Below are 72,089 nucleotides of genomic sequence, written 5' to 3'. Positions count from 1 at the left end.
AGGATCATGCACCTCTCAAAAACTCAGACAAGTATGGGGGGGGGGGCTTCCCCTGTTTAAAAGTCGGACCACTTATAAACTTATTAAAGTCGGACATGCTAGATCATATTAATCTCGGACCAAATCAATTGACTAAACTCGGCCCAAATGCAAGTCACTAATCTCGGTCCAAACCAAGTGATTAAACTCGGCCCAAACTAAAGTCATTAAACTCGGTCCATATTAAGTTTATTAAACTCGGCCCATGATAATTTATTAAACTCGGACAGCATATGGACATTATACTCGGACAAGTACTCAAGGTCGGACCTTGTGAGTTTTTCATAAACTCGGTCCAATTGTCATCATTAAACTCGGACAATGGATGATTCCTTAAACTCGGACCAATATCATTCAACAAACTCGGTCCTTATTCAATCAACAAACTCGGACATGTTTTCTCTTAATAAACTCGGATACAATCAATTTATTAAACTCAGACAATAAGCATTCATATAACAACTTCGGACATGATCGTTCTCTTTTAACAAATTCGGACTAGATGCTGTGAATAAACTCAGACATGTGTGTTATCAAACTCGGACATTAACAATATCACTAAACTCAGACAGTTTCATACGTGAACTTCAATTTGCACAGAATCAAACGTCAGTTACATCTTTCATTCATACGATCAAAAACCCTAGGTTCATACGTTTGCATTAAGCCGATCAAAACAACAATCTTTATGTCTACACATTACGCATCAAAATCATCAGGCAATTGATTATATGATTAATCATCTTCACATTATAATAATCAACCTCAATCAAAAACACAGGAGTATTATATAGAGACTAGGGTTTACAAGAATTCACAAGAATCAAGAATTGAAAACAATCAAACAATCAACAATTAATCACAACAATGATTAAACAATTACCTTGTGATGATCCTAGAGAAAGAGTAATCAAGAGTGATGATTTTCTTGTGCCAAATGATTTGGTGATGATGCTTGCTTAGAGGATTAGAGAGTTACAAGTACGTGCTTTGGATTTGTGTGCCAATGATTAGTGAAATGAGGTTAGGGTTAAGTATCTAGGATTTCACTAATTTCACTCTACCTCCCTAAGTATTATATTTTACACATGCACACCATCTCATAACTATTTCATAGTTCCACCACCAAGTTTACACATTTGACAAGTTTCACAAATAACAAACAACTATGCACAATCAAACAATCAAAACGTATATAATTTCATGGCAACCAAATGTGCAAGTAAACGACTAGTCAATACATGATCGTGCAATAAATACGAAATCGAATCTTGGAAATTCGAGTTGTCACATATAGTAAAGAGTTTCTGTTATCAAAATCTAATTTGAATGACGAACCAATCAAAGTGGGATATACATTGATAGATTCTGACAAATTATATTCTGATAAAGAATTTCAAATAAGAAGTGTTCAAATTGAAAAGATAAAAAAGGTTTTCAAATTAACAGAAATTAACATTTCTGAAATAAAAGATGTAAATCTTAATGCAAAACCTAAAAAATACACTTCAAGAGTTCAACAACGGTTAAACAAGAAAAAGGGTTACAGTTTTGATTCTGGTTTTCAAAAGAAACCAAATCATAACGGTAATTTCAAAAAGAGAGGCTTAGGTTTTATTCCATCTGAAAATTATAAACATGAAAAAACTTCTAAAACAAATACAAAATTTGTTCCAGGGACAAGTTGTGAAGAGGAATCAAAAAGCTCTTTCTGGAAGCAATCAAACAGAGAATTCCTTTCTAAGAAGCAAGAGAAAGTGAAGAATGGAGCTTATCAAAGAAAGGAAACAAGAACCTGTTACAAATGCAATGAAGTTGGTCACATTGCATGGAACTGTTCTCGAGCAAGAAAAACAAAACAGGGAGTCTCTCAAAAATTCAAAGAAAAAGTTGTTGAGAAAAATGAACCACCAACTGACAAATTTAAAATTTTTGAAAATTCAACATATGAAGTTGGTGAGTCTTCAAAGACAAGTTTTTATAAAAAGAGAGCTAAGCATGAAAACCAAATGTGGGTTGTTAAGAAGTTTGTTGAGAAATTTGGTGATGAATCTGATTCCACAAAGTCAGAGGAGCCACAAGTTGAGGTTAAAGAAGAAAACTCAGTGCCTCCAATGGATGATGTTATTTTTCCACCATTGAGGGCTGAGAATTTTAAATCAAAAGTTGGTAAGGTTGAGATCTCGTCAATTCTATTCTGAGAAGAAAGAATTTGATGTTGAGAAATGTTTAATGGAAATGTTAAACAGATTTTTGGGAAAATGGTCGAGGGAAAGGCTAAAGGGGTAAAGGACTTTTATGAAACAATGAAAGCAACTTATTACCCAAGTGAAGTTGAGGAGGAAACATCCAAGTTTGGTCAGGCTTGGATGGCAGTTTTTCACAAGTAAAATCCTGACTTGCCGGAACTCCCAGGTTGGTAAGTGTGGAGTGGGAATCGGCATCTTTCTTGAGAAATTCACATTTGTGAAATTTCGTCCTACATGTGGTATTTTCTTGATTTTGTCATATCTTTTCAAGTGGTAAGGCTGAAAGATAAACCTACAAGTGGTTGACAAGAGGTTTGTTCTTATAAGCAGTTAATCAAGGTCATTAATTTGAACTTGATTTAACTATCATTCAAATGATTGGAAAGCAATGTGATGAATTAACCCCAACCTACAAGTGGTAAGATTAACAAAACTTATTTTTCAGAAAAATCATTTTGATTAAAATAAACTTAAGTGTTTTGAAATCATAATGGGAAAATAGTTTGTTGTAAGGGGAGTTCTGATTGTTTATGCCGAGTGGATGGCGAATTAAAGCAATTCACAACAGTTGTCAATTTTCTTGTATAGTTTGTTTTCAAGTTTCTTTAAAATGTTTTGAGTTTTAGGGGGAGTAAGAAATTTCAGAAAATCTAAAAACATTAGAAAATTGAAAAAGACAAAAACATGATAAAATTCAAAAAGAGTTTTGTTGTGAAAAGAGGAAATGATAGTACATCAGTTGACTATCACAACATGCTAAAGAATTGGAAAGTCAAATGTGATAAACGGTCTCACTGAGGATGTGTCAGTAGGTTTTTGCACACTTAATGGATTGTGGTCGAGATATAAACATAAATTTCAAACTTACTTATATCGTGGGGAACATTTCTTGGATATATGGGTAACCCCCGAAATCTTGTTTGAAAGGTCCCTTTTCTGAGATACTAGGTCTTTATACTCAGTGATATCTGGGGTATTATCCCGGGACTTCTGATTTTGCGGAAGCAATGGCCTAGTCCCCGTATAATACTTTCTGCTTGCTTGAAATATAGCGCTGCCCTCAGTACAAAAATGATGAAACATTGAAAAATGCTAATCATGTGCTGTTGAAGAAAAGATTCTCTAAGGGGAACACACCAAAAGACGAGCCGTCATCTCTTTGCTGAACGGAAGTTCTGACCTGAGCTCTCACGGTTTCGCATTTAACCCTTTACAGATATCATCTAAGTATATTCACCTGTAAGACTGAATATTGGGATCTGGATACGGGAGTATATTCAAGTGGTGGAACACGCGAATAAGTTTAAGTGCTTAAAACATTAATCTCATATCTCGAAACAATTGATCTTTGTGTGAAAATTTAAGTGGATCAATATACTGACAATCTAAGTGAATTGTTTAGAACTTAAAATGTTTAAAGCTTAATGGTGTTGGTGATTGGTCTCAATAACTGATATGATCCTCTTACACAAGCTCACAAAAATATTGTCTGTAAATATTTCTTTTCTGAACTTCGTTCAAAATGTTAAAAATTCAAAAAGATTTTAAGTGTGTTTTAGCATAAATTTTTGAAAAATCCAAAAAGATTTTCGACAACTGATGTTGAAGAGCTGATTTTCAAAACTCCGAATGCTAAATATGATGAACAAGGTTTGAGAGATTGTTTTGAAGTAAATATTTTATAAAAAAATCTACCTCACAATAAAGATGATGTGTGTTAAAAAAGATCTGCAAGTGGTGTCTGAGTTTGCCAAATATTAATGTTTTAAAACTTATGTTTGTTGTAGAGAATGCACAGGATAGCCAGATTTCAGATCTTGATTCTGAGTGATTGTGAGCCAGGTTCCGATATCTGAGGACTCTGTGATTTAAGCAAGAGCCAAGTTTCAATCCTGGGGCTAAAGTTCTCGCAAGCTGATGATGCTGATGAACTTAAGGAATCAAGAGATCTGATCAAGAGAATTAGAAAGCTTGAGAGCCAGATTGCGATCCTGATTCGTTGAAGATCAACATCTGAGGGGAGATTATTTGTTCGAGGGGAGTTTGTTGGTACTGATAAAGAGAAGAGAGAGATTTGAGGATGCCTTATAATGTCAGATACTTCAAACAGAGCAGTCAGACTGATAAAGACTGAAGATGTTGAAGACTCGACACTTAAGACTCGTCAACATCCGAGGGGGAGTCTGTTGGTGCATACGTCTGTCGACTTCGTCTTGTATCGAGTCTTGTATTGTTCAGGGCACGAAGTTCGAGAAATCGGGTCAAAAAGTTAATTCCGCTTGAAACAGCTAATTTCGCATGAAATGATGATCAGGTAATTCCGCACGAAATTACTTTGTAATTTTGTACGGAATTGTAATTCCGCTTGTACCTGATTTCGTTTGAACTGGTTGGTGCAGAATTAGACCGCCTATAAATATTGGTCATGTAATTTCGTTTGAATGGGTGGTGTATGTGTGTTTCCGGAGCCAAAGTGCTGCTGAAGTGTCGTTTCGCTGTAAAACTTTGTCAGATTAATCCGAAAGACATTTAAAGTGAATATCTAGCTGAATCAAACTCGATATGTCTGTTTCCGCCTTTCATATTGAATAGAATGCCTCTGCACGACTCGTTTTGGTCGGTAAAACGATCCTACACTCCCTCTTCCTTTGCCCATCATCGGTGGTTTTCTTTGCCTTACTCCTTACAACATTGAGAGTAAGGGACAAAGATAGATCTACAACAGATCTATATGTAGTAGGCTTAGAAGCCTTTACGTTTCCTTTAACCTCTGAAGCTAAACCACCGATAAAACGCGCAATGCGTTTGGGTTCTGGGGTAACCAAATACGGTACAAGTCTCGACATTGAATTGAAATTGGTCACATAGGACCTGCAATACAAATCCTTCATCACTAAGGTGAGGAAATCAGTCTCTATTCTTTCAACTTCATGTTGAGGACAATAAGTGTCCTTCACAAGGTCAACAAACTTGTTCCACGAAAGGTTATACAGAGGAATCTTTCTAGTGGATTGCACCAAGGCTTTCCACCATGTTAGTGTGTCACCCTTGAAAGACTGAGATACAAACTTGACTATATCTTCCTTAGCACATCCACTGATGTCGATCACAGTTTCCATTTCATCTAACCACTTCATACAGTCGATTGCTCCTTTTTCTCCCGTGAAATCTCTCGGTTTACACGAGACGAAGTATTTATAGGTACAACTCTTGTTGTACTTAGGAGCCTGATTAACAACAACTTGTCTCTGTGGTTCACTTTTCTGATTAGATGAGTGTTGAGACTCACCCTTCTTCAGTGTATATGAATGAGATAGGGACTTTGTATGAGTTTTGGACCGAATATTACTCGGTTCCTTAAACTTGTCATTCACAGCTTGTGCAACCGTTGTGTTTATCATCTCTAACATTTATCCTGGTATTGTTGTTTCCTTCCATAGGATGACTATTTGCTTCGTCAGATCCAGCCATGTTTGATTACTACGATCAAGCAATAATGATTTATTTAGATTAGAAGATTAATCGACTATGGTTTTTAATGGACCATGTAAACCATAAGTCAAATAATTTGCCTAGGCTACAAACGAACCATTAATGACAATTATACAGGATATAATCCTTTTCATTTATTAGACAGGGGACACAAATCACAACTGTCAATGCTATAGAGATATTTTCATATAGCACAAGGCTCGTCTCGAAGGACATTTAGACGGCACAGATGGCCTTGTCACAAAGACGATTGAAACATAACCAATGATCTCATAGATCAATGATCATTTAAGGGTCAAACATAGTTCATCGCCTTTTTGACAAGAAGTTTATAATATAAAACTATCATTGTCATAAATACACTTTTTGCTCAAAGACACACATCTCAATTGGATGTTTTGGTGTATACATCATATTGATGTTTAATAGCCATGATTCACATTGATCATATAGGCTATGATAGTGACTTGGAAAGGTCCAAGTACATTTGGAAGCTTGTGTCGCCTCTCGAGTCACACAGCCAGGAATGTTAACATGTTTGCAGATGTTAACAATGAATTATTGTCTTAAAAAGGTTGTACCATCATAGCCATTAATATTTTGGCTAGGTTATACCTCTAAGAACTTCTTTTTTGAAATTTTATTGGCAGATCAATTTAAAACTGAAATGATGTAACATGAGGATGTAATAAAAATACATATATAAAATCTCAAAAAGAAATTCCATTAAACTACTAAACTAGTAGAAGAATGCCCTAAACGGGTCTTGAAATAAACACACTACCCACGCAGGGGCTATAGAACAGAAAATAAGTCCACGCAGGGACTAAGTACATAAAATAAAATGTCCTCACAGGGACTTGATTGAAAATACAATACGAAAATTAAGATAAAACAAACTTCTACTTCTTTTTGCCTTTTATGAGGTTCGCAAGGCCCTTCAGAAATTTGTTATGCTTCTTGTTTGTTTCATTGGCTTTTTGCTCAACCTAGTCCAACCTCTGCATAATTTCTTGAGTTTGAAGTTGTTGAGGAGGAGGGGGTTGTTGATAAGGTGGGTATTGATACCCTTGCACTGGATATCCAGTTGGGTAAACTGGAGGATAAGAAGAAGGATAAAGTGCATTATATTGTGCTGCCGTAAGATATGGATCTTGGGCTCCATAACCCGAAGAATTTGGATATTCAAAAGGGTTATACCCAGACGAACCTGGGTACGTCGGTATCGGGTTTTCAAAACCCGCTGGCGGTGGCGGTGGTGCAAAAGAAACTGGTGGGGGATTATCCTCCGGCACCGCATGCGAGGGTCCACCCATTTGTGGGTCCTCGGGAATAGGAGGGTATGAGCTTGAACCTTGAGGGGAACTGAACCGTGGTCCCCCTCGCATGGACATTCGTGCATTCCTCCTTCGCCTCGGCGGTTCGGGAGGTGGTTGAGGTGGTTGTTGAGGTGGTTCCTCAACAGGTAGAGGCGGTGGAGATACCGCTTGAAGGTGTGGCTCATCCAAAGGAGGTTGAGCATGAGAGTTGTGAAATGAAGGGGTAAATGCCCATTCATGTTGGTTCCACCTTTTGGCCCATGAGTCGGGCCCTTGGTATGGCGATCCTTGGTATGGGGAACCGCTGGAGATGCTGATAGGGTGACCTGGTGTACCGGTTTGCAGTTCTGGATCGGGTTCATCATCCATCTCAATCTCTTGGGAGAAATGGTCCTTGGGTCCCAAGGGATTGTAACCCAGAAAATCATTGACATCGTCGTTTGGGTTGAACTGGGCTGGGGAATAAATGGAGTCGGAATGATGAAAAGAATGGGAATGTAAAGAGTGGTAGGATTGGTGCGATTGGTGAGAATGGTGTGATTCTTGAGAATGATGGGAATGCTGGGGCTCGTATGGAATAAGTGGCCCAAATGATGGATGAAACGAGGGTGATGAACTCAACGAGACCGAGTGTCTCGCGGGCTCAAAAGAATGACCCCAATGGTCACGCGAATCCGAGCTAGAAAAAGACGCAGATGGAATGCGTCTATGAGAAGGTCCCGCATGGCCTGTTGGTCCTCCTCTCATTGGACCCTTTCCCTTGCCTCGTACTCGCGGCGGCATTGTCGATTAATAAACCTGTCAAAACTAGTAAAACAAAATATATACAATAAATAAAAGTTAAGAATAAATACTAGGTCATTTGCCTAGACTCGGAAGTCTAAGGAATGTGCTTATTGTGTCATTGAGATTAAACACAAAAGGCTAGTGTTTAATTCACTCAATGTTGGCTGGCGGGGAGTATCGTGACGCAGTTGATATCATCATAGTCAATACACACAATATAATAGCACAGCGGAAGGCTTGGTGAATAAACTATTACAAACCATAATGTCTGAGTGTCCAAATGAAAGAATATACAGACTTGGTTGTAATAAAGATCCACAGGCGGATCATAAAATAAAACACAAGAAACTGAAATAACAGACTTCGGGTATCTAAGGATTTGCAAGATCCTCTTATTTGACACCTAGTAGCTCCAGCCTATTTACAAGAGGTACCTGTCAATTAGTCTTTGGAAGATACGTCAGCTTACACTGGTAAATACAATTAACCGACTCATTTGAAAATATTTATGAATATTGATTTCAGTGCACAAGGCACAAACCTTTTATAACTTGGGACAATTATTTAAGCTAATCTTGTATCCAGATTTACATGTTTGTCTTACATATGGGGCAGGTTTGTAAGCCGGTCATGATTAACCGACTCACCACTTATAGAACCCACGAAGGAGTTATCCCAACATGTGGGTTATATTAGCATTTGCATCTGTCAGGTGTATGCCTACACCCCGTGCATAGGTCGTGGCCATTTTCAAACGAAATGAGCCGAGGATATCCAGGACACGGTCGTATTAACCCCCAATGCTTATGTTATCAAACAAGACAGATTAAAATATGTTATGTAAATTTATTAATTGCAATCCGATTAAATGATTTCATACCCGACCAAGTGGTATTATTATAATACCATATCCCAAGCCCGTATAAAGGAAAATAAGTTAAAAGTATTTACCTGAGCTAAATGTGAGAAGTAACTCAGCCGTATACTCCTAAAGCTTTATGATAATACCTTCTACTGAAGCTACTCAATCTGTATGGAAGGTTTAATAACCTATTAGGATGCTAACGGGTCTTTAGTTAAGTCAAAGACTTAGACCGGCTAGCTAGAAAGAAACTTTACGGTTCTAAACGCTAGATTAAGCAGAGACCGGAATAGAATGTGGTTTAGAACCGACAAGTTTGGATACTTGTATAATATGGGTAAACTAATCACATTCTGGATTTTGAGGATTTAATGATTAGGTTAAACCCGTTTCGGCTATTTTACGTAAACTAGTTACATAAACCGATCCGAATGCATAAATGCATAACGGGTAACCAAACAAATTATATACAGGTCTCAATTGTTATTGTGCTTAAAATATGTTAATACATCAGTAGGATGTTAACATATATGCCCAAAAAGTATTTAAAACCATTTTAAGTCCCGTAAGGGCATTTTGGTTATTTTAATGATTATAAAAGTTATTTTATAATAAACTGAGGTTCTGGTCTTTGGTAATTAGTAAAAATATTTATTTTATCACATTACTTCAGTAATATATTATACATATGTGAGGTTTACCATTTATGGCCAAACTATGCCCCGAAAGGGCATTTTGGTCATTTCGCATATGCTTTTAAGGACATTTTTGGAAGTCTGAGTTCATGACTTATACTTACTATAATTATATTAAAATTTACTTGAAATTTCAGTAGGTAACAAGTCTTAGGTGTTAAATATGGTTCAAAACCATACTATGCACCTAATTAGCGTAAAATTGCTAATTGACGATAATTAAAGTGTTTTATGGAAATCTGAGATTTTGTTCAGTTTTGAATGCTCAAAATAATTTATTTAATGTATAAAATCAGTAGGAAAAGGCTTGACATTCAAATCATTTGTAAATCTCATTTTATGCACAAAAGGGTTATTATCGTCATTTACCAAATTATACAAGAACTCCATTATATGATCAGATTATAATCTGATCAAAAATCCTAAAAATCCTTAAAAATAATATCTTAACAGTAGGTAATGAGTTTTGGGTCAAAATCCAAGATTAAACATGTCTTATGCGTGATATCGCAATTTAATTAATAAAAAGCTTCTATTTACGATATCGAGCATAACTTTTGTTTGAGACCAAGAACTGATGTTAAATTTTAGGGACAAGCTTATATATCAGTAGCAAAGGTTTTTGTCCTCTCACATTTCTAAAAATCTCGTTTATATGTTAAAAGGGCAAATATGGCATTTAAAAGCATAATAACGATTATGAGCATATAATTCAAACTACTAAGGACCAAGCAATATAACTCCAGAGGGTTATACTACTGTATAATGTGGTCCTAATGAAAGGTTAAAACATGGGAAAATTAAGCTTAATCGGGTCAGAACTGAAAGTCAAAGCAAAAGTCAAGCTTTTGCGACTTTCGGTTATGAACCGACCTTAGACTGATAATTGTTGGGTTAGACATGTTTAAACATGTTCTAATACTAATTACCAAGTTATTAGAATGTTAAAATATAATTTATACCCTCTGTTTTATTAGTTTAAATCATTATTTTAAATTCTGTCCAGTTTGACTTTTTGACTTATTAGTTTGACCCGACAATTAACTAGTCAAACGAAATAATTAGGAGGTGCCCTTTTAAGGGTTAATCACCTACCTTAATATGGCCACATAACCACTTTTATTTCGGTCAGTAGCTGGACCATTAGTGATTAAACCGAAGGTCAAAGCTAATTTACGATATCTTTGACTTTTCGGTTTTTAGACTAATAAACTGAACTAAGAAAGGGCTAAGACACTTACGTAAGGTCCTAGCTATCTTTTCTACACTTCTTGATCCTCTTCAATGGCCAAGTCTCTCCAGAAGTGAGCGTTGTAGTGTTTGCAAGTGAATGAGCAAATGATCCATTCAACTTAGGACTTATTTATAGCAAATTGCCATGCATTTGGATGATAGCAGGTGTTTTGGAGGCATCTAGGATCACCCCAGGTGTCCTAGTGGTATTCTAAAACCAACAAATAGCTCCTGGTAACGAGATTTTGGCTCCAAAGTCGGTGTAACAGGCTGCAACATGCAGCTGCCAGTTTTTTGGATGCTGGCAGCTGGCACGCGGCCCACGTAGGGTTACACAAGGGGCTATGCGGCCCGTGTCAAGGTGTCTCCCAAGTTTAAAAACTTTCAGCTGTTGGCAGTTTCAGTCCCTGGACCTTTTAAAGCTTTATATCTTTCATTTTTGGCATATAAGGCCCTTGTAGTTAGTTTGTAGAGGTTCAAGGGAGTATAACCAAACTCCGTTAGGCCCGGTTTCGTTAATTGATCACCGAAAACATAAGTTTCGCCTCATTGACACTATAAACCCTAATTCTTGGGAATTTGCACAAATAACGTATAACGATCTCGAAACCTCATGAAATTTATATCACTTATTCTTGAGAGCATATTTGAATATTTCGAAGCCTCGGGTTCGTTAAAAGGTCACTCAGAGGTAAGAATTAACATGTTGACACGTTTAACCCCTGTAGTTTATAATCTTCCGATTATTTTCACAAACGGATTCTTATATCCAATTAATCACTCGTTTAAGAATATGTTCTTCATGTATGGTCATTCAGAGGCACAAGTTTGGCATATTGACACTTTTAGTCCCTTCGCTTACATATTTTCACCGTTTGTCATCTAGTCCTTCAAACTCAATCTTTCACATATTTAGAGTTTAGGACACGTGTCTTTACATAATTGGACACGTTTTTACGTGGTGTTACAGTTATATGGTTAGTAAGCAACTAAGCCAACCACCCATTTACATTATCGCCTAACAGGCTAACATACATTATCGCCTAACAGGCTAACATACATAAACAAACCCATTTACACTTTTAGTCCCTTCGCTTACATATGGTTAGTAAGCAACTAATCCACATGAATGTAGTCGCCTGCATTTCCCCAAACACTGCGTCAATATTTTCCCTTTTCCCCTCAAAGATATATTCGTTTCGTGCCTTCCACAGTCCCCAGCAAGTCGCCATTATAATAGTTTGTATCAGTTTCCTTTTATTCTTGTCGATCACCTTGCTTTTATGTATTCCAGTAGTGCTTTCATGGTCGTTACATTAAATGTTTGTATTTTACACCATGTTATAACCTTAAGCCATAATACTGTAGCAAAATCACAACCTGCGAATAGATGGTCGGCATCTTCCTCAAAGAATCCACACAGTTTATAATACGACGAACCCGGTAGCATACCTCTTTTTTAAGTCCCTTCATTGTTGGTAACCGATCCTGTACACCTCGCCATCCAAAGATATTCACCCTTTTTAGCACCCACTTAGCCCACTTATACGGATAATACGTTACTGCAAATATATTCAGCATTGATCGAACCGAACTGACCGAAAACCCACCCTCGTTGTCCACAGTCCAGACCCACTTATCTGCCCGATTTTCTATAACACAAACATGTATAATACTTACAAGTTGTTGCAGTTGGCTTTGTTGACCATTTGTGTTTGGATTACTTCTCCATTCAAACTGAATTATCCGTTCTTCCACTGTTACTCTTTTTTGTTTCTCTAACGCGAAAAGATCCGGGAACATTCTCTTCAACGGCCCATCCCCGACTCACCAATCTAGCCAAAACCGAACCCCTCTCCATTTACCCACTTTACCTATCTGAATAAAACAGAAACAAGGACCTTCAAAATTCCTATGTACATTCACACATTAATGAACTTATCAAGTTCAATGTACATAAATATAGATGATCACTATAAAATGTCTAGTGATAAATTTTAAAATCACATCAACTATGCCTTCTAAACTAAAAGGTGTTAAAAAATTAACGATGACCAATCAACAACGAAAACTGTTATGCGAGTATAAGAGATATCACCAACTTTTTGTTGCAATACGAGAATACAGTGGCTCAACTTTTAATTGCAATGGGAGATTTGAAAATGAACTCAATATAGACTTGAAGTTTACAAAAAAAACAAGTGACTATAGATACATTTTTTACTAGACAATTCTAGAATTTTTGAATATTTTAGTAATTATTAATTTATAGTTTCGTTGGGACCAATATATATACATTGAAATTTCGAAAAAAAAATATTATCTTATTATTTTATCATTTGGGGTAAAATTTTGTATTGGTCCCAAGTTGAGACCGAACAAATTATTAATTATATCAAGGTTATTAATTTATCGAGGATTAAATTATAGAGGTTTTAGTGTAGTAAAATACGAAACACAAAGGAACTCAAACTAACTTTAGGCCGGAGGGTATGGGGGCTCCATCGTGCCACCTCACCCCCTATAGCGCCCCCTTCGGCGCCACCATCCACACCAAGCAAATTAAATCGGGCGTCATTGATGGGGCTCCATCATGGTAACGAGGAAGAAGGGCTTTATCAGGTGGGGCCCACATCATTTCAGCCAATAATTTTTTTTTAATTTTGTTTAATAGGGGGCTCCATCCCATACCATGCAAGTTAAAGGGGGGCGTGATAGAGCCCCCTGGCTAACGTGGATCCTAGGTGGCGCTAATGTATCTTGATAAAGCCTCTAGAGGCTCCATCCTACGATAAAGTGAGAATGTAGAACAATGCTAACAACTATGATTACTAGAAAAGAATCAGTAGACTTCAATAACAGTTTGTTACATATTATTAAACTAACTTTACAATAAAGTGGGAACGTAGAATAATGCTAACAACCATGATTACTAGAAAAGAATCAGCAGACTTCAATAACAGTTTGTTACATATTATTTATTATTAAATAAACATATCATTCCAACTCAAGGTTATAGGTGAACAAATAAAGAAATCTTCATTTTAAGACGTTTAAATAACAAAAAACAAAAATAAATGAGTTGAATGTCAATTTAAAACACATAGTAACAAAGAACAAATATAAATGAGTTTTTTGAAAAGTAAATACAAATATAAATGAGTTGAATGTCAATATAAAACACATATTATTTTATAATTAAACATTAGTCGTCTTATGAATACTCAAATTGTTAATTATAAATATAACTAGTGGGAAACCCGCGCGTTGCGGCGGAGTCAACACTTCTCCCGTTTCTTTAAGACACCAACCCACGTTGATCCATTTCTTTGAAGTTGTCGACCCGTTTTGACCCGAAAATATATGAGATGGAATTTTAATTGACCCATTTTGACCCACTGGGTGAAAATATCTTACCCAAACCAACCCATATAATTTAAAAAGCAACCCAAAGTGACCCACTTGTATTTGATTATAATCCTTTAAATAATATTGTTCATGTGCATCATCTACCAAGACCAAGATTGAAAGTGAAGAACTTGCATGGTATGATAAAGTAGTTAAAACTTTTTGTACAAGAACCAGTAACATCCCAGTCAACATGACACCAAAACACTGTACCAATGCTGTTTAAAAAATGCGGCAATGGTCCTGGGACTGGATTAGAAGGTTCAACATCAATCCGCATCACAGGCCCGAAAGAGAAAATAACTATGTGTTGTTACCCTAGCCGTCCAACTGAACAAAGTGAAGAGCTATAGTAACAACCCAATCATTATACAATCAAGAATAATGTTGTATGCTTGAAGGCTTGATGCTGTATAATATGCATTTGCATGACTGTAGGCAACACCAAAAAAACAGTGTTTAATAACTAATCTCAATGGCTCTCAAATGACCTAAAATATCATAAACTTAATATCCAGTGCTTAACTACTGAATCAATTACCCATTCAAAAGATGAAACACATATTACACTAATCATATCTTCTCCCCAAAACATCATGTCTGCAACTCAAAACAAACATTAAAAGTCACACCAAAATGAGAGTAAAAACTGAACCATTGCAATGATGATGACAAGACAACCGAAATCAATGCAACCTCCTAGCCTCTCTCTCGGACTCGAGCAAAGTAAGAACATCACCCTCTCGGACTGGTCCTTTCACGTTCCTCATGATGAAACGGTTCTGGTCATCAAGAAACTTCACTCTCACCTGTGTAACCTGCCCTCTCGACCCGGTTCTGCCCATTACCTTCACCATAACTGCGTGCTTGATCTGAGATTCCATCTTTCACCAGCTGAAATTCAATTCGTATATGTAACCATTAGATGAAAATAACATATGTATTAAAACAAAGGATGTAAACAAGCTGAGCTACTCGAGCTCAGCTTGGGTAAAAAAAACTCGAAACATCAAACAGGCTTGAGCCCATGCTTAACTAAAAGTTATTTAGTAAACGAGCCAAACTTTAGCTTGAAAAAAATACTTACAAGCCAAGCTCAAGCTTTAAAAACAAAACATAAAGTACATTTGCTCCATCAATGGAGCACGAAGAGATCTGGACTTCAGAGACGCAATAGTACCAGACAAAGATACGACGTGATCCCTCTCAACTTGATAACTTTCAATGAGTATTGCGTTGTAATCTTGTCGTCACCGCTGCAAATCTGAACTTGGACACATTATGGCTAAGCTGTGTTTTCTTCACAAGTTTGAAGTCCCTAAAATTTTAAGGATCTATGCTCCCCACTGACTATAACAACAAAAAACAGGGATAAAAAACACTAATGACCCGTATGGAAACCAGATCGTCACCAAGGGTGCTTTCAATTAACAAGCAATCAGATCATTTCCCAACTTGAAAGCCGATTCAAAATCTCAAAATACTTTGTGCTTTCAACTTCGTAACACAGATCTAAGTTTAAATCAAGCAATTTTCGTAAATAATAATTTTAATAAACGTAGATCTAAACTAATCCATTATAGCATAAAACCAACTATAACACCACACAAAAATAAATGCCTGCTGTAACTGAATATAATCACATGCTATATTGTTCGATAGATGGAAAGAGATACCAATTGAAATCACTAACCGTATGCCTATGCAAGTTGAACCTTAAGCTGATCTATGAAATCTCATGTGCCGCTGGAACACGGCCGCCGCTGGCTCGGCTTGAAACCACCAAACCATCCCATCACTGTTATGATTCACGGCTGAACACTAGCCGCCATCAATTACGTCCTTCCTATATGCTTTATATTATAGTATAGATAACCAAACAATGATGATGCGTGTCGTCAATATCCTATGCATTTGTTGCAAGGTTTGTTGACTCAAATTATCAGCCTGGTAATAACAACATTGAACTATGTCACTTTTTGAATTTGAATCCGGAAAGTGATTAATTCAGGTGATGTTTGGATGGTAAATCCAAACACAGAAGAATTAAGCTAACCTGTCGAATGAAGCCCTCTAGTGTTCCTAGTTTACCCTTAGCCATGGCCATCTGGCCCATGTAATTGGCTACGTTGCCTGACGAATTTGAGGAGCCAAGAGAGCCTGCTATTGTCTCTGCTAGAGACTGCTATAATGCTTCCATGCCTTGAGACAAAGCATCTTCTGCCTGCTGTAGATCTTTTAGGATCTTTTATACAGAAAGAAATAAAGTCCCTTAAGAACAGACAGCAACACAGAACGAAAAAAAGTTGGTATGACAGTATAAAACATAAATATGAAATGTATGTCAAGGTAAAAGATAGACAGACAACAACCAGAACGAAAAGGTTGGTATAACCGTATAAAACATAAATATGAAATGTTTGACAAGGTAAAAGATAAACAACAACCAGAATGAAAAGGTTGGTATAACCTGATGACTCTGGTTTCCACGTCCATTTATCCTCTCCATGTGGGAATGTGAATGAGCAAACTGCTGCTGTGAGAAGGCCAAGTTCTGCCATTTCTACTTGTGTAGCAGGTTGCCTGGACCAGTTAAAAATGAGCCACACTACCCCGTTTGTCACCGTCGCCAGATCCGCGACCTGTTGTTGTTATTCATGGAAGATGAAGCCAATAGATCAAGATAATGCATAAGTGACAAAGAGCAAGAAGAGAAAGAGAAAGCACAAAAAATTCAAGATGGTCAAAGGGTTGTGTGTTGACTTGGTGAAGAAGATGATGGCTCAACAAGAAGAATATTGATGGCATCATTACAAAACGCAATGCAACGCAACGGTTGTGCCGGTCCGAATTATAGAGATGAATGCGCAGTTAAAGCGAATGCATCTATTGAATGGCGATGATTACTTAAATGATGGCGAGAAATGGTTCCGGCTTGGGTTTCTGATTCCGACTGGTCACCGATGTAGAAACACTCAAGGCTTTCTGATACAAATCCGAAACCTCATCAATCTTGAATGTGTGACCTAAAGATTCACTTTAACAACCAAAACACATAACAAAAACAAAATGTAACAGGTTCTAGAAGTAAAAAAAATTGTTCTTTAATTACATCTCTAACCAAAACTGTAGAAAACTTTGAATCCTAATGTCATGAACCTGTACATAAACATACCAGAATTCATTATAAATCAAAAACCCAATTATGGCAGCAGCTAATCCTGACCGAAAACCCACTTCCAGAGAATACATCACTGACCGGTAGCCGTTTTTTACCCTTGTCCTCGCCACAGATTTAACGACAGTTCACCAAATCACAGCCAGCAAAACCCTAGACCATAAAAAAAGTTCATCAGTTTCCGAAAATAAAGAAACAAAATAAGAGGTCTGACTTACCTTAGTCACCGGTAAACTGATTGTACTTTGAAACCATCGCCGCTGCATCAGATTGGTTGGTTACTCGGAGCTGTTTATGATCCTACACCACCACCTTTAAGGGTTTTGATGTGCGAAGAATCTGAAGATGACAGAAGATGAGAGCAATGATGATTAGTAGAGAAAGAATATGCAAACCTGATTGTGACACCCCAGGAAAACCAGTGAATGCTATAACTTACCTAGCTTCCTCAGTGAGTGCATACCAAATTTCGGGACGAAATTTCCAATTAGTTGGGGATAATGTGACAACTCGAACTTTAGACTTGCTTTGATGTAACGTTACGTGCTTATGAGAACTGAATTATATGATTTTAAGTGAATATTTGTTATGTGCGTATGTATGTTATGCGTTGCACGAGCCCAAACTACACGAACCGGTCACACAAGCCCGTTTGGGCCACACCTTGAATCGGACTCCATTGGGTAACCGAGTTGGGCTCGGCCCACTCCCCACTCGCAAACACAAATCCCTTGGTAAGGGTTTGATTTCTTTCATTGTTACAATTTACACAACACACACAAACCCTATTGCTCTCTACTCTCTCTCTCTCGTTGCTTGGAAATCGAAGGCACAAGAACATCCGATCATTCTCCGGTTCGGATCACCCTTCTTTACTCGTAATCGGTTAGTATTTTGTTTATGTTTTTGTGATAAGTGATGTTATGATTTCATGTTTAGATGAAACCGATTAGAATCCGCATGATTGAGAACTAGGGACGGTTAGATGATGTTGTTTATGATTGGTCTTCGGATTGATTTCTTGATAATAGATACAATCAGGTTCTGTATGAATGGTAATCGGATAGGTTGCATGCTAGTTCGATGATATGTTTATGACCCGGTTTAGATTTGTGTGATAATCCGATTTTTGATTTGATGCTGTTATGATCATGCTAGATGGTGATGATTTGAAGATATTATGAATATGATTGAATGTTGAATAATCATTGTTTGATCTGAATTGTGAAACTGCCTAAGTTGTTTGCTAGAATCACGGATAAGTCAATGCAGGAATTATGGAAACCAGTTACACACACGGTTGCGACTCGGAACCACTCATTGCGAGTCGGAACCCCACTCGAGACCACAACAGCACAAGCCGAGACCATGGTTGCGAGTCCCGTTGCGACTCGTAACCAGACCATGATGAGCCGTAATCACCAGTTGCGACTCGCAACCTCCTGTTGCGACTCGTAATCTCCGGCTGTGACTCGTAACCACCGGTTGCGACTCGAGATCGCTGGTTGCGACTCGAGACCTCCTTTGTACGTACACTGTTTTGGGCCTACGCTGTTACGGGCCCAACCTTATGACTGTTATGTTATTGGACTTGTTTGCATAGATGCTAATTGGACTGCTTATGTTAATTGGGCCGACTACTTGGACTCGTTACTTGATATGAACTGCTGATACGGTTATGTGATTTGCCATGATCATACTTGATACCATACGTGATACAAATGTGCTACATACGAACCTAACTTGCATAGTAACCATGATAGGACGTGGTTGATTCCTTACTTGTATACTTGAGCATTATACTGTCTGCCGAGCAAACCCAGGTGAGTTCACACTCCTACTAAGGCATGGGATTCCCGGGTCGTGGGAATGGGATAAAGGTTACACTTGACTAAGAACGAACATATGCTTTTTCCTAGACTATCACCTACCATGGTCCTCGGATGTCAGGACGGTTCCGTAGGTTAGGATAACACCTACGTGGTCATATGCCAATTACTGCCTCGGATGTCAGGCACGCACGTAAAACCTACGTGTACGCATTACTTACTTCTATCCTCGGTACAAAGGATACGTACGTGAAACCCACGTACACCCCCGCGTCTCCTATCCTCGGTTGTGAAGGATACGTACGTAAGACCTACGTACACCCCATACGCGCTACTGTTCTCGGAAGAAGAACAGGGATGATACGAGTAGTTGATACGAATAGTCTAGTGGTCACATAACATGGGAAGCCCCCACCTATATAACTTACTATCGGCCCAGTAGAGCCACCCTGTACTTACTGTTACGTACTTACTTACTGTGAACTCGCTCAACTAGTTTGTTGATCATTCTGTTACATGCCTTGCAGATCGTTAGATACATGGAGCTTGCACAAAGAGGAGCCGGTCGTTGTGAACAAGGATCGTATTACTTTGTTAGACTCTTATGACATTTCAGTATTTTAACTTGGGTTTACAATAATGCTTCCGCTTCTTAAACAATGCTTGGTTTTGAAACATCAATCATGTTATGATGAACTACTTTAATGACTTTTATAATTATTAAATGCTATGTTTGATATGATTGATGGCTTGATCCTGGTCACGTCACGCTCCCAAGCGGTGGTACTCCGCGTGTGGATTTTGGGGGTGTGACAGATTGGTATCAGAGCCATTGGTTATAGAGAACTTGGTTTTAATACGGGAAAAAGTTTTTATTAAAACCGGACTATAACCAGTACAGTGCTCTCAACGATCCACAACGACGCTTCGCTCCACGTGCAAGACTCGACATCCTAGGTAATAAGGTTTATGTTTATTGCCTACTTGCTAGAATTACTTAGAACTTTGCTCGTGGTATGCTTGGACTACAATGCTCACTATTTGCTATTGCTTAAGAACCCTTACGTGCTTACGCTTTTCTGTCATCGCACTATTCGCGAACTTTTCTCACCTATTTCGCCTTTGACATGAAGATCAATGGCTGGAAGAATTAACATGACACAAGCCCAGTTAGAGGCTCTTGTTCAAGCCCAAGTTGCCGCGGCAGTTGCAGCAGCTCAAGCAGGTAGTATACCCTGCAGTATAGGCACACTAGGATCCCTAGATCCTACATTCACTCTTGTATTTTAACTTCGTCCTATTCGTACACCATAGGTCAACACGCGCAGCAGCCTGTCTGCACTTTCAAGAACTTCATGGACTGTCGTCCAAACTCTTTCAGCGGCACAGAAGGAGCGGTTGGACTCCTCCACTGGTTCGAGAAGCTAGAATCAGTATTCGAGATGTGCGAGTGCCCTGAGGCTCGCAAGGTCAAGTTTGCTACTGGCACCTTGGAAGGAATCGCGCTAACCTGGTGGAACGCGCAGGTGCAGATTCTTGGGTTGGCAGCTGCTAACGCCACCCCATGGAACGACTTTAAGGAACTTATCAAGCGTGAGTACTGCACGCGTGAAGATATTCACAAGCTAGAAGACGAGCTGTACAATCTGAAAATGGTCGGGTCAGAGATCGAAGCATATACCAAACGGTCGAACGAGCTGGCCGTTCTGTGTCCAACTATGGTGGACCCTCCATACAAGCGCATTGAGTTGTATCTCAAGGGATTGGCGCCAGAGATTCAGAGCCACGTGACGTCAGCTAACCTCGAAAACATCCAGGAAATCCAACGCCTCGCTCATCGCATCACCGATCAGGCAGTGGAACAGAATAAACTGCCTAAGCGTGTCAGTGCTACTACTACAGTCACTTCTTCAGCTACTCCCGTTACCCTCAGTGACAACAAGAGGAAATGGGAGGGGGATTCAAGCAAAGCATCGGTTTCGGTTCAGTCCCAGAATCAGCAGCGAAAGACTGACAACTATCAAAGCCCTAACCAGCAGTCGTCAGGTAGCCACAGGCAGGGTGGATATCGCGGAAATCTTCCAAAGTGCAACAACTGCAACAAGCACCACAACGGTCAGTGTAACAAGGGTCGTTGTCAAAGATGCCTCAAGATGGGTCACGAGGCCAAAGACCGTAGAAGCCTTCGTCCTGCGAACCAAAATCAGCACCAGCTTCACGCTCAGCCTAACCAACAACAGGGCAACAAAGGATGCTACAATTGTGGTGCTGAAGGCCACATCAAGAGACACTGCCCACAGCTCAACAGGAACCAGAACAACAACAACAACAATCAGGGCAATGGCAACAACAACAATGGGGGAAACAACAACGGCAACGAGGCAAGGGGCCGTGCATTCGTACTAGGTCGTGGCGACGCAGTGAACGATCCCAACGTTGTTATGGGTAAGTTTCTCCTCGACAATATTTACGTTACTGTTTTGTTTGATTCGGGTGCGGATACAAGCTATATGTCTGTGAAAATGTGTCAACTGCTAAAACGTGCACCAACACTTTTACCCACCAAACATGTAGTAGAGTTAGCTAACGGTAAAAGTCTAGAAGCCACGCACGTAGTTCAGGGTTGTAACCTTATTCTAGCTGGTCAAGCCTTTTCTATTGATCTCATTCCCATAGTTTTGGGAAGTTTCGACGTCGTGATTGGGATGGATTGGTTATCCCAACACCAGGCAGAAATCCTATGCAGCGAGAAGATTATTCGCATTCCTCGTTTTGGTCAGGAACCTCTTGAAGTTCAAGGCGACAAGAGTGGTGCAGTGGTTGGCATCATCTCATTCTTGAAGGCTCAGAAGTGCTTACGTAAAGGTCACACTGCCATCTTGGCTCTTGTTTCAGACGCATCAGTAAAGGAAAAGAAATTGGAGGATATTCCAATTGTACGTGATTACCCTCAGGTGTTTCCTGAAGATTTACCTGGCTTACCGCCTCATCGTCAGGTCGAATTTCAGATCGAGCTCGCTCCCGGAGCAGCACCCATAGCTCGCGCACCATATCGTCTAGCTCCATCAGAACTGGAGGAATTGTCAAAGCAGCTACAAGAGCTCTTGGAAAAGGGCTTTATACGTCCAAGCTCTTCGCCTTGGGGAGCTCCAGTACTTTTCGTGAAAAAGAAAGACGGTACGTTCAGGATGTGCATCGACTACCGTGAACTCAACAAGGTGACGGTGAAGAACCGTTATCCTCTTCCACGCATAGACGACTTATTCGACCAGTTGCAAGGGTCGTGTTACTACTCCAAGATCGACCTACGGTCAGGTTATCATCAACTGAGAGTCCGCGAGGAGGACGTCTCTAAGACAGCATTCAGAACCCGCTATGGTCACTACGAGTTCTTGGTTATGCCGTTCGGACTTACGAACGCACCTGCTGTATTCATGGATCTTATGAACAGGGTGTGCAAACCCTATCTCGACAAGTTCGTCATTGTATTCATCGACGACATCCTGATTTACTCCAAGAGTCAGGAGGAGCACGAGCAGCATCTTCGTCTGATATTGGAACTCCTTCGAAAGGAACAGTTGTACGCTAAGCTCTCAAAATGCGACTTCTGGCTTCGAGAAGTCCACTTCTTAGGCCATGTGGTAAACAAGGATGGGATTCACGTCGATCCATCCAAGGTAGATTCGATCAGAAACTGGCCTGCACCACGAACGCCAACGGAAATACGCCAATTCTTGGGTCTGGCAGGTTACTACAGACGGTTTATTAGAGACTTTTCAAAGATTGCTTAGCCGCTTACGCTACTGACACAGAAGGGTGTCACCTACCGTTGGGGCAACACGCAGGAAACTGCTTTTCAGTATCTAAAGGATAGGCTTTGCAGCGCACCTATTCTCTCATTGCCAGAAGGCACGGAAGACTTCGTAGTATATTGTGATGCATCCATCCAGGGTCTTGGATGTGTGTTGATGCAACGTGATAAAGTGATAGCCTACGCTTCTCGGCAACTCAAGGTTCACGAACGGAACTACACGACGCACGACTTAGAGCTGGGAGCTGTTGTTTTCGCGCTTAAGATATGGCGACACTACCTGTACGGTACCAGGTGCACGATTTACACCGATCACAGGAGTCTCGAGCATATCCTTAAGCAGAAGGATTTGAACATGCGCCAACGACGATGGGTCGAGTTACTTAATGACTACGAATGCGCCATCAAGTACCATCCAGGCAAAGCCAATGTTGTGGCTGACGCTCTTAGTCGAAAGGACACCTTACCGAAGCGCGTGCGAGCGCTACAGCTTACGATTCAGTCTAGCCTTCCGACGCAGATACGAAATGCTCAGGTAGAAGCATTGAAGCCCGAAAACGTCAAGGCTGAAGCCTTACGCGGCTCACGACAACAGATGGAACAGAAGGCAGACGGCGCCTACTATGTAACGGGCCGGATTTGGGTCCCTCTTTATGGCGGTTTACGCGAACTTGTAATGGATGAAGCTCACAAGTCTCGCTACTCGGTACATCCAGGGTCAGATAAAATGTACCACGACATCAGCACTACTTATTGGTGGCCTAGCATGAAGGCCCACATTGCTACGTACGTTGGAAAATGCTTGACCTGTGCGAGAGTCAAGGTTGAATATTAGAAACCAGCTGGCCTACTTCAGCAGCCTAAGATACCGCAATGGAAATGGGAAGAAATTTCCATGGATTTTGTTACAGGCTTACCGAGATCTCAGCGTGGGAACGATACAATATGGGTCATAGTTGATCGACTCACCAAGTCTGCACACTTCCTGCCGATTAAGGAAACGGACAAGTTCTCCACCCTCGCAGATGTCTATCTTAAAGAAGTTGTTTCGAGGCACGGAGTGCCCACCTCTATTATTTCGGATCGCGATGCACGATTCACGTCAGAGCTATGGCAGGCGATGCACAAATCTTTCGGCTCACGGTTAGACATGAGTACAGCATATCATCCTCAGACGGATGGGCAGACTGAGCGTACGATCCAAACTCTCGAAGACATGCTTCGAGCATGCGTTATCGATTTCGGCAACGGCTGGGAAAAGCACCTCCCATTGGTGGAGTTTTCATACAATAACAGCTACCATACCAGCATTCAAGCTGCTCCATTCGAGGCATTATACGGACGTAAATGCCGGTCACCTCTCTGTTGGGCAGAGGTGGGGGATAGTCAGATTACGGGTCCAGAGATTGTAGTGGACGCCACAGAAAAGATAGCACAGATACGGCAACGCATGGCGGCAGCACGCGACCGTCAGAAAGCCTACGCGGACAAGCGTAGAAAGCCTTTGGAATTTGAGGTCGGAGACCGGGTTTTATTGAAAGTTTCACCCTGGAAGGGTGTGGTACGTTTTGGCAAACGGGGCAAACTGAATCCGCGGTACGTCGGACCATTCGAAATCTTAGAAAAGATTGGCAAAGTAGCCTACAAGTTGAACCTACCAGCTGAACTCGGAGCAGTTCACAATGTCTTTCACGTATCGAACTTAAAGAAGTGCCTATCAGATGAAAATCTCATCATTCCTTTTAAGGAACTCACTATAGACGAGCGGTTGCAGTTCGTCGAGGAACCAGTAGAAATCACGGACCGGGATGTGAAGGTCCTCAAAAGCAAGAGAATCCCTCTTGTTCGAGTTCGCTGGAACTCCAAACGTGGCCCAGAGTACACCTGGGAACGTGAAGACAGAATGACAGAAAAGTACCCCCAGTTATTTGAAACCAATGCAACCACTACTGAGGCTGAAGCTACTACTTCGGAATTTCGGGACGAAATTCCAGATCAACGGGGGGAGGATGTGACACCCTAGGAAAACCAGTGAATGCTATAACTTACCTAGCTTCCTCAGTGAGTGCATACCAAATTTCGGGACGAAATTTCCAATTAGTTGGGGATAATGTGACAACTCGAACTTTAGACTTGCTTTGATGTAACGTTACGTGCTTATGAGAACTGAATTATATGATTTTAAGTGAATATTTGTTATGTGTGTATGTATGTTATGCGTTGCACGAGCCCAAACTACACGAACCGGTCACACAAGCCCGTTTGGGCCACACCTTGAATCGGACTCCATTGGGTAACCGAGATCTCAGCGTGGGAACGATACAATATGGGTCATAGTTGATCGACTCACCAAGTCTGCACACTTCCTGCCGATTAAGGAAACGGACAAGTCACACAAGCCCGTTTGGGCCACACCTTGAATCGGGCTCCATCGTGCCACCTCACCCCCTATAGCGCCCCCTTCGGCGCCACCATCCACACCAAGCAAATTAAATCGGGCGTCATTGATGGGGCTCCATCATGGTAACGAGGAAGAAGGGCTTTATCAGGTGGGGCCCACATCATTTCAGCCAATAATTTTTTTTAATTTTGTTTAATAGGGGGCTCCATCCCATACCATGCAAGTTAAAGGGGGGCGTGATAGAGCCCCCTGGCTAACGTAGATCCTAGGTGGCGCTAATGTATCTTGATAAAGCCTCTAGAGGCTCCATCCTACGATAAAGTGAGAATGTAGAACAATGCTAACAACTATGATTACTAGAAAAGAATCAGTAGACTTCAATAACAGTTTGTTACATATTATTAAACTAACTTTACAATAAAGTGGGAACGTAGAATAATGCTAACAACCATGATTACTAGAAAAGAATCAGCAGACTTCAATAACAGTTTGTTACATATTATTTATTATTAAATAAACATATCATTCCAACTCAAGGTTATAGGTGAACAAATAAAGAAATCTTCATTTTAAGACGTTTAAATAACAAAAAACAAAAATAAATGAGTTGAATGTCAATTTAAAACACATAGTAACAAAGAACAAATATAAATGAGTTTTTTGAAAAGTAAATACAAATATAAATGAGTTGAATGTCAATATAAAACACATATTATTTTATAATTAAACATTAGTCGTCTTATGAATACTCAAATTGTTAATTATAAATATAACTAGTGGGAAACCCGCGCGTTGCGGCGGAGTCAACACTTCTCCCGTTTCTTTAAGACACCAACCCACGTTGATCCATTTCTTTGAAGTTGTCGACCCGTTTTGACCCGAAAATATATGAGATGGAATTTTAATTGACCCATTTTGACCCACTGGGTGAAAATATCTTACCCAAACCAACCCATATAATTTAAAAAGCAACCCAAAGTGACCCACTTGTATTTGATTATAATCCTTTAAATAATATTGTTCATGTGCATCATCTACCAAGACCAAGATTGAAAGTGAAGAACTTGCATGGTATGATAAAGTAGTTAAAACTTTTTGTACAAGAACCAGTAACATCCCAGTCAACATGACACCAAAACACTGTACCAATGCTGTTTAAAAAATGCGGCAATGGTCCTGGGACTGGATTAGAAGGTTCAACATCAATCCGCATCACAGGCCCGAAAGAGAAAATAACTATGTGTTGTTACCCTAGCCGTCCAACTGAACAAAGTGAAGAGCTATAGTAACAACCCAATCATTATACAATCAAGAATAATGTTGTATGCTTGAAGGCTTGATGCTATATAATATGCATTTGCATGACTGTAGGCAACACCAAAAAAACAGTGTTTAATAACTAATCTCAATGGCTCTCAAATGACCTAAAATATCATAAACTTAATATCCAGTGCTTAACTACTGAATCAATTACCCATTCAAAAGATGAAACACATATTACACTAATCATATCTTCTCCCCAAAACATCATGTCTGCAACTCAAAACAAACATTAAAAGTCACACCAAAATGAGAGTAAAAACTGAACCATTGCAATGATGATGACAAGACAACCGAAATCAATGCAACCTCCTAGCCTCTCTCTCGGACTCGAGCAAAGTAAGAACATCACCCTCTCGGACTGGTCCTTTCACGTTCCTCATGATGAAACGGTTCTGGTCATCAAGAAACTTCACTCTCACCTGTGTAACCTGCCCTCTCGACCCGGTTCTGCCCATTACCTTCACCATAACTGCGTGCTTGATCTGAGATTCCATCTTTCACCAGCTGAAATTCAATTCGTATATGTAACCATTAGATGAAAATAACATATGTATTAAAACAAAGGATGTAAACAAGCTGAGCTACTCGAGCTCAGCTTGGGTAAAAAAAACTCGAAACATCAAACAGGCTTGAGCCCATGCTTAACTAAAAGTTATTTAGTAAACGAGCCAAACTTTAGCTTGAAAAAAATACTTACAAGCCAAGCTCAAGCTTTAAAAACAAAACATAAAGTACATTTGCTCCATCAATGGAGCACGAAGAGATCTGGACTTCAGAGACGCAATAGTACCAGACAAAGATACGACGTGATCCCTCTCAACTTGATAACTTTCAATGAGTATTGCGTTGTAATCTTGTCGTCACCGCTGCAAATCTGAACTTGGACACATTATGGCTAAGCTGTGTTTTCTTCACAAGTTTGAAGTCCCTAAAATTTTAAGGATCTATGCTCCCCACTGACTATAACAACAAAAAACAGGGATAAAAAACACTAATGACCCGTATGGAAACCAGATCGTCACCAAGGGTGCTTTCAATTAACAAGCAATCAGATCATTTCCCAACTTGAAAGCCGATTCAAAATCTCAAAATACTTTGTGCTTTCAACTTCGTAACACAGATCTAAGTTTAAATCAAGCAATTTTCGTAAATAATAATTTTAATAAACGTAGATCTAAACTAATCCATTATAGCATAAAACCAACTATAACACCACACAAAAATAAATGCCTGCTGTAACTGAATATAATCACATGCTATATTGTTCGATAGATGGAAAGAGATACCAATTGAAATCACTAACCGTATGCCTATGCAAGTTGAACCTTAAGCTGATCTATGAAATCTCATGTGCCGCTGGAACACGGCCGCCGCTGGCTCGGCTTGAAACCACCAAACCATCCCATCACTGTTATGATTCACGGCTGAACACTAGCCGCCATCAATTACGTCCTTCCTATATGCTTTATATTATAGTATAGATAACCAAACAATGATGATGCGTGTCGTCAATATCCTATGCATTTGTTGCAAGGTTTGTTGACTCAAATTATCAGCCTGGTAATAACAACATTGAACTATGTCACTTTTTGAATTTGAATCCGGAAAGTGATTAATTCAGGTGATGTTTGGATGGTAAATCCAAACACAGAAGAATTAAGCTAACCTGTCGAATGAAGCCCTCTAGTGTTCCTAGTTTACCCTTAGCCATGGCCATCTGGCCCATGTAATTGGCTACGTTGCCTGACGAATTTGAGGAGCCAAGAGAGCCTGCTATTGTCTCTGCTAGAGACTGCTATAATGCTTCCATGCCCTGAGACAAAGCATCTTCTGCCTGCTGTAGATCTTTTAGGATCTTTTATACAGAAAGAAATAAAGTCCCTTAAGAACAGACAGCAACACAGAACGAAAAAAAGTTGGTATGACAGTATAAAACATAAATATGAAATGTATGTCAAGGTAAAAGATAGACAGACAACAACCAGAACGAAAAGGTTGGTATAACCGTATAAAACATAAATATGAAATGTTTGACAAGGTAAAAGATAAACAACAACCAGAATGAAAAGGTTGGTATAACCTGATGACTCTGGTTTCCACGTCCATTTATCCTCTCCATGTGGGAATGTGAATGAGCAAACTGCTGCTGTGAGAAGGCCAAGTTCTGCCATTTCTACTTGTGTAGCAGGTTGCCTGGACCAGTTAAAAATGAGCCACACTACCCCGTTTGTCACCGTCGCCAGATCCGCGACCTGTGGTTGTTATTCATGGAAGATGAAGCCAATAGATCAAGATAATGCATAAGTGACAAAGAGCAAGAAGAGAAAGAGAAAGCACAAAAAATTCAAGATGGTCAAAGGGTTGTGTGTTGACTTGGTGAAGAAGATGATGGCTCAACAAGAAGAATATTGATGGCATCATTACAAAACGCAATGCAACGCAACGGTTGTGCCGGTCCGAATTATAGAGATGAATGCGCAGTTAAAGCGAATGCATCTGTTGAATGGCGATGATTACTTAAATGATGGCGAGAAATGGTTCCGGCTTGGGTTTCTGATTCCGACTGGTCACCGATGTAGAAACACTCAAGGCTTTCTGATACAAATCCGAAACCTCATCAATCTTGAATGTGTGACCTAAAGATTCACTTTAACAACCAAAACACATAACAAAAACAAAATGTAACAGGTTCTAGAAGTAAAAAAAATTGTTCTTTAATTACATCTCTAACCAAAACTGTAGAAAACTTTGAATCCTAATGTCATGAACCTGTACATAAACATACCAGAATTCATTATAAATCAAAAACCCAATTATGGCAGCAGCTAATCCTGACCGAAAACCCACTTCCAGAGAATACATCACTGACCGGTAGCCGTTTTTTACCCTTGTCCTCGCCACAGATTTAACGACAGTTCACCAAATCACAGCCAGCAAAACCCTAGACCATAAAAAAAGTTCATCAGTTTCCGAAAATAAAGAAACAAAATAAGAGGTCTGACTTACCTTAGTCACCGGTAAACTGATTGTACTTTGAAACCATCGCCGCTGCATCAGATTGGTTGGTTACTCGGAGTTGTTTATGATCCTACACCACCACCTTTAAGGGTTTTGATGTGCGAAGAATCTGAAGATGACAGAAGATGAGAGCAATGATGATTAGTAGAGAAAGAATATGCAAACCTGATAATGCCGATACGCAGACCCAATTGTGGGCGCGTGGTCTGGTTCTTAACAGGGGGTGCGATGGTAACGGAGAAGGATTGTAAAGACGCATTGAAGAATAGACGATTCAGTGGAAGCATTCAATCGAGGGTAACCGGAACTGAAGATTGCATTCAATGAGGTTTAATCGATGAGGGTAGGGGAAATGATAGATTGAAAGAGAACGATTCGAGAAGGATAAAATGGGAAAAAAATGTAAAAATATAGATTTTATTTAAGACTATTAGTCTGCCATCTTAAAAAATAGGTGTTAAATTACCTTTGTGTCCATTGGAAATGTATTATATAGATATATAGATAATAATCTTAGAAAACCAATATGGATTGAAGAAACAACGATCTAATTGGACCGGGGTCAATCAAATCGAGGGTTTTGTCTCTGTATAAAAAGGTTAATCTTCTCGTCGATTCGATTGGTTAGCCAACTTCCTTTTCCGGTGTTCATTGCAAAACAGAAAGCCATTAGACTCGCCTCGGGGAGAATGGGGGTTCTATCCGTGACCACTCTCCGGCGTGAGAATAAGTACTGCGATCTGAAAGGAGAAAGATGAAGTAGAAAGTGAGAGTAAGTGAAAGTAACTTGTGAGATCATACATGTAGTACCTTATCTATAAACGGATTTTTGCGGGAAAATGGTGTAATGGAGAGAGTAACGGAAAGCACTTTCCCGTTGGCGGTTATCCTGCTTTCCCTTAATAGTTTAACTTTACATCCATGCACACGGATTGTGAGCTTGATCGACGGCTGGGGAGATACCACGTGGAAAGTGGGTTTGTGTAGATCCTCCTTCAAGTTAGTGTCATCATCTTGATTTAGCTGAGCGTCCACGATTGTGCCACTTCACAGTCAGTTGTAACCGAATGGCCATGCACGATGAGCATTTAAGTCCTTTTAGAAGATCTACAGCTGTAAACCTTTATGCCTTTGCCACGTGTTTATTCTGTTGTAAAAGAAAAGATTCCTTTGTTCAAGTCTTGACTTCAGGCGCGCGGAGATGTTTAGGTTTTACTCTTCAAGCTTAACTGTACCCTTGCGCGAGCCCGCGCAAGGGTGTTAGTTGAGTGTTTGTCTCTCTTTTCCTCCGGCGCATGACTATCGAAGACTGTTCTTTCCCCAATCTTTCTTAGAACCACTACGCAGTCATGCAAGGTTTTGTTTAAGATGTTCTTTAGAATGAAGTTAGGGTATGGTCCTATGCGCTTGCGCATGGTTTTTGGGACCATACCCCTTCATGGATACAATCGTAAAGTAGGAATTTGTACCAACTAAAATACATATTATTAATAGCATATGTTTTAATTTATTCATATTAACTTATTGACAAAATAAAGTCAACTAATAAAATTGTAAGTAACGGGTTTAAATTAATGTATTTACATATAAACGTGTCGAATTTATTTATTAAAAAATAAGATAATATTCTTTCTCTTAGTAATAAGGGCATTACTCGTAATTTGAATCACCACCTCACGTTATCAACCGACCCAGGATGGTTAAAGGAGTGGCGTACCTTTGCCTACCGTTTTCTATTTCCGGATTCAAGATAACTTCAAAACTAATAAAAGAAATATATTTGAAGATCCAAGGATTAGGGCCAAAGCCTGTAACCTTAGCTTGGGTATTATAGAAGATCGATGGTCTGAACCTGCAAAAGAAAAACCGTTAAGCTCGCCGCAGAGATGGGATGGCCCCTCTGCAACCACCCTCCGATGTGAGGAGAAGTATTTGATAGAGAGAGAAAGTAGAGAGAGAGAGAGAGAGAGTAGGATGAGAGTTCAGAAAATCGTACTTGATTTATACTTGATGAAGTATTTATACTAGTCAACTGTGGTGACGTCGTTCGTCCGGACTCACTTAATAGTGATCCGTCCGTCCGTTGCCGGAGCACGGGGCTTTTCCAGTATGTTCGTCCCTTATGTTTCGGTCCGGTCACCATGGGTAATATCCGGCCCCGGATATGTATCTTCAATATTTATTAGAGATCATATACACATTATTTATATTTTTTTATATTTGATTGTGTTTTTAACAATTGGGGAAAGGGGAAATAAAAATGTTTAACGATTGAATTTGAGAACCTTGAAACTGAATTTGAACTCAAAATATGAAAAATGGATTTGAATTTAATTGATTCGAATAATCTGGGTTTGTAGAAAAATAAAAGCATAATGTATTTTTATTAAAAAAAATAACACAACCCAATTCTATAATTGGGTAGGTTCAGTTCAATGTTCGTACCCAATTCAAACATTTAAAAGATGAATTTAAATTCTTTATACGAATTCATTCTATTTGAATTTTGATTTCCATGTCGAATGTTAAAATCTCTATCAAATGAAAAGTGTAACATCTTACTGTTAGGATAATAATTTAAGCACAAAAGTTTGAAGATAATGTTTCATAAACACCAATAATCTAATCTCGTCACTTTCTCATATTGTTGATGCAACAAACACGGGACCAAGGATGGTAGCTGGACTGGTCAGGCAAAAGGGCTGAAAGGTTTGGTTTTGCCTAACGCAGGTCGCGGGGTCCCTCCACGTTTGCAAAACGTGGAAGGAGGTTCACTAGTATATTTGAGTTATTTGCTTTGAAGTTCTTTCTCCAAGATTGACTCGGATCAAGAAAAGAAAGCAAATAGAATGAATGAGATGAATCTGATGAAGAGTTATTTGGAAGTGACAAGAACTCTTCAAATGACAAGAGATTAAGGAATCTCTCTGCTTTTCGGAATGTCTTTGAAGTGTTATTGAGCTGTCTTCTTATAGTGGAAGACACTTCTCGAAATGGTATGGACTATACTAGTGAGACCTGTTTGCTTATGGAGGGTTTCCCCTTTTGGGGTTCAAGGCTTTGGACCCCTGGTTAATAGGGTGTGCCTGTACAGACCTGCTCTGACTTTGTGAGTTGGTGAGCGTGAGTTGGTGAGATGAGTTGGTGGACATGACTAGTTACTGTTCCTCGATTCACTCATTATGCAGCTTTTCATCCGATGAACCTTTCAACCTTTTAAGCTCTTTGCATATTAATGGTTTTATTTGTCTTTGGGCTACCCCCGTCGTCAGCCCCCCAAGTCAGAGGTTTTTGGGGTATTAGGCTCAAAGACTTCTGACTTTTATGCATGTCTTTTAAAGGCTTCAAGGGTTCGTTGTTTGGAGGCTTGAAGGGTTTGAGGCGGTTACTTTTTTGAATTTTGAAATTTAATCGATTTGACAGTTGATTGGACATGTGTCAGGCGGCGGATTGGCAGAGATTTTTATTTTTATCTTTAATACCCTTACTTTACTCTTATATTCATTTTTACAATTACAAAACTTCATCATTTTCCCTTCAATCATTCACAGTTTTTCCTCCCTCAGGTTAGTTTTCTTCTCCGTTTTCACTTTTACTTTTTTCGATCATGGGTGCCCTTAAGGATTTAGCGAGGTCATTTTCTCGGTTGACACAAGAGGAGGTAGACCTGTTTTGCCTTGAATATGGTATCGATAAACAGTTTAATCCGACCGCCCCTGCTTGCGATGCTTCCGTTGACAAACCGATTCCTGGTTTTATTGCTTTGTATTGTCGGCATTTTGAGTGGTCTAATCTTCGTTACCCTTTTTCGTTTTTTGTTCTAAATTTGCTTGAATATTATCGAGTGTCTTTTGGGCAAGTACATCCGAAAGGAATGGCTAGGGTTTTGCACTTTGAAGTGCTGTGTCGTGCTTTAGGTTATGATCCTTCATTGTTGCTCTTTCGGAGGTTCTTCCGGTTAGCCAAAAATGGTGATTGGTTTACTTTTGAGAACACAAAGGTTGATACTTGTCTTGTTTCATCCATGGTTACAACCCTTGGATCATGGAAGAATACGTTTTTCTGGGTTTCTGAATCCATTATTCCTTTCAAAATGGTGTGGAGGCATCCGGATGCTGTTCTCAACGATCCGGAGCCTTCCGAGTCTGAATTGAATGATGCCTTTCTTTCAGCCATTCGGGGGTGCCCTTCGAGGGTTCGCCCTTTTCCCGAACATTTGTTAGTGCTTTTAGGGGTTAGTAATATTTGGGCAAAAGTTGATCGGGATCCGGTGTTGATGAGAAATGGCCTTGGTATGCATTTTTTCCCTTATACCTTTTCATCTTACTTTGTTTGTGACTTATTTTCTTTATTTGTTTTTTGGCAGTTATGTCTGCTTTGGACTTCATCAAGAGTGACGATACGTCCGATGTGGTTTTTGAAGATGCTCCGACTGTTCCGGGTGAAAATGTTGTTGTGAGGACCTCTGAGCAGAGGTTTGAGGGTTCAGGTTATGTCAGTGTTGCAAATGCGAAGGGTTTTACCAAGTCCAATGTTCCCAAGCCTTCAACTCGCCGGTTATCTCGTCGTTTACTGAAAGCTGCTCCTCAATCCACTTCCACTGAGCCAGTGGATTTGAGTGATGATATCGAGGCTTCTGAGGATCAGGCTGAAGTGGAGGTTGAGAAGGAGAAGGAATTAGTTGTGCGTGGTAAGAAGGTTCGAGGGAAGAAGGGTGTTGCTACCCCTGTTCAAGAATCGTCGAGCAGAGACGTTGAAGGGTTGAACCCTGAGGGCACTTATGTGCCTACTTGGTTGGTTAAGAATGATGACACTTTTAAGGATGCTGCTGTTTGTGAAGATGCTCTTAGTCATCTTGCTCCTCCTTCCGTTCGTGAAGCTATTGCTGAGATGGATGATGACACTATGTTATCTCGCATGGTTTTAACTACTTGTAACCTTGCAGCCATGCTTCCCCAAGGGATTACACGCTTTCGCCAAAGGATGCGGGAGTATGAGGATTTTTCTAAAAAGAAAGACAAAATGAAATCCTCCCTTGCATCGATGAAGAAGGAAGTGGCTGGGTTTGCAGAGAAGGAGGCAGCTTGGAAGAAGGAGATTGAGGATCTGAAGAAGATGCATGCCATTGAGATGGGTGACCTGAGGAAAAGTTTTGAAGCAAATTTGTTGAAATTGAAGGCTGACCGAGAGGCCTTATCTGTCCAGCAGAAGGCTTTTCGTGAAGAAAAGGAGGGGTTGAAGGCTTCCGTTGGTCAGGTGACTGCGGATAATCAGTGGTTGATCGAGCATGGGTTTCAGCAGATTGTGACTTATCTTTTGCACTCTAAGGAATTTAACTCTGCCCTTGGTGATGTTTACACAAAGCTGCTGAACCTGGGGAAGCATCAAGGCCTTACTGCTGGCTATAAACTTCATGAATCTGGGCAACCTTTGGAGAAATCACCCATGTTTCGCCCTGAGGCTTCTGATGTCTTCAAGGCTTCTGTTGAGCAGATGGAGAGGCTAACCTACCCCTTTATTCATGAGGTATCCTCTTGTTTTGGTAAGCCTTTGTCTGTTTTACAGGGGTTGAAGCCTGAGGGGTTAAATGAGAAGGTTTGTGCTGAGGTTTTGGGTTCCTTGTCAAAGAAGAGGTCTTACTCCGGGGACAGTGATGATACCCTTTCGAGTCTGCCTGAAACCTCGAAAGATGCTGGTTTGGAAACCTCTGCAGTTGGTGGTGAAGAAGTTGTGAAGGTGAAGAAGACAAAGAAAGCTAAAAAGTCTAAGGGTGAAGGTTCCAAGCCCTCTGATAACTGACATTTATTCGTAGCTTTCTTAGCAAACAATTTATGTTTTGTAATGTTTTAAACAATGTTTAGGTTTTGGGGACCCTTAAGGTTCCCATGGTTGGTTGGTTGGGCCTATATGGCTGTTGAACATTAGTTTTATTTGCAAGTCACTAGGGCTTGCTTTAACTGTCTTATGAAGGTCTTTTATGGCCTTTCTATCTTATGACATGATGTTTGTCGTTGATGTTTTTGTTGGTTCCATTTGCTTGGTTTTGTTTTGTGGGGTTTCAACCCTTCAGGCTTTTTGTACAGTTGCTGGTGGGTTGAAGCCTTTAACCTTTCAAGCTCGGTACCTGTTGGTTGATCTTTGGGTAGCTTCTGATTTGGTTTGTATGTTTGGTTGATAGGCTTGTTTGTTTTTATTTTCTTGCCTTGTCTTTGTTTACTTTGTCTTTATGTTTTTTACACTTTAAAGGGTTCAGTGCTGCAGTCACTTTGCCTTAGTGTTTATCATCAAGACGTAGTATCTATCCTTTTCTTTTATTTCGTTGTGATTTGTTTGGTTTCGTAAGTCTGATTATTGGGTACATTTTTTAGACTTAAGGAACGATTGGTGTAGGCTGTTCAAACTTGTCTATGAGACACTATGGTTTTTCTTTGATAAGTCTCATGGAGTTGTATTGATTTAGGAACTCACCCCTTATATAGGTCCATTCAACCCTTGAACCTATTGAGCGATATGGCCTGGGAGCTCATCCCCTTACATGGCCCTTGCCATGGAGTTTTTTGCTAGGTTCTCAACCTGATATTAGGATAGAAAGACAAGTTTGATAAAGTAACTTCATTCATTCAAGCAACATTTGCTTTTACAAAAGGTTTTTGTTTTGCCACAAACCAAACTTTCTAAACATAGAATTTTCTTAAAGTTTTTCCGTTCCAGTGCCTTGGGAGCCTCTTGCCTTCTAGATCTCCCAGCTTGTAGGATCCACCCTTGTGTGCTTCGAGGATGGTGTATGGCCCCTCCCATTTTGGGCCTAATTTTCCTTGGTTTTCCTTTTTGCTGGCCTCATTGTTTCTGAGAACTAGGTCTCCTGGCTTGAATCGTTCGTTCTTGACCTTTTTGTTGTAATATGCTTCCATCTTTTGCTTGTATTTGGCCTCTTGTATTGCTTCTTGATCCCGGGCCTCTTCTAAGAGTTGTAAGTTCAACATGGTCTCTTGTGTGTTTACCTCGGGATCCATGTTGACAATTTGCTGGGTTACAACTCCTATTTCAGCGGGGATTACGGCTTCGGATCCGAATACCAAGCTATAAGGTGTTTTTCTGTGACTTGCTTTTTCTGTTGTTCTGATTGCCCATAAAACGCTAGGCAATTCTTCCAGCCAATTACTTTCATATCTCCCCAATCTTGTCTTGATGCCTTCCACTATGCTTCTGTTGGTCCTTTCAACCTGACCGTTTGATTGCGGGTAAGCCACTGAGCTGAAGATTTGGTTGATCCTGTACTCTTTGCACCAAAGGCTGAAGGGTTTCTCAGCGAATTGTTTCCCATTATCGGTCACAATTACCCCTGGCAGCCCATAGCGGCATATGATGTTCTCCCATACAAAGTCTATGATTTGCTTTCCTGTGATTTTGGCAAGGGGTTTGACCTCTGGCCATTTGCTGAAGTAATCAATTGCTACCAACAGGAATTTTACTCCCCCTTTGCTTGGAGGGAATGGTCCAACTATGTCCATTCCCCATTTATGGAATGGCCATGCTGAAGTTATGGGGACCAAGTCATGTTTTGGACTTTTTGGTATTGGGGAGTGGATTTGGCAGGCATCGCATTTCTTCAATTGCTCGACGGTATCCCGATGCATTGAAGGCCAGAAGTATCCCAAGTTCATGAGTTTTGCAACCACCGACCTAGCTCCGAAATGAGCTCCACATATTCCTTCATGCACTTCTTTAACCAAATACTTGCTTTGTTCAGGGCCCACACACCTTAGCAATGGTGCAAGGTATCCTTTTTTATAGAGGATTTCTCCTTGCAACACATATTGTCTTGCTTTGATCTTTACCCTTTCAGCTTCTATTTGATCACTTGGTAGTTCGTTGTTTTGAAGGAATTTCTTTATGGGAGTCATCCAATTTGGATCTTCCTCGGTGACCACATCTTGTACTTCTAATTCGTCAATTGAACGAGCCTTCAACACTTCAACCAACACCTTTTTTGTGAGGTGGGCGAATGTGAGGGACGCTAACTTGCTTAAGGCGTCAGCCTTTTTGTTTTGGGATCTTGGAATCTGTTTGATGTTGCATGCCTGGAAGGTGTTCATTAATTCCTTTGATTTTTCTTTGTACCTTCTCATGTTGGGCTCCTTGGCGACATAGCTGTCATTGACTTGGCTTGATACTAGTAGCGAATCAGTGAACACTTCAAGCTTTTTGACTTTCATTTCTTTGGCTAGCCGGAGGCCAGCGATCAGTGCTTCGTATTCAGCCTCGTTATTAGTGGTCTGAAAGTTGAAACGAAGAGCATATGTGAATTCTAGCCCCTCAGGGTTGATTAGGATTACACCAGCTCCTGACCCTTCAACGCTTGAAGCCCCGTCGGTGAACAGTTTCCAGGCTTCAGGGTTGGAGGGTTCAGTGGTTGTGGTGTTTACTTCTTCAGTCTTTTGGCTTGGGACTTCTACTAGGAAGTCAGCCAAAACTTGAGCTTTGATTGCTTTTCGTGGGACATAGGTGATGTTATGTTCACCTAGTTCCACTGCCCATTTTGCCAATCTTCCTGAGTTTTCAGGCTTTTCAAGCACGTTCTTGACAGGTTGGTCAGTGACCACTTGTATAGGATGTGCTTGAAAGTATCTTCTAAGCCTTCTGGCTGTTTGGACCAAGGCTAGGGCTAGTTTTTCAAGGGGAGGATATTTGGTTTCAGCTAGTTTTAAAGTTTTGCTGAAAAAATAGACGGGTACCTGAGCCTTGTCCCTTTCAATGGTGAGGACTGCACTGATGGCTTCGTCGGCAACTGAGAGGTACACCGATATGAGCTCCCCGGTTTCAGGTGCTGCAATATCTGGCAGTGAAGCAAGGTGCTGCTTCATTTGATTGAAAGCTTTCTCAGCCTCCTCGGTCCATCTGAAATCTTTCTTATCTGAACAATTCTTGAGCGTTTTGTAGAACGGTAGGGACCTTTCGGCCAGTTTTGAGGTAAAACGCTTCAAGGCTGCAAGCTTCCCATTCAAGCTTTCAACCTCCTTCTTGGTTCTTGGTGGTTTAGCTTCGAGAACAGCTTTTACTTTGTTGGGGTTGGCCTTGATGCTTTGTTTTCCAACAATATGACCCAGGAATTTTCCTTCATCAAATCCGAACGAACATTTTTCCGGGTTAAGCTTCATGTTGATCTTTCTAAGATTCTTGAAGGTTTCTTGGATGTCATCAAGCATCTGGTACTCCGTTTTGCTTTTGATTACCAGGTCATCGACATACGCTTCCATGTTTCTTCCAATTTGGCTTTCGAAGGCTTTATCGACGAGTCGTTGGTAAGTGGCTCCTGCGTTCTTGAGACCAAAAGGCATTTTTTGGTAACAGAAAATGCCCTTGTCTGTGTGGAAAGCCGTTTTTTCTTCATCCTCTTCTTTCATGAGGATCTGGTGATAGCCTTTGTATGCATCAAGGAAGCATTTGAACGGGTATCCCGTGAGGGAATCAACCTTAAGGTCAATTTCTGGGAGCGGGTAGCAATCTTTAGGACAAGCTTTGTTAAGATCCTTGAAATCTATACACATTCTCCAAGAGTTGTCGGGTTTTCGGACCATGACAGGATTAGCAATCCATGATTGATACTTAACCTCTCGGAGGATGCCAGCTGATACAAGCTTTTCAACCTCTTGGCAAGCTGCCAGGCTTCTTTCAGGTGCCAAACTTCTTTTCTTTTGAACCACTGGCTTGACATTCGGTGGTATTCTTAGCTCATGTTCAGCAATGCTTCGAGGGATCCCGGTCATGTCTTCGGGAGACCAGGCGAACACATCGCTGTGATGTTTTAGCAGCTTTTCAAGGTATGAAAGAGTATCTTGAGAGAGGTTGGGATTGACCCTTATCCGCTGTTCGGGGTACTTAGGGTTGATGACTAACCCCTGCTTGTCTTTCTCGTCATTAGAACTTTCTCCTTCGATCAGGTAAGCTTCCTGAGAGGGTTGAAGGGTTGCAATCCCTCTCTCGGTTGGAAACTTGACAGTGCCATGGCCAACAGACACAGCCATGTAAAATGCACATTGTCCGGGCCTCCCTATGATTACGTCGTAGTTGGAAGGGATGTTGATAACCACGAATGTTAGTGATCGGGTTCTTTCCTTTGATCCCTCTTTAAGACAAACATCAAGGGTTATTTGCCCCAAAGGCTTCAGGGTTATGTCAGCGATACCCTTTATGGAGGTCCCGGAGGGTTGAAGCCTTGAACGCTCCTCATTGCTTAGTTGATTGAAAAACTTCTCGAACATGATTTCAGTGGCTGCTCCCGTGTCTATGTATGCTTTGCATGTTTGTAAGGTACCCACGATGGCTTCAACCACAAGGGGACCAGGGAGCGGGTCCTTCCTTGTTGGGGGGAAGCAAACACACTGAAGTTCCCAATCCTCCAACCGTCGCTTCTTGTAAGGGACCTTTTCGTCAGAACATACCATGTTTACTTCCTTCCCTTTGTTTTCGGCCATCTTGTCTCGAACTCCCTTGACCAAATGGGCAAGTTCCCCTGACTTGACAGCTTCTTCAATTCTCTTTTTCAGCTGGAAGCAATCGTTGGTGTGATGTCCCTTTTCTTCATGGAATTCACAGAACTGAGTGGAGTTCTCGTTTTTCCGACTTTTGGGAAGAGGCCTGGGAGGTCTGAAGTTTTGCTTGACCTCTTCCGTTGCCAGGATTTCTTGAGGGGTTTTGGTGAGAGGAGTGAAACTCATACTCTTATCCCTGCTTGGAGGGTTTCGCCCTTCAACCCTTCGAGGGTCTGAACCCTTTGAGCGTCTGTCGTAAGAATTAAAGTTTCCTCTCTTTCTGGCTGGGCTGCTGCTTCGCCAACCGGAACCCCTTTTCCTTTGTTCCTTGATATCAACAGCTTCTTCTCCTCGGATGTGAGCCTCAGCTCTTTCAAGGGCTTCTTCCAAGGTTTTGGGTAGAGATTTGTTGAAATCTCGTGTGAGATACTTGGAGGTTATGGCGTTCATAAAACCGGCAACCCTCATTTTCTCATCAGCCCCCACGTAGGTTAGCCCTTCTTTCTTGTACCGTTCAATGAATGCTCGTAGGCTTTCATCATCTCGTTGTTTTATTTGGAAGATTACAGTCGCGTCTTTAACGTATCTCCTTTGTTGGGAGAAGTTTGCCAGGAAGCCTCTGCTGAGATCATCAAAGCTTCGAATGCTTTGAGCAGGTAGGTCGTTGAACCAAATTCTAGCGGACCCAATGAGGGTTTGCATGAACATTAGGCAACATTCAGCATTCGACCATTTTTCTATTCGAGCAGCACCAGTAAAGATTTGAAGATGATCTTCGGGGTCTTCGGTCCCATCATACGTTTTGATGTGGGCAGGCATTTTGATTTTTGACTGGAAGTCATAATCAGCTATCTGTCTTGAAAAGCATGAAAGGTTGCTTGGCTTGTAAGGTTTAGCCAAGTCCTCTTCAGGTCTCGTGCCTCCGTTGTTATTATTGCCTTGGTTTCCCTGGGTGGCCAACACTTGATTGATGAAGTGCTGCCAAGGGAAGTGGGCCATCATCTGAGACATCATATTGGGCACGAAATTGAAACCCTGAAGGCTTCCAGGACCAACCGAGCAATTTACCCCAAGAGGGGTGCTGGCAACAGCACTTCGTGCTAAAGGGAGCACGGACAGGGCTTGCTCCCATGTGGTATTCAGAGAAGTGGGACAACTGGTCACCGGGGATTGTAGGAGTTGGTCGAGTGTTAACTCGTGTCCCAGAGGGATACCACTAACAGTTGGTTGGGAAGAGAGAATGGGATGAACAGTGGGGTTCGTCACAGTGGACAGATAAGGGTGCAGGTTTGAAGGGTTGCTAGGACCGGCTTCACTTCTTGTAACGAAGGGTGGTAGAGGTGGTCCAGGAGATAACGTTGGCTCAGGCTCGTCGTAATCTAGACGAATCCTTACACCCTCTTCCCTTTCTCTGTTCACATGTTGGTTAAGAAGTGATCTCAGCTCAAGGAAGTTATGAGCGACCCCCTCGGGGGTAAGTTCAACGCGTGTCGGAGTGTCAGACACACCAACGTTGGGAGACGGAGCTCCAGATCTGGATGGGGTTGGTGTGTTAAAGGTGAGGAACTCGGGTGTACTCCCCGGAGTTGAAAAAGGCGTTGTTATTGTTGTGTGAGCTTGACCACTTCCCGGGGTAGAGGTGTTAGGGATCTGGTTGACCTCTCCCGGAGATCCACTTTCTGACATAGTGGTTTGGAATGGAAGGAGCTACACGTACCAGGTCTCTTTTGAGGAGAAACAGCGGCGTAGCCCCACGGTGGGCGCCAACTTGTTGATGCAACAAACACGGGACCAAGGATGGTAGCTGGACTGGTCAGGCAAAAGGGCTGAAAGGTTTGGTTTTGCCTAACGCAGGTCGCGGAGTCCCTCCACGTTTGCAAAACGTGGAAGGAGGTTCACTAGTATATTTGAGTTATTTGCTTTGAAGTTCTTTCTCCAAGATTGACTCGGATCAAGAAAAGAAAGCAAATAGAATGAATGAGATGAATCTGATGAAGAGTTATTTGGAAGTGACAAGAACTCTTCAAATGACAAGAGATTAAGGAATCTCTCTGCTTTTCGGAATGTCTTTGAAGTGTTATTGAGCTGTCTTCTTATAGTGGAAGACACTTCTCGAAATGGTATGGACTATACTAGTGAGACCTGTTTGCTTATGGAGGGTTTCCCCTTTTGGGGTTCAAGGCTTTGGACCCCTGGTTAATAGGGTGTGCCTGTACAGACCTGCTCTGACTTTGTGAGTTGGTGAGCGTGAGTTGGTGAGATGAGTTGGTGGACATGACTAGTTACTGTTCCTCGATTCACTCATTATGCAGCTTTTCATCCGATGAACCTTTCAACCTTTTAAGCTCTTTGCATATTAATGGTTTTATTTGTCTTTGGGCTACCCCGTCGTCACATATAATTGTTAAAAGCTCAAATTTTTGGTAAGTTTTTCACGAGATTTTAAGGTTTATTAATTATAAGGCCACACAAAGCACCTCATGGGTAACACAATGTGGGTAAGATACCCACACAGTAACATCGTCGCCACCTTCACGGTATGTCATGCGGGTTCCGTTCACAGTTAGATCTTGTCGCGCTAGAAAGTGTAAAGGTTTGAGGGTTGAGGTGTTTAAGATGTGTGTGATTGGTGAGTGGAGTAAAAGAGTGTGATTCATAGTTCTAGGGTACTTGTGGGTAGGCGCCAACAGTGTTTATAGTTCTAAGATACTTTGGGTGTAGAATTGACATGGGATCACCAAACATTTATAAACAAGATAAAGATGAAACATTGATAAACAAAACGCCACCCAACAAATATAAACAAAATAAAGATGAAATGTAATAGATTTGTTTTGTTGATTTATTAGGTTAATTAGCAGAGTACAATGAAGAATATTAATAGTGGATAAACATGGGAGTCTTACAAATTCGATTATGCATCGACTCAACTCGATTATCATTTTTATACAATGATGAAGTAGCCGTTATTAATAATTGTAACTAGTTTTATTTGACGTCGCACGTTGCGGTGAAACCGAGCAAATAATAATGTAAACAAACGTAATTTGAAAATAAAGCATGTTGTTTAGAAAGGCAAACCATTAGAACGGTTTATTTTATCATTATACCGTTTTATGAAACCAAATAAACACTTTATTTGAGTACAACTTCGTTTTAACAAAACTTATAACAGAATACAGAGGGAACAAATCAAGCACATAACTACGTACTTAAGTTTTTAGAAAAAAAGTTATAAACGTAAATTATTAAAAAAGTACCAAATTATTTGATAAAATATATGTTATAAAAAAGAAAAAAAATATTAAAAATGGTTAAAAATATATGGTTTTAGAAAAGAATTTTTTTTTAAAATATGTTATTAAAAGTAAATTTAATAATAAAATATTATAATATATTAAATAAAAAATAATAAAAAGCTATATATTATTTTAAAAATAAAGTTACTATTCATCGTTCTTTGTAAAGTACCGTTTTATTATACCAAACAAATACTTTATTTAAAGTACAACTTTGTTTTTAACAAAACTTATAACGGAATGTACAGGGAAAAAATTAAGCACACAACTACGTACTTAAGTTTTTAAAAAAAAGTTATAAACGTAAATTATTTAAGAGGTATCAAATTATTTGATAAATTAATATATTTTCTAAAAAAAGAAAAAAATATTAAAAATGGTAAATTAAATATATGGTTTTATAAAAGAAAAAAAATTTAAAATATATTATTAAAAGTAAATTTAATAATAAACTATAATAATATATTAAATAAATAATAATGAAAAGCCATATATTATTTTTAAAAATAAAATTACTATTCATCGTTTTTTGTAAACTATATATATACTAGTTTTCTTAACATCGCGCGTTTCGGTGAAACAAAGCAGATGATAATGTAAAACAAACGTTATTTGAAGATGAAGGGTATTGTTTAGAAAGCCAAAGCGTTAGAATCGTTTCGATTCAGTTAATCATCATACCGTTTTATAATACCAAATACATACTCTATTTTAAATACAACTTCGTTTTAATAAAATTTATACCAGAATGTTGAGGAAAAAATTAAGCACAACTACATACTTAGGTTTTTAAAAAAGTTAACGAACATAAATTATTAAAAATATTAAATTAAATGATAAGAGAAACATGATTTAAAAGATAAAAAGAATTATTAAAATAAAATATTAAATGATAAAGTAAATATTATTAAAAAAAGAATTGTTAAAAACAAAAATTCTTATATGTATATAATCACAAAAATCGATATGATACCAAGACTTGGTATAGCAACCAAAGTGAAAACCAAAAATATAAGTCGTGATATATACAATAATATATCGACATGCGACTATACAAATGAGTACGAGTATCAAATCCAATATTTAAAAGTGGACTATAAATATTTAAAAAATAAATAATTCAAATTATAGAAAAGTTAATTTAGCTAAGAGGAGACTATTAGAAAAAACCATTAAAAACTTAGTAAACCAAAATCAAAATAAAAAGTATTTAATTAAAATAAGAATTATGGTAAACAAAAAATATTTTCATAGTGATTCAGGAAGTGAAGAGGTGAAAAGAAAAAAAAAACAAAGTAGTGATTAAAAAAGTGAAGAGGTGGAAAAAAGAGAACAATGAGGATTAAACCGCAGATTATTCATTTCAATAAAGTAGGTACAAATCACTAAAACAACTCTACTTTTGTACTAGAGATTAAACTTCATTTTATATAAATAACAAAAAAAAAGCAGTTATGTTGAAAAAAAAGCAAACTAATAGCTAGTTGCCATGCAATGCATTTCTCTTTTTTCTAAGCCACTGTTCATGAACCATCACCAATAAAATATATATATATACATGTATATATATATATATATATAATGGAGAAAATTCAATTCGAACGGATTCAAAATGATGTTATTACATGAATTATGGGTTAAAAATTTAAAAATTTTTCATCCGGTAAATAATATTTAATATTTAAGTATTTGAAAACTCTGTTTTAAATTGTCAAGTTTCAAACAGTAAGTTATAACATAAGAACTAAATTACCTTTATTGGACCTCCAAGAGAACATATAATTTTCAAAAGCCAAAACGTGACCAAAGGATTAAGAAATAAACAGTTAATTGAACCAGATTCCTCTCAAAGGTAGTGAGTCTTGAATACTAATTAGAATATTTGTTGAATACTTGCTAACATCTATTAAAGAACAATCAAGCACTGATCAAAGACTAAAGTGTTGTTGAAGCAAAGATCTGTTGAAGAAATCCAAACATCAGCTCCGGCCAAACAGATGTTTGATATGAAGCAACAGCGGTTCAAAGATCTGTAGTTTCATCAATATAACAGTATGTTGCTTTGTAACAGTTGTTTAGTATATTAGATCAGATGGTACCCACAAAAATCTGTGGAATCTCTTCTAGTTTGGAATGTTAGATGTCACTAGTAGGGTGATGTCAGCCAATCACGAACAGACCTTTTATACTTAATATAAATAGATCTCACTTGTTAGAGATTTATTTGATCACATTCCTCATGGATATTACCAACTTATTGGAAATGGTTAAACAACAGCTGACCCAAGTGTAAAAGCACTTGCAGAGGGTCAAAAACAACTGTTCAGATAGTTCAACAACTACTTATCATAGAAGACCATTCTCAAATAGAGGATATAGTGGAAGAAACGACCAAATCCAAGGCAGATAATTCTTTGGATTCTCTGCAAAATTGACCCAATTCCACTGTCTGCACAAAACATCTGTTGGCATTTTAAAAGTAGATACAGAGGTTTCCCTAGCACTTATCATCATTCAAATAAAAACATGAAAATATTTTCTGAAAATTCACCAAAAACATTTTCCTTAAATAAAAACATTAAAATGGTGTTGTGAAAAACCAAAATTTTGTCTTAAAATCATGAAAATGTTGTTAAAAATTGATCGGAGTGTCGCGCTCTGGTCAAAGATAATATTTATAAACCCTAATTACCCTTAACAAATAGCTAGTGGTAGTAAGGGGTCGAACCACGAAGAGTATGTGGTTTGCAAATGGACTTGATTGAATTTAAACGAGTGTCACAATTTATGAAGCTTGCTAAGTTGTTTTTAAGGTTTTTGTTTAGTAAAGAGATGTTGAATAAATTTACTAAAGTGGTTGGATTGATTTACGACTAAAGATTAACAATTGCAAGAATCTAATTGAGTATTTAAACAAGATAAAGAAAAAGGGTTCACACCCGGTTTCGGTAATTGCAAACCTAGGTTCCTACAAGTTTTAGAATTGACCTAATTGGATAAATGATTAACGGATTTAGTGTACCGTGACTTAGGTGCCAATAACTATCAACATTCCTAAGAATGGACAAGAATGCACTTTGTAATCAACATAAGTAAATCCTAACCAAGATAACGCATAAGTGCATAAATTCCTTTCACAAAGTCATAACTTTATCATCGTTCGACAATTTGCAAATTCAATTCAAATACACGACAATTATCAAAGGTGTTCAAAATCAAAACACAATTTGTCACACAAGTCAAACTAAACACAAATCGAAACCCTAGATAATACAACTGCCTACACCGGGGTGAAACCAAGATGATTAGCCGCTCATGGTTGAAGGAACTTGATCACCGGATGTTTGAGACTTTACTTGGAGCATCTTGAGCTTGTGGAATGATGTAGGAATGATGGTGAGTGTTGTTGGTGAATGATGATGATGATAGAATGGTGGAATGGATGATTAGGGTTTTGGGATGGATGATGATAATGAAATCGGTGATGATTCGGTTTGTTCTTGATGAAGCTTGATGTTATGGATCGATTAGAGATGATGAGAATGATGAATTATGGCTCCCAGATGAAGATTCAAACCCAAAATAAGTGTAACTCCCGTAATGATGGTCCAAGATGTGTTTAAAGTCATTCAAAACACCCAAGAACCAATTTTTCGCGATCTCAAGTTGTAAGGGGCGTCGCCGACGCCATTTAGGGCGTCCCCGACGGCCCCTGGATGTTCCAAGTTCATCCGACGCGCTAATCCACTGCCTATGGACATTTTTTTCCGACGGAGGGTTCTGGAGGGCGTCGCCGACGTCCTCCCCATGCGTCGCCGACGCGCCCTAGTTTTGCTGGTTTTCTGCGAAAACTGTTTTCTTCATAACTTCTTCGTTATAGCTCCGTTGTACTCACCGTTTTCGCCCACGTACTCGTAATTCAGCCCTCTATCATGTAATCTTCCAATATCTTCATTTTAAATCCATTAACATCCCCCTAAAACACATCCGCGGTGAACCTTGTTTTGTTCATTTCACATCCCCGGTTGACCCGATTCGCGTCCCGGTGCTCCGTTTAGCTCCCGATTAGCTGCTTAAACTCTTTTAGACCTGTAAAACACAAATCCCATTACAAGTGGGCTATTCAAGATTAAAAGCTACGTAAAAACATCAACTTAAGCATAAACGATCACCGGTTTTCAACCACGTATCACATCCCCACACTTGTCGTTTGCTTGCCCTCAAGCAAATCTGTTTTCACTTTCACGTGGGTCGAACGAGAAACACACTTCCCATTCCCGAGACTAAGGTTCAGGTCTATTGTCATGCCCGGTTCAAACTTTTTACAATTTTTCGACATATTTAGCATTAAATGATTAATTAGGTAAAAATGGTTATCCAAGATTAACCCGCCCTTGAAACCAATAAATCATGCACACCCCTCACAATGTTCTCTCCACTCGGTTTAAAATTTGGCTAATTAGATAATGAATTAGAACTTTTTAAGTAATCACTCAAAACCGATTAGAACACGTACCCGCATATGCTTGCAACTCAATCATTCTTCACCACCGAACACGAATACTAAACACAAGTCAAAAGGTCTTTGAAGGGTTGTAATGGGGCTAGGTTAAGGGTAGGAAATAGGATATTTTAAAGTGGCTAAGGTGATGAAAAATTCGATTTTTATTACAAACGACTACTCTAAACAAAACTAAACGATAAACATCAACTTTGAGGCAACGATTTTCGCCTTTTATTCAACAAACTAGAACACATATATTTTTTTCTCAACAATTTTTTCTTCTTTTTCACAACATTTTCTGAATTTCTGATTTTTTTCGCATATAAACCACAACTAAACAAACACATAATCCTACCATCGAATTTTCATCACACGGTTTTAAAAGAAAAGGCTTAACGATTGTGGGCTAAATGGGTTGTCAAACGAAAGGTTTAGGCTCAAAGTGGGCAACTAGGGGATTTGTTCAGGTAAGGATTGTTAAATGGTGTAAAGGGAAAAAAGATTTACCTAATGCCTTAATCATTCTTGTGCTTGTATTCGGTCTATGGTCTCAAACGTATCAAAAGTTGCAAGTTCTACAATACGCGACTAATGGTCCACTCAAACAAAGAAACATAAATATGTATATCTATGATGTAGAAGTGGCTCAAAACCTCACGTATAAAGGGTATGGTATGTGACATGCATGATTTGCTAGTTTCTTAGGCGGATTATTCCCAAATAACCACCCGCTAAATACCCTTCATGTTAATTGTCTGAATTTGACCATGACAATAGACCAAATGGGTGTGTTATCCCTCGCTGACTTAGTTACTTGTGCTTTCAAGACCGCTACAAACAAAGACATTTTGAAAATTTTTTGAAATTTTCCCCCATCCCCACACTTGAGGTAAACATTGTCCTCAATGTGCAGTATCTAAATGAACGGGTCAAAAATGAAAAAACTTTTACTTACTCCCCCATCCCCACACTTGAGGTACACATTGTCCTCAATGTGCAAGAACTAGAGTTTTTTAAATCGCACAAGGGATGTGACACGGCTAATCCTCCCCAAAATTTCACCCCGGAAACTAAAATAAAATTACAATCCACTTATTACTAAGTAAGAATCAAGGTAAAAGGAAACGTTGCACCTGATTTTCTCGCTAGATGCTCATGTGTTCTTCTTCTCTACAAGAAAGCGGCCGTCCCTCGAACATAGTGTACCTACAAATCTTAACCCTTGTGTAGAAGCATGCTTCTCACAACCATTAAAATTTGTTAACTACCTAGTTCTACCACTTTTATGAAAGTATTACCAAGTCATACGTTATTTTACCTTGATTTATGTGGAAAATAATTTACAACAACAATAAACGTAACTCACTTTCGTAGGAATCACGGTTGCATTTAGCGTATGCAACAAGCCCTTTTAAACCTCCCAATAGCTCGGGAGGATGAGTAGGTCTCGTGAGGGTCATATAGGGAACACACCCACGAAGTTCATTTAGCCTAAAATGAAATAACAAAATTATACAACAACAAAAAATAACTAGACTACAGAGAAAAACTAAAACAACTAGCGAAAGAAAGTATACAAGAACAACTAACTTACCACCTTATGGTGGTCGAATGGCGTGCTTGCCGCCAACGAACTCCTCGAAATCACCCACCAGTGATTCATACCCTTTGTTTCCAAACGGTCCAAACGTCCTCACCTCCCCTTCCTTCTTCTTTTCTTGAGGTGACTTCTTCGCCTTCTTCTTTTTCACCGTCTTCTTCTTTGTTTCTCCAAACCTACCAACCACAGCACATACCTTTTTGTTTGGATTCGTGTCCGTCTTAGGACATTTATCCTCACCAAGTGGGTTAGTAAATTTAGGGAAAACATTCAAAATCAATTCCCGGTCTCCAAACTTCATGCTCACCGTTCCCGTCGCACAGTTTATTACGGTATTAGCTGTTGCGAGGAACGGTCTACCCAGTATGACTATCGGTTGAGTGTCCTCAACACATCCAACATAGTCTACCACCAAAAAGTCCATTTGGTAGTAGCAATCATCCACCTTCACAATCACATCTTCCACCATCCCCCTTGGATGCGTGGGAGTCTGATCGGCCAATACAACGGGAGTATCAAATTTTTTTAATGGACCAAATTCATATTGGTCATACAAACTCCCGGGCAAGATACTCACACAAGCTCCAAGATCGAGGAGTGCCCTCTCAATTTTGAATGTTCCAATTTGAATTGGAATAAGAGGATCTCCCGGATCTTGAGCTTTTTGGGGGAGCGCACTTGATAAAACGACACTAACATGAGATATCAAATCAACTGATTCGGGTAATTTGTTGTGCCGTTTTTCAACGCTCAACTCTTTCAAAAATTCCACATGAGCCAGAACTTTTTTAATGTCATCAAGTAACGGCAAATTAATTTTTGCTTGTTTAAAAATTTCCCACCTCTCGTTGTTCGGTGGGCACCGTTCTTCAAGCTTTGATGCATTAATCGAGTTAATTTGATTTAAACAATTTTCACAAAAAGAATTTTTATTCATGTTTTCAATTTTAATTTGTGAAATCGTTTCTTCTACATTTTTACTTTCTGACTTATCACCTTTATTTTCCACTACACCATCAACGCATTGTGGTGGTTGAATGCTTTCAACACTACTACAAACCTCATCATTTGAAAGAAGACTTACCGCAATAATGTGTACATTCCTCATGTTACTCGTGCTAGCGCCTTGATGCTTCGGGTTCATCGTAGTGTCACTTGGAAGCTTCCCCTTGCTTCCCCTCATTTGAGCTACCTCTTCAGCAAGTTGCCCAACTTGCTTCGTCAACACCTCATGAGATTTATCCCTTATCTCATTTGCCTTTTTCATCTCCTTCATGTCACTACTGGACTCCTTCACCACATTCAATAGTGCATCTATCTTGGCACTCAAATCATCACCACCTCCTTGATTGTTGTTCCTTTGGTAACCCCCTTGGTTACCTCCTTGGCGAGTTTGGTGCGAATACCCACCTTGATTTCCTGATTGGAATTCGGGTTCATTTGGTTGGAGGCATTACCATACCTAAAGTTAGGATGGTTCCTCAATCCGGGGTGGTAACTATTGGAGTTCATATCATATTGCCTCCGGTCTCCATACACTTGATTAACCTCCACGGTGACTTGGCAATTCTCGGCCCGGTGACCGATGTCTCCGCATTCTTCACATACGACGTATTGCACCGCACCCACTTCTTTTTTCTTCATGCGGGCCAACTCCCGCTCCAACGTTTCAATCCGATCCTTAGAACTCGCATCATGATCGGGCCAAGACCTTGATGTAGAGTGCTTTTTGGCTTGGTCGACCGATTCTTTCGCCTTTGACCTCTTACTCATCCTCTCGAGGAACTCCCAATCATCGTTCTCGTGATTACTCAACAACGTTCCATTACTCGTTGACTCGAGGTGATTCCATGTCTCATCATCCAACCCCCGCACAAAGCACTTAACCAACTCCCATTTTTCGACTTGATGATGTGGGCACTTCCGGATTAATTCATTGTATCGAGTGAAGGCTTCGTGTAATGGTTCACTCCAGAGTTGGCGAAAAGATCTAATTTCATCTCTAGCATCATCGGTCTTCGCCATCGAATAATACTCGTCAAGAAAAACCTGTTGCATTTCAGCCCATGTACGAATACTACCTGCCGGAAGTGTGAGAAACCACTGTTTCGCCTTATCCTTCAAAGAGAACTGAAATAATCGAAGCTTTACTTCTTCCAACGCAAAATCATGTCCTCCAATCGTACTACATATGGCTGAAAACTCCGCCAAATGAGTATATTGTTCATCATTAGTCCTCCCATTGAAGTGGGGGAGGATGTTGATGTATTGTTAGTGCACTACGTCTGTCGACTACGTCTTATATCGAGTCTAGAGTTGTATAGATTAGATATGGCACGAAATCCTAGAAACATGAGATTGTATAGGTTCGCTTATGTGTCATCATCTAGGTTCGCTTTTGTGTCATTGTCCTAGGTCCGCTTATATGTCAGTGATCTAGGTCTGCTTATACATACATGTCCGTATAAGCGAACCCATGTTTTCTTATTGATTCCAGGGGCGGCGGCGTTCTTGAATGAAGTCTATCCGAACCGAATTAGCACTTATCAGATCAGGCGATGTCTCCTATATATAGGTAGGTTATTCAAGCGAACCTAAGTAGTAGTTGTTGGTGTTTTCCTTCCGGTTAGCCACGAAGTGCTGCCGAAGTGCTGTCAGAGTCTGTAAACATTTTCAAGATCAATATAACAGCAGTTAATAGTGAATCCGGCTGTAATCGCACCAAATCATTAGTTTCCGCCTCTTTATTTGGATAGGAATTCTTCTGATCGACTCAAACAGGGCCGAACACGATCCTACAAGTGGTATCAGAGCTCAAGAGGAGGAGTTCTTGCCATTTCAGCTCCATTTCATCTGTTTTTCTACACTTTCTTCAATATTTTAAAATTTTTTACGGTAAAACCAGCTCAATTTCACACATTGCACTCGGAATCATGTATTAGTAAACCCTTAAAAGTTTCAGATTTAAAATCGACCTAGAAAGTAGGATTTTTGGGGTTTCGCTTATACGAGCACGTTCAAAAAGTGACATAAGCAAATAGGTCCGCTCCAAATTACCTGCTAGGTCCGCTCCAAAGACACTTTTTGTTGTAGTTCCGCTGAGAGGTTCGCTCATAGGGACTTGATTGTTGAAGGTTCGCTCTAGAGGTTCGTTTTTAGGAACATATTTGTTGTAGGTCTGCTCCAAATTCACTTGAGGGTCCGCTCGTGTGACATTTAGAAGGTCCGCTTATTTGAAAACTTGTAGTTCCGCTCGTAAGACATTACAAGGGTCCGCTCCAAGAACACTTAAAGGTTCCGCTTATTGTGACATTGGAGATTCGCTCGTGTGAACACTTTAAGTTTCGCTTTTCTGAACAGTTGTAGTTCCGCTCTTAGTGACAGTTATAGTTCCGCTTTTCTGGTCGCTTTGGAGTTTCACTTATACGACATTTTGGTATTTCGCTCAAAGGGTCAATTTTGCCTAAGCTTGGAAATTTGTGTAATTTGGACAATTGAACAATGGACACTGAATTCTATAATGCCTTTGCTAGCCCAATCACAATCACTCAGAATACGTTACTTGAAAATGAAACTGGAACGTCTCAGAAGCCGCCTAAACTCATGGATATTGATGATTATAATGCGTGGTCTCAACGGTTTGGAAATTGGGTTGAAGCATATCATTTGGATGCATGGGAACACACTGAGGAACCATATGTTAGACCCACAACGAATGGTGTGCAATTAACAATTCGAGAAATGAGTACGGAAGATAAAAATAAATATCGAGATGAAAAATTGATGGTGAGTCTGCTTCAACAAGCGACAAAGGAAGATATCTTGATATTGCTTCAACATGATGGAACAGCTTATTCAATTTGGACAGAATTGGAAGCAAAATTTGTTGGAAGTGATGATATGCTTAAAAACAAAATGTCTCTCATGAAGAAAGAATTTGATCTGTTTCGTGGTTTGAAATCTAAAAACACCAAGCAAATAATTGATAGATATTGTAACTTGGTGAGAAATATGAAAAAACTTGGAATTAAGAAAGATACTGACGAATTGATTGAAAAACTTGCAGATGCGCTACCACATGAAACATGGGGAACGTTTCTGATGATGCTGAGATCCAACAGAAAAGATTACAAAAATATGACATTGGGAGATTTCATCAAACACCTGGAAGCTCAAGAGATGGAGCAAAGGAAGATTGCCAGGATGAAGAATTACGATGGAGAACAGGATATCAGCTTGTACTACAAGAGTGGTGCTATTGGATCAACAAATCATTCTCCGAAAATGGAAACTGTTTTTAGTGTTAAAGATTCTTCTGACAAGAAATCATCCCAAGGATCAAGCAGCACAAGATTTTCATCATTCGATCCAAACATTTCTGTAACAAAGAATGGAAGAAAACTTCAGTGCAATATTGTTCTTAGTCTTGAAAATGATCAAGATTACACTGAAGAGATTGCTAAAAATCAAATGTCTTTGTTAGGAATGGTTCTTGAGTCTTATAGTAGTTTTGTGGCCGGAAAGATTGGTAATCCAATGCTCACGAAAGAGGATTACGATCAAATTGATGCTGAGGAAATGGAATTGATGGACATTAAATGGTGCATGGCTAGCGTGATGAGACGAGCTGAGAAGTTTAAACATATTACTGGCCGAGATGATTTTCGTGATGCAAATGTTTCAACTTTAGGCTTTGATAAATCTAAAGTTACATGTTTTCGTTGCAGGGAAAAGGGGCATTTCAAGAGAGAGTGCAAAAATCGTGAAGCTACTGGAGCCCAAAATCCTTTTGGAAACAACGATTATCACAAAAAGGCAATTTATCATCAAGTCACACCACCAGCACAGCATCAGGCACAAACTGCACATGGGAGAGATGTGATTGACGGGTCAAAAAGAGCATGTCTAAGCAAATATGAAAATTTTTCATGGGATAAATATATTCCAACAAACAGCAAGGTGTGTTTGGCAGAACAAGATGATGAAAAGTTGGCTGAAGGTTTCTGTTGGGATGATTTTTGCCCAGATCTAGATCTCATGGCCAAAGAGATGTCCAAAAACACTTCAAATATTAATGCTTTCATTGCAAATGCTTACGATCTGAAATGTGCTGAAAAATGCAGGAAAGTCATGGAAGCTGCTAAAGCAAGACGGAGAAAGCTTGAAGAAGAGGAAGAGAGATTAAAAGCAGAAGCTGAAGCTGAGAGAAAGAGAAGAGCTGAATTTTTACGATCAAACAGAACAGTCAAAGAGGTTCCTGAATTTGAAGTAAAAGTTGATGTTGAACCAGTCAAAGTTCCCGAAAAATGCATGAACTGTGATTCTTTAATCAAGCAGAATAATGAGTTGCTGCATAACATAAACAGATTGAAAGAATCATATGATACAATGAACAAAGAAATCAATAAGTATACTGATTCAAGCGGTGAACAAGCTGTGGCAATGAATACATTAAAGATAGCGTACCTGAGACAGCTTGATGATGCAAATTTTCATATAAAGAAATGTGCTGATCTGGAGTTGGAGTTAGAAACACAAAAGATAGAAACTGAGAAAGTTAGAAAATTATTAGAAAGTTACTCATGTTCTACTTTTGTTGTTGACAGGATTTATCCGGTTGTAGAGAATTTGAAGACGTTTGAAGAAGTGAAGACGTCCGAAGAAAAGAAATCTGTGACAAAAGACGACGAAAAAGTGAAGATTTCTGGTAAGAAATCAAGTGTGGTCTACAATAGATGTCCGCCCTGGTCGAAAATGGATATTCACCTCGAAATCCAAATTCCGAGAGAGTCGAAAAAGCTATAAATTTAAAATGGGAGTCTGGGCCATCGGATAACTTGCCAGAAAATATTGATGTCACATACACGTCATCCGACACTAATCATGAGTCAAAGTTGATAAAAAGTGTGGTCGATCAGGTGTTAGATAAAGATGACAGTGAGGAGTCAAACATGGAGTCCAAACCCGAGTCAAAGTCTGAGTTTGATGCATCAAAGCCAACAATCAAAAAGAACAAACGGGTTTATGATAAACAATTTTTGCTATCAAAATCTAATTTGAATGATGAATCATTCAAAGTGGCTTATACTTTGAAAGATTCTGACAAATTATATTCTGATGATGCTTTTCCAATAAGAAGTGTCAGACTTGAAATGATTCAAAAGGTTTTCAAAATAACAGAAATTAATATTTCTGAAATAAAAGATTTAAATCTTATCGGAAAACCTAAACCTTCACTCCAAGAGATCAACAAAGAATCAACAAGAAAATGGGTTACAATTGTGGTTACAGTTTCCAAAAGAAACCAAACCATAATCGTAATTTCAAAAAGAAAGGATTAGGTTTTGTTCCACCGAAAAACTATAAAAATGAAAATATGTATAAACCAAAAACTATGTTTGTTTCAGGGAAAACGTCAGAGGCTGAAAAAGAACAATCATTCAGAAAGGAAACAAATCAGAAATTCCTTTCCAAGAAGCAAGAAGAACTGAAGAAGAATGATGTTCCAAAGAAGATTGAAAAGAGAACATGTTTTCAGTGTAAAACTGTTGGTCATGTTGCAAAGAATTGTCAAAAGACATTCAAGCCAAAACAGGAAGTCTCTGGTAAAATGAAAGAAAAGGTTGTCGAGAAGACTGAACTGTCAATCCGGAAGTTTACTGGCTTTGAAAATTCAATTTTTGAAAAAGGAGAGTGTTCAAAGAGTGCTTCAAGAAGAAAAGAAAATGTAAAAAATCAAAAATGGGTTGTGAAAGGTTCAGGTAACAATTCTGGTGATGAATCTGATTCCACAAAATCAGAGGAGCCATGTGTTGAGAAAAAGGTTGAAAGAAAAGTTCCAACTATGAATGATGAAAATTTTCCACCGTTGCGTGCTGAAAATTTTATGAAGAAAGTTGGAAAAGTTGAAATTTCAAATCAATTTTATTCTGACAAGAAGAAATTTGATGTTGAAAAGACTTTAACGGAAATGTGAAACACATTTTTGGTAAAATGGTCAATGGTAAGGCCAAAAGTGTCAAAGATTTTTATGCTTCTAAACGACGTGTTCACAAGTCGGTTGAAAGAAAAGATGATGAGATTGTTACACCCAAGGAAGGTCAGGCTTGGGTGGACATATTTTTCAAAGAATAAAAACCTGACTTGCCGGAGATCCCAAGTTGGTAATCGTGGATCATGAATCGGCATCATTCTTTATCATGTTTGTTTAATGTGTTTGAGAAGTTTTGCAGGACTTGCCGGAACTCCCAGGTTTGTAAGCGAGGAGTAGGAATCGTGTCGGATGGTGTTTCGGCCCTGTTTGAGTCGATCAGAAGAATTCCTATCCAAATCAAGAGGCGGAAACTAATGATTTGGTGCTATTTCAGACACATTCACTTAAGCTTGCTGTTGTATTGATCAATAACACGAGTACACGTTTTGACAGCACTTCGTGGCTCACCGGAATAAAAATACCCTTAACTCCTTTTTTAGTTCCGCTTGCAATGACCCCTATATATAGTTGAAGAGGTTTCGCTTATACGTACATGTACGTATAAGCGGAACTACAACCATGCCATATAAGCAGAACCAACATAACCATACAAGCGGACCTATGACATTTGACATACAAGCGGACCTAGAACATGACACATAAGCGAAACCTAAAATGTGACACATAAGCAGAACCTATACAATCTCATGTTTCTAGGTTTTCGTGCCATGTCTAATCTATACAACCCTGAGACTCGATGTAAGACGTAGTCGACAGACGTAGTGCACCAACAGACTCCCCCTCGGATGTTGACGGAGTCTTCGAGTCTTCTCAACTGCCAATCTACAGTCTTGATCAATCTTCAATCATACTCAGAAGAATATATCATTGCAAGAATCCGCAAACTCTATCTTCATCACTAACAAGCTTCTCTTTCTTGATAGCAAGTTCCAGGATCAGTACTGACTCTAACTGCTTCCTCAACTTTTGTCTTCAGACTCCCCCACTCAATCTGCTGGGATCGTAGTCTGGAATTCACAGCTTCATTCTAAAATCGTGCATAGGCTTTCATCAGGTTCAAGATCGTTACCTGACTCTAATCTGTCTCAGGATTATCACCTGGCACATATATACCTGCACAATCTCTATCCAACAATAAGTTTCTTCAAAGATTAAATCTTTTCAACAATTTAGAAACTATGATGGTAAACTACAGAAATGATTTTTTCATTCAGAAACTTTTACCAACTCTTATTCAATCAAAACTTTACAACTTCAAATACACTCTCCCAAACCTGATCTTCATGTTTAGCACTTTAATTTCGAAAATCAGCTTCTCAACACCAGTTGTCGAAAATCTTTTTGAAAATTTTTTTAAAAGCAAAGTAACTAACACTACAAGTAAAAACACGAGAAAATGCAGAAAAGAAATATTTACAGACAATATTTTTGTGAGTTCGTGCAAGAGGATCATATCAGTTTCTGAGACATATCATCAACACCGTTAAGCTTGATTTCATTTTAAGTTCTAAACAATTTAACTAGATTGTCAGTATGTTTGTCCTCTTAAATTTTCACACAGATTTCAACTGATTCGAGATACACAATTAGTGTCTTAGATACTTAAACATATCCGTGTGTCCCACTACTTGAATATACTCCCGTATCCAGATCCCAATATTCAGTCTTGCATGTGAGTATACCACAGATGATATCTGTAAAGGGGTTATGTGCGAGGGCCGTGAGAGCTCAGGTCGATACTTCCGTATACGCAGAGAGATGACGGCTTCGACTTTCGGTGGGTCCCCTTTAGAGGATCTTTTAATTACAACAGCGGCGACTATCAATTTTATTGTTTCATCAGCATGCTGAGGGCGAGCTTATATTTCAAAGCTTTTTGCAGAAAGCATTATCCGGGGACTAGGTCAGTACTTCCATACAGCAGAAGTCCCGGGATAATACCCCAGATATCACAGAGAATAAAGACCTAGTATCTCAGAATACTGGACCTTTCAACCAAGATTTCAGGGGTTACCTATATATTCAAGCAGTTTTGTAAACCCACAGAATAAGCAAGTTTGATTTTAGGTTTATATCTCTTTACAGTTTACTAAATGTGCGAAAACCTACTGACACATCCACAGTAAGATTGCTTATCACATTTTGACTTTACATTTCTTTAGCGTGTCGCGATAGTCCACTGATGTACTATCATTTCCTCTTTTATGCAACCAAAACTCATTTTTCAGTTTTATCATGTTTTTGACTTTTTCAAATTTTCTGATGTTTTTGGATTTTCTAAAATTTCTTACTCCCCCTAAAATTCAAATACATCTAATGAAAATTGAAAACAAACTGTACAGAACATGACAACTGACATCGAATCGCTTCAATTCTCCATCCGTTTGGCATAAACAATCAGAACTCCCTCTCACAACAAACTATTTTCCCATAATGATTTCAAAACATTCAAGTTTGTTTTAATCAGAATGGTTTTTCCGGAAAATAAGTTTGATGGATTTTACCAATTGTAGGTTATGGGGCAAGATCATCACTTTGACTTTCAACCACTTGTAGGAAAAATTCAAGTACAAATTAATGTCCTTGATTTACCATATGCAGATATGCACAAATCAAACTTCAAACCTGTTTTTCAACCAATTATCATCTGTTGGTTGAATTCTCAAGGTGCCGATTCCTACTCCTCGATTACAAACCTGGGAGTTCCGGCAAGTCCTGCAAAAACTTCTCAAACACATTATACAAACATGATAAAGAATGATGCCGATTCCTGATCCACGATTACCAACTTGGGATCTCCGACAAGTCAGGTTTTTGTTCTTTGAAAAATATATCCACCCAAGCCTGACCTTCCTTGGGTGTAACAATAACTTCTTCATCTTTTCTTTCAATAGATTTGTGAACACGTCGTTTAGAAGCATAAAAGTCTTTGACACTTTTTGCCTTACCATTGACCATTTGTCCAAAGATACGTTTCACATTTCCGTTGAAAGTCTTTTCAACATCAAATTTCTTCTTGTCAGAATAAAATTTTCCAACTTTCTTCATAAAATTTTCAGCACACAACGGTGGAAAATTTTCATCGTTCATAGTTAGAACTTTTCTTTCAACCTTCTTCTCAACACGTGGCTCCTCTGATTTTATGGAATCAGATTCATCACCAGAACTATTACCTGAACCTTTCACAACCCATTTTTGATTTGGCACATTATCTTTTCTTCTTGAAGCACTCTTTGAACATTCTCCTTTTTCAAAAGTTTAATTTTCCAAACCAGTAAACTTTCGGGTTGACAATTCAGTCTTCTCGACAACTTTCTCTTTCATTTTACCAGAGATTTCCTGTTTTGGCTTGAATGTCTTCGGACAATCCTTCGCCACATGACCAGCAATCTTGCACTAAAAGCAGGTTCTCTTTTCAATCTTCTTCGGAACTTCATTCTTCTTCAGTTCTTCTTGCTTCTTGGTAAGGAATTCCTGATTAGACTGCTTTCTGAATGATTGTTCTTTTTCAACTTCTGTTGTTTTCCCTGAAACAAACACAGTTTTTGGTTTATAAACTTTTTCATTTTTATAGTTTTTCGGTGGAACAAAACCAAGACCTTTCTTTTTGAAATTACGATTATGGTTTGGTTTCTTTTGGAAACTATAACCACAAATGTAACCCGTTTTCTTGTTGATTCTTTGTTGATCTCTTGAAGTGTATTGTTTAGGTTTTCCGATAAGATTTAAATCTTTTATTTCAGAAATATTAATTTCTGTTATTTTGAAAACCTTTTGAATCATTACAAATCTGACACTTCTTATTGGAAAACTCTCATCAGAATATAATTTGTCAGAACCTTTCAAAGTATATGCCACTTTGACCGATTCATCATTCAAATAAGATTTTGACATCAAAAATTCTTTATCATAAACCCGTTTGTCCTTTTTGAATGTTGACTTTGACGCATTGGACCCAGTCTTTGACTCGGGTTTGGACTCCATGTTTGACTCCTCACTGTCATCTTTATCTAACACCTGATCGACCATACTTTTTATCAACTTTGACTCATGATCAGTGTCGGATGACGTGTATGTGACATCAATATTTTCTGGCAAGTTATCTGATGGCCCAGACTCCCATTCTAAGTTTATTGCTTTTTTGACTCTCTCAGAATTTGGATTTCGAGGTGAATATCCATTTTCGACCGGGAGCGGACATCTATTGTAGACCACACTTGATTTCTTACCAGAAGTCTTCATTTTTTCTTCGTCTTTTGTCACAGATTTCTTTTATTCGGACGTCTTCACTTCTCCAAACATCTTCAAATTTTCCACAACCGGATAAATCCTGTCAACAACAAAAGTAGAACATGAGTAACTTTCTAATAAGTTTTTCACTTTCTCAGTTTCTATCTTTTGTGTTGCTAACTCCAACTCCAGATCTGCACATTTCTTTATATGAAAATTTGCATCATCAAGCTGTCTCAGATACGCTATCTTCAGTGTATTCATTGCCACAGCTTGTTCACAACTTGAATCAGTATACTTGTTGATTTCTCTGTTCATTGTATCATATGATTCTTTCAATCTGTTTATGTTATGCAACAATTCATTGTTCTGCTCGATTAAAGAATCATAATTCATGCATTTTTCTGGAACTTTGACAGGTTCAGCATCAACTTTTACTTCAAATTCAGGAACTTCTTTGACTTTTCTGTTTGATCTTAAAAATTCAGCTCTTCTTTTTCTCTCAGCTTCAGCTTCGGCTTTTAATCTCTCTTCCTCTTCTTCGAGCTTTCTTCGTCTTACTTCAGCAGCTTCCATGACTTTCCTGCTTCTTTCTGCACATTTCAAATCATAGGCATTAGCAAAGAAAGCATTTGAAGTGTTTTTGGACATCTCTTTGGCCATGAGATCTTTATCTGGGCAAAAATCATCCCAACAAAAACCTTCAGCCAACTTTTCATCTTCTTGTTCTGCCAAACACACTTTGCTGTTTGTTGGAATATATTTATCCCATGAAAAGTTTTCATATTTGCTTAGACATGCTCTTTTTGAACTATCAATCACATCTCTCCCATGAGCAGTTTGTGCCTGATGCTATGCTGGTGGTGTGACTTGATGATAAATCGCCTTTTTGTGATAATCGTTGTTTCCGAAAGGATTTTGGGCTCCAGTAGCTTCACGGTTTTTGCACTCTCTCTTGAAATGCCCATTTTCCCTGCAACGAAAACACGTAACTTTAGATTTATCAAAGCCTAAAGTTGAAACATTTGCATCACGGAAATCATCTCTTCCCGTAATTTGTTTAAACTTTTCAGCTCGTCTCATCACGCTAGCCATACACCATTTAATGTCCATCAATTCCATTTCCTCAGCATCAATTTGATCGTAATCCTCTTTCGTGAGCATTGGATTACCGATCTTTCCGGCCACAAAACTACTATAAGACTCAAGAACCATTCCTAACAAAGACAATTGACTTTTAGCAATCTCTTCAGTGTAATCTTGATCATTTTCAATACTAAGAACAATATTGCACTGAAGTTTTCTTCCATTCTTTGTTACAGAAATGTTTGGATCGAATGATGAAAATCTTGAGCTGCTAGATCCCTGGGAAGATTTCTTTTCAGAAGAATCTTTAACACTAAAAGCAGTTTCTATTTTCGGAGAATGGTTTGTTGATCCAGTAGCACCACCCTTGTAGTACAAACTGATATCCTGTTCTCCATCATAATTCTTCATCCTGGCAATCTTCCTCTGCGTCATCTCTTGAGCTTCCAGGTGTTTGATGAAATCTCCCAATGTCATATTTTTGTAATCTTTTCTGTTGGATCTCAGCATCATCAGAAACGTTCCCCATGTTTCATGTGGTAGCGCATCTGCAAGTTTTTCAATCAATTCATCAGTATCTTTCTTAATACCAAGTTTTGTCATGTTTCTCACCAAGTTACAATATCTATCTATTATTTGCTTGGTGTTTTCAGTTTTCAAACCACGGAATAAATCAGATTCTTTCTTCATGAGGGACATTTTATTTTTAAGCATATCATCATTTCCAACAAATTTTGCTTCCAATTCTGTCCAGATTGAATAAGCAGTTCCATCATGTTGAAGCAGTATCAGGATATCTTCTTTTATCGCTTGCTGAAGCAGACTCACCATTAGTTTCTCATCTCGATATTTCTTTTTATCATCCGTACTCATTTCTCGAATTGTTTGCTGCACACCATTTGTAATGGGTCTAACATATGGCTCTTCAGTGTGTTCCCATGCATCTAGGTGATAAGCTTCAACCCAATTTCCAAAACGTTCAAACCACACGTTATAATCATCAATATCCATGAGTTTAGGTGGTTTCCGTTCCAGTTTCATTTTCAATCAAAGCACTTTGAGTCATTGAGATCGGGCTAGCAAAAGCGTTATAAAATTCGTTGTCCATTGTTCAATGTTCAAAGTTCACAAAATTTCCAAATTTATGCAAATTGTTCACAAAAGCGAAACTGTTACTATAAACGAAACTACAAAGTTGTTCCTTGAAGCGAAACTGTCACAAAAGCGGAACCACTAAAGCGGAACTATTGATGTATGTTCAAGCGGAACTACCACGGTCACTGAAGCGGACCAGATAAGCGAAACCACTTTGTTCACAGAAGCGGATCACACAAGCGAAACCTCACTTGTTCAAATAAGCGGAACACTAAGTTGTCAGTTCAAGCGAATCTTTCAAGCGGAACCTGTCCCTTGAAGCGAACCTATCAGTCATTTGAAGCGGACCTGATCCAAATATGTCCAACGAAGCGGAACTAGCTGACCTTTGAAGCGGAACTATGTACTTTGAAGCGGACCTAATCTGTCATTGAAGCGGAACTACCTGATGACATCATCTTTTGCACAAGTCCGAATAAGTGAACCCCTCAAAATCCTAGTTTCTAGGTCGATTTTAGATCTGAAAATTTCAAGGGTTTACTAGTACATGATTCCGAGTGCACTTTGTGAATTTGAGCTGATTTTACCATGAAAAAATTTGAAAGTATGAAGAAAGTGTAGAAAAATAGATGAAATGCAGCTGAAATGGCAAGAACTCCTCCTCTTGAGCTCTGATACCAATTGTCGGATCGTGTTTCGGCCCTGTTTGAGTCGATCAGAAGAATTCCTATCCAAATCAAGAGGCGGAAACTAATGATTTGGTGCTATTTCAGTCACATTCACTTAAACTTGCTGTTGTATTGATCAATAACATGAGTACACATTTTGACAGCACTTCGGCAGCACTTCGTGGCTCACCGGAATAAAAACACCCTTAACTCCTTTTTTAGTTCCGCTTGTAATGACCCCTATATATAGTTGAAGAGGTTTCGCTTATACGTACATGTACGTATAAGCGGAACTACAACCATGCCATATAAGCGGAACCAACATAACCATACAAGCGGACCTATGAAATTTGACATACAAGCGGACCTAGAACATGACACATAAGCGAAACCTAAAATGTGACACATAAGCGGAACCTATACAATCTCATGTTTCTAGGTTTTCGTGCCATGTCTAATCTATACAACCCTAAGACTCGATGTAAGACGTAGTTGACAGACGTAGTGCACCAACAAATCGGCACCTTGAGAATTCAATCAACAGATAGTAATTGGTTGAAAAACAGGTTTGAAGATCTGTTTGTGCATTTCTGCATATGGTAAATCAAGGACATTAATTTGTACTAGAATTTTTACTACAAGTGGTTGGAAGACAACATGATGAAACACATCCCCAAATTTGTTAATTGACAAATCTACAAGTGGTAAAATCCATCAAACTTGTTTTCGAAAAAACCATTTTGATTGAAACAAACTTGAGTGTTTTGAAATCATTATGGGAAAATAGTTTGTTGTGAGGGGGAGTTCTGATTGTTTAAGCCAAACGGATGGAAATTTGAAGCGATTCGATATCAGTTGTCATGTTCTGTATAGTTTGTTTTCAATTTTCTTTAGATGTATTTGAATTTTAGGGGTAGTAAAATTTTAGAAAATCCAAAAACATCTAAAAATTTGAAAAAGCCAAAAACATGAAAAATTTAAAAATGAGTTTTGGTTGCATATAAGAGGAAATGATAGTACATCAGTGGACTATCACAGCATGCTAAAGAAATGTAAAGTCACAATGTGATAAATAATCTTACTGTGGATGTGTCAGTAGGTTTTCGCACATTTAGTAAACTGTAAAGAGATATAAACCTAAATTTCAAACTTGCTTATTCTGTGGGTTAACAAAACTGCTTGGATATATAGGTAACCCCTGAAATCTTGTTTGAAAGGTTCCTTATTCTGAGATACTAGGTCTTTATACGCAGTGATATCTAGGGTATTACCCCGGGACTTCTGTTGTATGGAAATACTGACCTAGTCCCCGGATAATGCTTTCTGCAAAAAGCTTTGAAATATAAGTTCGCCCTCAGCATGCTGATGAAACAATAAAATTGATAGTCGCTGCTGTTGTAATTAAAAGATCCTCTAAAGGGGACACACCGAAAGTTGAAGCCGTCATCTCTCTGCGTATACGGAAGTATCGACCTGAGCTCTCACGGGCCTCGCACATAACCCCTTTACAGATATCATTTGTGGTATACTCACCTGTGAGACTGAATATTAGGATCTAGATACGGGAGTATATTCAAGTAGTGGGACACACAAATAAGTTTAGGTATCTAAGACACTAATTACGTATCTCTAATCAGTTGAAATTTGTGTGAGAATTTAAGAGGACAAACATACTGACAATCTAGGTAAATTGTTTAGAGCTTAAAATGAAATAATGCTTAACGGTGTTGATGATATGTCTCAGAAACTGATATGATCCTCTTGCACGAACTCACAAAAATATTGTCTGTAAATATTTCATTTCTGCATTGTTTCATATTTTTGCAAGTGGTGTTAGTTACTTTCTTTCAGAAAATTCAAAAAGATTTTCGACAACTGGTGTTGAGAAGCTGATTTTCGAAATTCTAAGTGCTAAACTTGAAGAACAGGTTTGGGAGGGTGTATGTGAAAATGATAAGAGCTAGGAAAAGATTCTGAATGCAAAATCATTACTGTAGTTTACCATCATAGTTTCTTAATTGTTGAAAAGATTTAATCTTTGAAGAAACTTATGTGTGGGTAGAGATTGTGCAGGTAAATGTGTGGCAGGTGACTATTCTGTGATGGAATAAAGCCAGCTATCAATCTTGAAGATAAATTTTGAAGCTGTGAATTCCAGACTAAGATCCCAGCAGATTGAAAGGGGGAGTCTGAAGAACCGTGTCAACATCTGAGAGAGAGGAGTTTGTTAATGATGAAGATAGAGTTTGCAGATTCTTGAAATGACAAATAATTCAGAGGGAGATTGAAGACTGATAAAGACTGTAGATTGATAATCGAAGACTCGACATTGAAGACTCCGTCAACATCCGAGGGGGAGTTTGTTAGTGCACTACGTCTGTCGACTACGTCTTATATCGAGTCTAGAGTTGTATAGATTAGATATGGCACGAAATCCTAGAAACATGAGATTGTATAGGTTCGCTTATGTGTCATCATCTAGGTTCGCTTTTGTGTCATTGTCCTAGGTCTGCTTATATGTCAGTGTTGTAGGTCCGCTTATACGTACATGTCCGTATAAGCGAACCCATGTCTCCTATATATAGGTAGGTTATCAAGCGAACCTAAGTAGTAGTTGTTGGTGTTTTCCTTCTGGTTAGCCACGAAGTGCTGCCGAAGTGCTGTCAGAGTCTGTAAACGTTTTAAAGATCAATATAACAACAATTAATAGTGAATCCGGCTGAAATCGCACCAAATCATTAGTTTCCGCCTCTTGATTTGGATAGGAATTCTTCTGATCGACTCAAACAGGGCCGAACACGATCCTACAAGTATTGAGGCTTACAAGCGAACATTCTTCGTTCACATACAATCGGTGAGTCATTGTCGGTGACCACCGGCCTAAAACGATCATTAACGCCCCTTGGAGGTTGTTGATGACGACGTGGACCATCAACTTTTTGATCCCTTGGTCTTCGATTATCCCTTCGATTACCCCCTCGATTCCAACCCTGGTTTCCACCTTGATTACCTCATCCCAAGAAACGAGGAATATGGTTACGGTTATGATTATTGTTGTTGTTATAGTAACCGTCATCCCGGGTCCTATGATTGTTGTTTTGTGGGTTTCGGTTGTTTCCGTAACCGTCTTTTCGAGCATTCCCATAACCATAATTATCGTTCCCCACATAATTGGCATTTTGATAGCCAAACTCATCGTCTTCAAAACCTCTTGCGTTGTAAGCATTGCCCCAGTTCACATACCCCCAACCATCGTCATCTCTCTCATCGTAATTTCCCCCGTCATCCGAGTATTCCGAGTGAATACTCACGTGTTCCAGCGATTGATAACCAGGAACGCTATACGGTTCGTCATCGGGGATTGCATTCCTCAAGTCATCGATGTTGAAGAATGGGTCTTCATTCGCGGGATTGCCGCGATCACGATTACCCCTACGATCGGAATTTACATTTCGGTCATTGATGTTGGTAGGTAAAGGGTTTTGTCGGTTAGAATTTGGATGTGGTGGTGTGGGTGTTCTTTGGTTGTTTTTATGGCCGCAGTTTTGGAATGGTGGTGTTGGTGGTCTTGAATTGTTACCACCGCCTGGTTGGTCTTGTGGAATATTTTGAATGGCTCGAAGGTTGCCCTGATACTGAAATTGGTATTGGTTGTTTGGGTGGTTTGAGTTTTGGGGATCCATTGAACTAGGTTCAACGGATAGTGTAAGTGGTGAATGGGTGTCGGGTGGGTCAGAAGCAAGTGTTATTTCCAACCGGTTGGCTAGATTTCTTCAGACTACTCTCTCGATCTCCGGTTCGAATATCAACGGTGAAGTCCTCCCAGAATTTCTTGTATGCATGCGCTACCTGTAAGGGGCGTCGCCGACGCCATTTAGGGCATCCGCGACGGCCCCCTGGATGTTCCAAGTTCATTCGACGCGCTAATCCACTGCTACGGATATTTTTTGCCGACGGAGGGTTCTGGAGGGCGTCGCCGACGCCCCCCCATGCGTCGCCGACGTGTCCTAGTTTTGCTGGTTTTCTGCGAAAACTGTTTTCTTCGTAACTTCTTCGTTATAGCTCCGTTTTACTCACCGTTTTCGCCCACGTACTCGTAATTCAGCCATCTATCATGTCATCTTCCAATATCTTCATTTTAAATCCATTAACATCCCCTAAAATACATCCAATCTTCACGGTGAACCTAGTTTTGTTCATTTCACATCCCCGGTTGACCCGATTCGCGTCCCGGTGCTCCGTTTAGCTCCCGATTAGCTCCTTAAACTCTTTTAGACCTATAAAACACAAATCCCATTAAAAGTAGGCTATTCAAGATTAAAAGCTACTAAAAACATCAACTTAAGCATAAACGATCACCCGTTTTCAACCACGTATCAAAAGTCACCAAAAAAAACTCTGTTCAAAAGAGTGAAACATCTATTTCAGTGGTTCAAAACTCTATTTAACCTTTGTTAACCATTATTTACAACACAGAACCACAAATTTAGTATCCACTGTTTGACTAAAAAGGTCAAAGGTAACCACTATTTTGCAAAAAAGCAATCAGTGTTCTCTTTAAAACTCTGTTTTTAACCCAACATAGGTTTCAAACATGTGTTTCCATCAATCTGTTGACTAAAAGTAAAACAAACATACCAACCACTATTTTTTTCATCCAATCGTTTGTTGATAACCCACAGAGGTTTAAAAACATACCTTTGGCAAAACAAACCGTTCATTCCTTCACCAAAGGGTTTTCTCAAAAGGACCCAATCACAAAACAGAGTTTTACCGTATCAAATAGAAGCTGGCCACGTCACTCAAAAGGTAACCGTTGGCCATGTTGGCATCCCTGTTCGTAAAACCCTATATAAACCGTCGCCAAACAGAGTTCACACCTATCATTGAAAACCCTCAAAATTGAAGCATTTCAAAGAAATAAACTCAGAAATCGCAATAAAAAATCATCGCTTTTAATCAAAAGAATATTTGTTTAAAAGATTTTCAAAAGATTATCTCATAAACTTCGCCATGGCCCTCATTCTTAAATCATCTTACAATTACCTACCATATCTTGTCAAACACGGCAAAAATACTAACTTTCACTCAATCATAGACATTCTTACATCATCAAATTACCATACCATTCTGATCGCCAACCCACTAGTGTATCTAACTACCCTTCGAGAATTTTGGGTAAATGCAGGTTTTCTGCTTCAAAACAAAAAGCCTTACGCAGTCACATTAATAACTAGTTTCTTATGTTGAAGGTGAAACTTCTTTATCATTTGTCCGTGGTGTCTTGACATTGCTTTACTGTCTATATAAAGTAAAAGATTTACACCATTCATATCTCTACGGTCTACATAGAGATATGTTGGCTACCTGGTTGGGGGTTAAGGGAATGGTTTAGTAAGGTTCTTGCCTTGTTCAATGTATAGATCCTGCAAGGACCTGGGTCAAGCTTACTAGGACCTCCTTCAATACCCAGTGGTATTGGATGGTGGGGGTGCGAATGGCTTGATCCCCTCATATGTAAACTACTATTAATACATTAAACCGGCTACTTGGGATTGTATCCCTGCTGACTCAAACCACTTAGCCGAGGGTAACGTCACCTACAAAAGAGGGGCCTACCACTTTTCGCATTAATAACTTAATTAATTATCTTCCAATATTCCGACTCTTTGGGATTGTATCCTTGCTGACTCAAACCACTGGGCTGAGGGTAACGTCACCTTCAAAAGAGGGGCCTACTACTATAACTAAGATAATCTCTTAAAAAGTGAAAAAGTGTGGAAATCATCAAAGGATACATTAAAGGCGAGTCGGATCCAAGTGATTCATCTTGTCTATCTATTTTTATTTTATTTTTATTTCAACATTTTTTTAGTTTTATTTTTCATGTTTAAAAATCTTTTCTCAAAAATTTCAGTTTGATTAGACGTTGAGGATAAACCGGTACTAAAAGCTCTTGTGTCCTTGGACGACCTTGGTCTCTTACCAATGCTATACTATGCTCACGATGGGTGCACTTGCCCAAGTGTGTGTTTAGTGTTAGTAGAATATCGTGTTTTATAAATTTAAAACTTGACTAATGTGTAAAATGGGCTTAAAATATCAATAAAAATATATCACACCTTACACACACCAAGTTTTTAGCGCCGATGCCGGGGACATAAGGATTTTAAGAAAGCTTAAAATTGACGGCCTAATCGTTTTTCAAAACCTTTTTAAAACGGCGCGTACATTTCTGCATTTTTCTAAAATTTTTGCATTACAGTAGTCTGAACATGGGGTCGTGCTTACTGAACACGCCCCCGGGCTGCATAAAAAAATAACAAACTCCCAAATACAGAGTCTGAACACGGGGTCGTGCTCACTGAACACGTCCCCGTGCTGCATAAAACCAGTCACATTTTAAAAAAAAACGCCTAGATACAGGATCTGACCACGGGTCGTGCTCATTGAACACGAGGCCGTGCTCAGCCTCTGTTTCCGTTTTTGTTTTCTGGTCCCGAGACTCTGTTGTGGTCTGCTGAGTGATTCTTATTGATCAATACTCAGGAGGTTACAACTACCACTATGAGGAGGATGATTATGAAGAAGAGTATTGTACCATTTTTGGTAATCCTCATTCGGTACAATACTGTGACCTCTTCGAACCATCCCCTTCATACACATACTATGAGGAGCCCAGGTACGAGCCATCCACTTCATACACATACTATGAAGAGCCAAGGTATGAACCTTCTCCCTCATACTCATATCTTGATGAACCAAGGTATGAGCCTTCATACTCATACTTTGAGGAACCAAGTTATGAGCCATCTCCTTCATATGCTTACTATGAGGAACCATGGCGTGAACAACCCACCTCATATGAGTATTATGAAGAACCAAGTTATGACCCTTATCCATCATATACTTACAACGAGGAATAATGGTATGAACCATCTACCTCATATGAGTATTATGAGGAACCAAGGATCGAAGTTCCGAACTCAAGCACTGGGGATATTTATTCTGATCGCTTTGACGAACCACCAACTATATCCCCTATAGCCGAAAAGATAATAGAACACCTTAAACTATCGAGCGCTATATAAAAGAAGCCCGCGCAAGGGAAGAGGTAACTTGTACTAAAGAAGTGATAGTTGAAGAGGTAAAAATGGAAGAACAAGTAAGTGAAAAACCGACACATGAACTAAATAACGAAAAAGGTGAGTCCGACAACGTTAACATTCAAAAAGAGTCTAATTTTCAAGAAATTAACCTCTTGTCACCTTCTTTCGAAAACCATTGTTTGGTACCTACTCATGCTAAGTTTTTTAAAAGAGTTAAACACTAACACTAAAATTGACGAAATAGTAAGCATTAAGTTAACAAATGATCAAACTACGTTAATAAAAGATGAGCCATTTGATATATAACATTACACCGGTTCCATGTTTCTTTCAAAATTCCTTTATTAGTAATATTACAATTGATAAAGATCTTTGTGTTAATATAATGCCAAACTACACTTTCGAAAAATTAAGTATTGGTGATTTTTCTCCACTTCAAATACCCATTTTTCTATCTAATCGGAAAACAATAAAATCAATGGGAGTAGTTGAAGATGTGTTAGTTCAAACAAATCAAATGGTAGTCCCAACTGACTTCGTCATCCTTGATGACGCTCCACTAGTGTTATGTCGACCTTTTGTGAAAACCCATGAAGCTTTGAAAAATCGGAAGCAAAACGATCTACCCATTCAATTAGGGGCATTCAAAAAATGTGTCGATCTTGAGCATTCAATGAAATATCCAATCGGCAATGATGACCCCCTAATTGAAGATGAAGATGAACCACCCGATCAGGAAGAAGAAATCAACCACTTTGTTGAAGAAGAGGTCGCCATTGAACAAACCTTTTTGATTCTTGACCAAAATGAGCAACCAAATAAGGAGTCTCCTAAAGACCCACCACTTGAGCTCAAAGAACTCCCAAAAGGTTTGGAATATGCTTTTCTTGACAAGGATGGTAAGTTACCTGTAATTATTTCGTCAAAATTAACTAGTGTAGAAAAAGAAAAATTAAACACACTTTTGAAAAAACACAAAAACGTGATCACTTGGAAGCTTGTAGATATCAAAGGAATAAGCCCTTCCATGTGCACACACAAAATTTTAATTAATGACGACTATAAATCAGTAATACAACCACAACGTAGAGTAAATCCAAACGTCCAAGAAGTGGTGAAAAATGAAGTCATCAAATTAATTGACACCGGACTCATTTACCCAATTTCCGATAGCCCTTGGGTAAGTTCCGTCCAAGTAGTTCCTAAGAAAGGAGGTATGACGGTGGTCACTAACGAAAAAAATGAATTAATACCAACAAGAACCCTCACCGGATGGAGAGTGTGTATAGATTATCGTCGATTAAATGAGGCAACAAGGAAAGATCATTT

General features: G+C 39.1%; 4 protein-coding genes and 2 long non-coding RNA genes across 6 annotated transcripts; 1 reads left to right on the top strand and 5 right to left on the bottom strand.

The window, feature by feature from the left end:
• Positions 1–6,769: 6,769 nt before the first annotated feature.
• On the bottom strand, positions 6,770–7,882 carry LOC110892618 (pollen-specific leucine-rich repeat extensin-like protein 3). Its single transcript, XM_022139773.1, has one exon. It carries the CDS (start codon positions 7,880–7,882, stop codon positions 6,770–6,772), a length of 1,113 nt encoding a protein of 370 aa, XP_021995465.1.
• A 6,829-nt stretch (positions 7,883–14,711) lies between these two features.
• LOC110896507 (40S ribosomal protein S28-2) lies at positions 14,712–15,000 on the bottom strand. Its single transcript, XM_022143816.2, has one exon. The coding sequence runs from the start codon at positions 14,965–14,967 to the stop codon at positions 14,770–14,772; it is 198 nt and encodes a 65-aa protein (XP_021999508.1). The 5' UTR covers positions 14,968–15,000; the 3' UTR covers positions 14,712–14,769.
• An 11,863-nt stretch (positions 15,001–26,863) lies between these two features.
• On the bottom strand, positions 26,864–27,152 carry LOC110896508 (40S ribosomal protein S28-2). The gene has a single exon (XM_022143817.2). The coding sequence runs from the start codon at positions 27,117–27,119 to the stop codon at positions 26,922–26,924; it is 198 nt and encodes a 65-aa protein (XP_021999509.1). The 5' UTR covers positions 27,120–27,152; the 3' UTR covers positions 26,864–26,921.
• Positions 27,153–28,125: 973 nt separating this feature from the next.
• On the bottom strand, positions 28,126–28,470 carry LOC118484929. The gene is made up of 2 exons (XR_004875090.1): positions 28,292–28,470; positions 28,126–28,182 (listed from the first exon to the last, which is right to left on the bottom strand). It is a non-coding gene; the product is annotated as an uncharacterized LOC118484929 (long non-coding RNA).
• Positions 28,471–29,339: 869 nt separating this feature from the next.
• On the bottom strand, positions 29,340–29,982 carry LOC118484930. Its single transcript, XR_004875091.1, has 3 exons — positions 29,831–29,982; positions 29,632–29,752; positions 29,340–29,566 (listed from the first exon to the last, which is right to left on the bottom strand). It is a non-coding gene; the product is annotated as an uncharacterized LOC118484930 (long non-coding RNA).
• A 3,017-nt stretch (positions 29,983–32,999) lies between these two features.
• LOC110894442 lies at positions 33,000–35,459 on the top strand. The gene is made up of 2 exons (XM_022141671.2): positions 33,000–33,935; positions 34,010–35,459. The coding sequence occupies exons 1-2, from the start codon at positions 33,251–33,253 to the stop codon at positions 35,440–35,442; spliced, it is 2,118 nt and encodes a 705-aa protein (XP_021997363.1). The 5' UTR covers positions 33,000–33,250; the 3' UTR covers positions 35,443–35,459.
• Positions 35,460–72,089: the final 36,630 nt, after the last annotated feature.

This window comes from Helianthus annuus, chromosome 12, assembly GCF_002127325.2.
Source record: "Helianthus annuus cultivar XRQ/B chromosome 12, HanXRQr2.0-SUNRISE, whole genome shotgun sequence".
Lineage (NCBI taxonomy): Eukaryota > Viridiplantae > Streptophyta > Magnoliopsida > Asterales > Asteraceae > Helianthus > Helianthus annuus.
The sequence above is the reverse complement of the archived record's forward strand: the minus strand, read 5'-3'. Positions and strand labels throughout refer to the sequence as shown.

Coding starts and splice junctions, on each gene's coding strand:
- LOC110892618 (XM_022139773.1), bottom strand. CDS start 7,882: ATGCCGCCGCGAGTACGAGGCAAGGGAAAGGGTCCAATGAGAGGAGGA.
- LOC110896507 (XM_022143816.2), bottom strand. CDS start 14,967: ATGGAATCTCAGATCAAGCACGCAGTTATGGTGAAGGTAATGGGCAGA.
- LOC110896508 (XM_022143817.2), bottom strand. CDS start 27,119: ATGGAATCTCAGATCAAGCACGCAGTTATGGTGAAGGTAATGGGCAGA.
- LOC110894442 (XM_022141671.2), top strand. CDS start 33,251: ATGGGTGCCCTTAAGGATTTAGCGAGGTCATTTTCTCGGTTGACACAA. Junction 33,936..34,009: donor GTTGATGAGAAATGGCCTTG/GTATGCATTTTT, acceptor GTTTTTTGGCAG/TTATGTCTGCTTTGGACTTC.